This window comes from Bidens hawaiensis, unplaced genomic scaffold, assembly GCF_021521415.1.
Source record: "Bidens hawaiensis isolate Kalapana, Puna unplaced genomic scaffold, B.hawaiensis_p1.1 tig00016044_1, whole genome shotgun sequence".
Lineage (NCBI taxonomy): Eukaryota > Viridiplantae > Streptophyta > Magnoliopsida > Asterales > Asteraceae > Bidens > Bidens hawaiensis.
The window spans coordinates 18,067-90,155 of NW_027492456.1; the positions used below are offsets into that span (position 1 = coordinate 18,067).

General features: G+C 37.1%; 2 protein-coding genes across 2 annotated transcripts in view; both read left to right on the forward strand.

Annotated features, from left to right (window-relative positions):
- Positions 1-10,926: 10,926 nt before the first annotated feature.
- LOC143550513 (gamma-glutamyl peptidase 5-like) lies at positions 10,927-44,998 on the forward strand. Its single transcript, XM_077041146.1, has 4 exons — positions 10,927-11,310; positions 13,115-13,267; positions 13,342-13,539; positions 44,921-44,998. Exons 1-4 carry the CDS (start codon positions 10,987-10,989, stop codon positions 44,996-44,998), a joined length of 753 nt encoding a protein of 250 aa, XP_076897261.1. The 5' UTR covers positions 10,927-10,986.
- A 21,043-nt stretch (positions 44,999-66,041) lies between these two features.
- Positions 66,042-72,089, forward strand: part of LOC143550511 (dynamin-related protein 3B-like) — a 10,496-nt gene continuing 4,448 nt past the window's right edge. The window contains exons 1-9 of the mRNA XM_077041144.1: positions 66,042-66,465; positions 68,408-68,690; positions 69,293-69,321; positions 69,417-69,518; positions 69,639-69,707; positions 69,786-69,845; positions 69,920-70,033; positions 70,739-70,787; positions 70,926-71,035. Coding sequence (XP_076897259.1) covers positions 66,106-66,465; positions 68,408-68,690; positions 69,293-69,321; positions 69,417-69,518; positions 69,639-69,707; positions 69,786-69,845; positions 69,920-70,033; positions 70,739-70,787; positions 70,926-71,035 — 1,176 coding nt within the window. The 5' untranslated portion in view covers positions 66,042-66,105. The remainder of the gene's footprint in view (positions 66,466-68,407; positions 68,691-69,292; positions 69,322-69,416; positions 69,519-69,638; positions 69,708-69,785; positions 69,846-69,919; positions 70,034-70,738; positions 70,788-70,925; positions 71,036-72,089) is intronic.

Below are 72,089 nucleotides of genomic sequence, written 5' to 3' on the forward strand. Positions count from 1 at the left end.
ATTTTACTCAAAGCCAATATTGCTAATAACATAGATCTACTTATACCATTAAAACAAGATTTTTTTTGGCACATGCCCCCTTTTTATTGGTCCATTTGAGTAACTTTCATAAATAGCATACATTCATATAATTTCTTGATAATATAATAATTAAAAATAAATTACATTACATTCAGAATAACACGGAGCTTAGAGTGCACGCAGGGCTATCCACACGGTGTTGGCATCCAAAGAGTTGTCATAGAAAGAAAGTTTTATATAAATGTAGTTTTCTTCCGCGAAAGTTTCTGTAAAGTTTCTGTAAATCCAATTGTAAATAAGTTTCTGTAAAGTTTCTGTAAAGTTTCTGTAAATCCGCGAAAGTTTATGTAAAGTTTGATATTTAACCAATATTCAAGTGTAAATCCAATTGTAAATAAGGTGCCTTGGTTCTGAGCCTTACACATATATTGATATAATTAATAATTATACCATGAGTCATGAGAACGCTAATAAGACTGCCCAAACTCTGTGTTCTAACCATACTATTAACAGGGATGGTGAATAAACACAAACCATATTGGATAACTGAAATAAGGAAAATAATCAAGATAAGTATGAATAATCAATCAATCTCAATAATAAATCACGAATAATGGGCATCGACAATTAATAACTGATCATCAACTATCAATAATCAATGGCAACAACTCGAAAACAATAATCTAAAATCTTTAATATTGAATACATATTATCAAGAATCAACCGCTTTGTATAATCAAGCAAGAAAAGAAACCGAAATACTAACAAAATCTTCGTAACAAAACATAATCGAACTTATAAACAGGATTTACCTTCAAAAGATTGAGAGCCTCTAATTGAATAATGAAGTGGCAAACCATAATGTAGTACTAACAAAATCCTTTTAACTATTGTAATTGAAATTATAAAGATAGTTTTAACTCTCACAAGACTGAGACGTGATATTGTTGTTAAACCCTAGGAAGAAAAAAAACAAAGATCATATGTGACATCTCAACTAATTCAGATTATCTATTTAATCATTCACTTAATTTTTTTTGTTGATATTTTTTCTAAATTTATTACAAAAATCTTGTTTGCTATTTTCTGTTATTTATAAAGTTTACGAAAGTTCGCTGGTTATCCTATATTCCTATATCCTCGTTCATCACTCTCAGCGTCTAAGATTTCATTTCCTTTCAATTTTAAAGATTTCTACATCTATATCAAAAGTTATTTAAAAAAAATCAATGTTTTCATTAAACAAACTCGAAGGTTTACCTCATTGTTTTAATTCAAATATTTCATACATTTATGATCTTTAAATTTTACCTTTAAGATTAATTAAAAACTTTTACTTTCTTACGACGTTATGTCTTTAAGAGGTTATATAACCCACACAATGGGACAAAGTATGTGGATCATCCGACGATAAAAGTAACTATGGTCTGGAACATAATTATCCAAATCCTTGCCTGGAAATCATAATAGGTACAATTGTGTGCCATAATCTAGGACCGAAAGTGGTTTTGGGTAACGGTACAAATGTTAAGACCATAAAAACATGGTGGATACGCCGCTGGTACATCCTATATATAAGTGCCCTTACCAGATTTTCATTTGGAGCGTTGCTCCGACCATTCGAAGTTCCATGTTATGGTAAATTTTAAAAATTTTATTTATAAAGCTATTCTATTAAAATTTAATTATTTTTAATATTATTTTTGTTTTAGTTTTCTCTAATTTCGAGACGAAATTCCCAAAAGTAGGAAAGACTGTAACATTTCGGATTTTTCGTGTTTGTATTCGTTTATGTTTAATCCGATTCGGGAATGTAATTCGGATCTTTCAAACTATTTAAAACTTGTATTTATTAGTATTTAACTTTGTTAAACTTATTTTATATCCTCTTAACTTTCAAACTCCTCAAACAACCCTTAGAAACCTTTAAAATAGCTTAAAATGGCTAAAAATTGCGTTTATGAAAGTACAGGGACTAATTTTGCCAATTTTTTCCTATTTTCATTTAAATTTACGAAAATTAAACTCCAAGAAATGTTATAGCAGGTCCAATTTCGTTTTATTATTTTCCAAACCGAGTGGATTACTTCATAAACAAGTTATAATTAATTATACTTAATCAAAGCACATATCAAAACCCTAAAAACTACTGATTTCAGGCCATCCTCCCTATATCCCATGAAATTCCCATTCTCCTTTATCAATTTTATAAAGTTTGTTCAAGTTCTTTCATCTACGTTTTGACTTTGATGTTCAAGGTCACTTTGACCTCGATTATCTCTTGTTTCATTCATCGTTTGGGTAAGTTGTCTTCATGAAAAATGTTGGTTTTTATCTAACTAACAAAATCCCTCAATAAATTTTACTGATTGATGGAGTTTTGTCGGTCAATTGCTTTTCGACCCGTTTAAGGGCAAATCGATAACAAAGTTGGCCAATAGATTTCTATCACTTCTGGTCCGAACTAGCTTTCAGCCCAGAAGACTTTTAGATTATCTCGAGATTTTGAGTGTACTGAACAAAACCCGACTTCCGACTCGTTGTTCGGATTCTGGTCAGTACCAGCTCACTTATTTACTAAGAATCTCATAACCGGAGTTCTAGACATCCGTTTGGATTGATTCTAACGGCTATGTTCTCGGTTTTAATTGTAGTTTGTTATCTCTAAGTTTCAGGTATGTTCTGATTAACTCAGTCAGCGCGTTAAAAGTTACTCTTATCGTTACGATACCAGAAGTAAACAAAAAGGTGGGAGATTATAACTTAAGAACAATAAGATTATTAGCATTATGGTAGTTAACACCAAAACTGGATGGATTATTTCTTGAAAATTATCTTGAGTAATCTTGAGGTAAATAATGTTTATGGTGAAAAAAATGAGATTGAAAATTGGTGATTTATAGGGTAAATTTATACCCGTTTAATAATGGTTATATTACTGCTAAACCCTTACACAATGATTATATATATATATATGTATGTATGTATGTATGTATATGGGATTAGGTTTATTTCAACAGTGTTTCTTATTGTGAGAAGTGCGAGAAGTCATTTTAACCAATCAAAATTTTTCTTTTTATTTTATTTTTAATTATGTAAAGGGTATGCTAGTAATATCTCCAAATGTTCTATCTTGGTAACTATTAAATGTAGGTGGATGTTTCAAATTATATTACATGTTTTTCTTTGTTTATATCAATTCAAAAACCTTTCACATTATTAATTCATCAACCTTTTTCCATAATCCTAAATTCAAGCATCAAAATCACTAATAATATCAAGCAGAATATTATTATTGAAGCAAAAAAATGACATTTTTGCTCAATATTTAGCAAAAGTCACTTTTGCCTAATTCTTTACATTCTTTTAATATTTAATAATTAATCATTGTTTTTATTTACAATTTTCAAAAAAGTTGAAAAAAACACAGAATCGATTGTATTTCATGGAGTAAAATCATTTTTTTTAGTAACAAATACCTGCAGGAGATTTCAAAATAAATTATTTCTTTTTATTTCTTTATATTTATACTAAATTTAAACAAGTTATTTTCTTTTAATGATTTATAGTATTATATTTTTAATTTCTTTTTTTTTTCAAATCATATTATTAATATTAAAATTATTTTTTTGGGAATTCAGTTGACGTACACTGGCTATACAAAGTAAACATGTCTAAGCTATACATTAAATTGTTAACTATAATATCCTACACACCAAAGATTTTATCATACATACTCTACATAGTAAACAAAATTATCTTACACGCCGGCACACTAAAGCTTTTATCCTATATACCCTACATATAAACAAAATTGTCCTACACACCTTTCACAATTAAGATTTTATCATACATATCCTAAATAGTAAACAAATTCACACTAGTAAATATTAAATCCTACACACCAACACAGTAATGATTTTATCCTGCATCTACACAGTAAGCAAAATTCTCCTACACATGTATTAGTTACGTGTTAGTGAAAATGAAAGGAACTAACAATCCCTACACAGTGAAAATCCCAACACAGTATAATATATGAACCTACATAATACATAATTCGAAATACCACATACATTATACATATATGAACCTACACAGTAAAAAATAATCCCTACATAGTAAAATATATGAGCCACACAATACACTACTATACAGCCATTATACTATCCACACATACAAATTTGAATTTAATAGGTAAATACACTTTTACAAAACTCCCTACACAGAACTGTATGTTTCTAATTTTGATGTGTAGGTACTATATGAACAAATCTGTAATATACAACTTAATGTTACAAAATTTATGTGCTTTATGAAAAAATCCTAAAAATAAATAAGCATCTTACACAAACACAAATTCCAAAAAAATTATCATTTCATTTACAAAATTTTAATGAGAAAAATTAGATTGTATTAATCACCTTAGAAGCATTAATTATGCATTAGAGAAAATAACCCCTGCATACATTAATGCATGATTTAATTAGGCCTACATCATGAAAGACATGTCTACCCTTTTTAGTTAAAAGAATGTCATAGATATGCATTTATAATTACGATACTGCCATTTCAATTGTAGACCATTGATTATAATCAATGGTTCAGATTCATTTCGCGCACTTCTCGCTATAATATCATTTCTCGCATGATCCATCCCCTATGTATGTATGTATGTATGTATGTATAGGGTGAGGTTAAAATAAGAAGTGAAGTGTGTCTAAAAAGTGTAGGAAGTGATCTGGTGCATTGGATTGTCTGATCTAATGGTTAAGATTCGTTGTAGTGTTTTTTTGGGATGTGATTTATTTTTATAATTGTTTTATAACACTCTATGGGCATAATCGTCCAGTGTGTTATATTGTATATTGAAACTTATCAATCTATAATTGTCCTTTTTAATCTAAATTTAAAACACAACACCAAGAACATCACAAGATATATTACAATGTACATTTAATCAAAATTTTAAAACAACACCAAATTTAAAACATAACAACAAAAACTAAAACACACTAACTTGAACATTATAACCAACATTAATGAACAAAAAGTATAAAATATAAGATATAAAATATGTTGTTCTTTGAGAAGTCTTCTCGTAACATCTAGTAAATTATTTTGTGAATCATAATAGACTGCTACAATATCATACAACTCGACCTCATCACCAATTACGATATCATCACGCCCATTAACTCCGGTTTTCACCGTATCGGAGGTCGCCACATACGTGCATACAAAACATGATAACAAATAAGTTAATGGGATTAAACACAACATCAAATTTTAATCCAAATTTAAAACACAACACTAAGAACACCAAGGACACACTTATTTTTAATGATAACTTTCATTAAAAAGAAAACATTATTTTCTTGATTCATACATGGTTACAAGATAACCAACATTCCTGAATACACCGTGAACATAAAAAACTCAAAACACAATACTAAAAAAAACTAAAAGACATTGAAGTAAATCATGAACTAAACCACTATAGCTATAAATTCAAGAATTATTGATGAACTAAAACACAATATTTTGAACATAATGAGCTATAACAAAAAAACCACATTATCAATTATGATATCTACAAACACCATAACGATTTCAATAACAAAACATGTTAATTTCATATTTTCACCCAATCTTGGATCAATTTTCTTCTCCCGTTCTTGAACTTCATCACAACTGGAAAGATTTGTAACACAATTAATTGGATATGTATGGGAAATATTTAGCTCTTTGAAGAATTTGACTTAAAGAAACTTCGATCTATTTTGATAAAAATGAATTAACTTTTTCATCAATATTAAAAGCTTTCTATAATAATCAAATACTATGTTAATTTCAACTTATTGACTTGATATCTTTTCTTTAATAATCAAATCCATCCAATCAAAGAGGGGTCAACAAACAATTCTTGAATAGTAAGCTTCTTGATTCAATTATAAAACAAACACACCAAAATCTTTTACAGACACAAATTAACTTATGCTCATTAAAGCATCCCCTGTTTTCTCAAAATTAGCCTTAGGGGTACCTTTATACACGATCAAAATGTCTTATTTCATCTGGAATTAAAATCGAAACCCGAAATTAAACTCTGATTTCTCGTCAATTCGTGATAAACACCACATGGCACACCTGTATGAGCTTCGTAATCATGTTTCACAGAATAATAACCAGATATGAAGATACGAAGCTTCAAATGCTTTTGAATCTTTGTTGAATAGTGTTCAATCCACCATGCATTCCGGTTTCGATTGAAAATATGATAGCAAATCAAACAGTGAAACATGGCATCCGAATTGTTGGTAGTCTCGTGATGATGGGAATCACGATGGTGGTGAAGCCAGGGGCGGACCCACATAGTGTTGATCGGGGTCCCGGGACACCAATGTTTTTTAAAAATTTATTAGAAGCGGTATATTAAATTTTTTGAGGACCCCATAAGATTTAATACTTGGAACCCATACTATTAATGTTGATGTGGTCTGGTGGAAAGTCCCTTGTTTTATCTTTGAAAGGTCATGGGTTCAATCTTACAAGGCTCAGTTTTTGGTTTTTTGTGTTAATTTTTAGTGCTAATCAATCATTTGATTGCTAATGTTGCAATGATAACTTTGGAAACATTCAAACACCTCTAAAATACATATCATTGTTTTCAACTTTATGCATGGTTTTCTTTAGAAACATTCAAACACTTTAAAATATCAGTTTTATTTTTCACTAGTTTAAGTTAATGGTTTTCAACACATGCTTATGAAATGGTGGATCTAGGTTCTATCTCAAAAATGTTTAAGAAAGGGAAAACAAAGTGTTTATGTGTCAACCCGACCCATTTTGACCCGTTCAGGTAGTGATGATTGAAAAGAAAGTTTTATTATGATATTGTTTTTTATTATGTTCTTCGCCTCGACCCGACCTGAACAACGACCGACCCGAAAAATTTGAACACCGAAAATATGGGACCCCATTGGCAAAAAATCCTGGGTCCGCCACTGGGTGAAGCAACATAGCACAATCCGGGAGACGATTAATTTGTTGTGTTATCGTTGTCATATCTTGATTAAAAGAATATAATATAATTTAAATCACGCATAAAAATAGGAATAATAATAATTATTGATTTTAATTCCAAAAATTAAAAAAAAAAACTATGGACAATCCTACCATTATGTGTTTTATTTAATCCAACGGTCTTAATCACTCCCTATACTTGTTAGGAAATATTAACTTCTTACTTTAATCTTGCTCTATATAAATAATATTAATTAATTTAAAGTAAGATAATAAATAAAGTTTATTTTATAAAAATATAATGAGTATGCACCATAATAATAATAAAAATGTTAGTATACATAAATAAATGTAACCTCTAAATGAAATATTAGCGTGCATATATAAATAAAAGTTAGTTGCGATGAAAGTAAAAGTTAAATGCATAATGAAAGCTTAGATGCGTAAATAAAAATTACTTGCAATAAAATTAAAAGTTAGATGCATAAGTAAATTTTAGATGCATAAATAAAAGTTAGATTGTTAGTAGTTCCATAGTTATCAAATTTTAATAACATTCTTTATACTACTTATTATTGTTATTAGTTTATATATATATATGTGTGTGTGTGTGTGTATTTCTAATGTATAAAATTAAAGAAGTGTTTACGATGCTTTTGTGGATACCTTTGTAATACCTTCTTGATTAGGATATAAGCGGCTCGTGTTGATAGCATGTTATAATTTAAAGAGTTAACACAAGATTAGTGTTAAAACTTGAGAATTTTAGAAAATTCAACAAAGAGAAAACGTAGTGAAATGCATCACTTATGAATAAGTATATATGAGGTGCATTTTCTCCTTTACATTGAGCTAGTATTTATACAACAAAATATTAACGTTTTCTCTAGACAAGGGTAACCGTTTGATGACCATGTACATGGTGCATTATCAATAAATTTGAAAAGGAGCCCATCTACTTGGTTGATAGATCTAGATGGTATATCTTGATCTTGTAAAATGAATATTCATAACAAAACTATTCGTTTGTGGATAAAACTATGTGTTGCCCTTAAGAGTTATAAGTAGATATAAACTAAAGATTTTGAAATGGTAAAATGACCAATACAACAAATGTAATATACACGGATTGTATTTATTTTTCTTTTGTAGCATATTTGTGTGGTGTTCGTGTTTAAATTTATGTAATTTGAATGTAAACCGTAGTTTTATTAACAATCTATTATTATTGTATTGTTTACTGTATTTTGCTTAATTGTGTAACGTTTTAAATTTTTTATCAATTAAAAATCAGTATTAAAATTTGATACTACATATTAGGTATTAAATAGTGAATATTATTTTAAATAATAGTATTAATTAAATTAAAGTATCAAATACGATATTGAAATATCATAATTGAAATTAGTAAACAATAAAAAAATCAGTATTAAAACTTGATTCTAAATATTAGGTATTAGATACTATTTATTATATTAGAATAATTTTACTATTTGTTAATAAAAAGATTTGATATTAAATTAAAATATTAACTGTTAGGTTGAAAATATATATACTATGAAAATTTTAAACTGAAGCATATATACTAAATAAATTGATAGCATTTGTGTATCCATACTATATATTTAGTTTTTTTTTTTTTTTTGTAATTTATAATTTAAGATGTTGTCTTATCAAACTTTCTGTCTCTATGATTTATCATGGGATTTTAGATTGTTTCATCCAAATTTGATGATATCATACGAAGCAAAAAAAAACCCTGTATTTTTCAATACGTACAAAAGGAAAAAAAATGATTAAACTCAATAAAAATCAATTTCTGTAAAATGATATTTATTTGCAATTAATAAGTCATTTCCATGTGGTGTAGTGGTAGGAAGCATGGGTTTCTCAATGAAGACCCAAGTTCAATACCCACTCACAACACTATGGAGAGGGCATGGGTGGCTTAATGAAGAAGACTGAGATCTTTATGATATCCAGTTCGATTTTGAGGGCGTCCGGGTTTACCACCAGTGGGCCTTCGGGCCGTTGGGTTTTTCCCCAGAACTGGAGATAATTTAGAGGCGTTTAAGGGCTCCTTATGGCTGGGTTGGGCCAACTGGCGGGGCCTTTTACCATTGGGTCATCCTGTACGGAGTACCTAGACACTCTACGTTTGTTGGTCGTTCAAAAAAAAAAAGAATAAGACTAATAGCAAACGAAATCGGTATGGGGATATCATCAAAGACGACTAATAGCAAAAGAGATCGGTATGGGGATATCATCAAAGACTTCAAATAGAAGTAAGCTAGGAAATTAGTAATATCTTTGATGAAACACATGCAGAAAATTTTTGTTTTGGCAATACCTTGTGAAATATTTAAATCATGGGTCTACTAGAAAATATGTTAAATGTGTGAGTTACTAGTTATCGTAGTGTCCAAACAATAATGGAGTAGCTAGTGTGTGGTCTACTCATTAGACAAACTCATTATTGAAGTGTACAAACAATTTTGGAGTAGTGTGTGGTTAATAATCATTTTAGCATCACACTAGTTTAGACCAGAGAAAGCAAAAGAAATGATTAGAGCCTCAGCAATTCGGATGTATGCGAACTCACGATTGCAGAGGTGGAAAAGAGAGTGAGAAGGGCTAACAAATGCAGAGAACATGTCGATAAGAGAGAATAAAACAATCTGTGATTACTGATGGTAACAGACGAAAAAAGGAGAGAAATGTTAGAGACGCCAGTCGTAGGAGAGATGAGTGAAGTTGTGCATGCTGCCATCGTCTCGTTCGTGAGATAGATGCAATGTGGATGGACTTATTTTTATGTGTTGTTTGTTGATTTGAGTTTGTTACGTTGACTTTTATTTGGTACCGTGACTCTTAATAATTCATCGTAATGACACACAATTATACATTATGCCATCCAGGAATAACTCATGTGTTAGTCATTACGCTTTGTACCACAGAAATGCAACTCAATATGGAATTGTATATCATTTACTAGCAACTTGCTCTAACAATGTATAAACCAAGATCCTTTTGATCAGTAGTGTACTTTGATTCGATACTGAACATAATACTCCGAAACAGGATGATTCCTGATCCGACGCCATGACGAATCTAGCACAACCGATTCGCTCATGTTCATCCAGTACGATAACCTTAGTAAATTATCTTAACCCTACCCTACATAATCAATGTTAGGAGAAAGACATTGACTATGTAAGACATGAAAGTATTGCGCCAATTAATGCAATAACAACCCATAACCAAATAGTTTGATGGTATGGTGTTCGACCCTCATAAATATTGTGTAAGTTTAAATCTTTGCAAATACAATATTAGATGGTATTTAGGTGGAAAAAAAATCATTCAACAAAATTTAATGTCATAACAACTAGCGTTTACCCATTTATCGTTATAAATACAATACAACAACTAGGTTCACAACATTTAATGCGCATTTTACTTTTGTTAAAACCTTTGTTTTTATTTTTTTTAACATAAATACATATTTTCCATAAGTGCTCAACAAAAAAAAGAGAAAAAAAAATAAATTTACCATTCATTAATATTATCAAATATACCATAAGCCCGAACACCAACACTTATTTTGTTTATATAAAAACGATGATCATGAAAAACAACGATCCACAAAAGGCGATCCTCTGTTAGCCCTAAATACACTGACCGCCAACGGGAACTGCCAGTTGGACCAGCCTATAAAATAACATATCAAATTGAGTGGCACTTTCGTAATTCACATAACTACCAAGGACACGACACAATAGTAAAACCCCACATTTTCGGTTACAGTTACCATTTACTTACTATATATATGTATTCAATCCACATTCATTATTCATTAAAGCAAACGTTACACAAACAACCACCATAAAATCCCTCATTTCTTCCCGTAACTATTTGCACATATTCAACTAACTTCACATGGCGGAATTCGGCGCAAAAGTAAAGCGATTCGCGGTGCTTTCATGCGCAGAGGATTCCGACTATGTGAAGAAGAAGTATGGCGGGTATTTCTGTGTGTTTGAGCTGATGCTAGCTGAGGACGGTGAGGTTTGGGAGGTGTTTCGTGTGTGCGCGGGTCAGTTTCCGACCGACGAGCAGATCGGGCTTTTCGACGGGTTTGTGATCACTGGAAGCTGCAATGATGCGCATGGTAACGATGCGTGGATATGCAAGCTGCTTCTGTTGTTGAAGAAATTGGATGCCATGAGCAAAAAAGTGCTCGGCATTTGCTTCGGTCATCAGGTAGCTTCGATTACTCGATCACTTCGTTTCGTTATTGTTATCGTCGTCGTCGTTTTTCATCAATTTTGTAGATGGAATTTTAGGTTTTTTAAGTTTTTGATTGAATTATGCTGTTTGAACTTCGATCTGCAAGGGAACAGCTGTCTAATTAGTAATTAGTTATTGTGCTTATGAATTAGTTACATAGATCCAAATCGATCAAATCTAGAGAATTTGTTAAAGACGAGCATTTTGTATCGGGCACCTTTTAAAAAAATCGGTATCGATATTTTCAATAAATACCATACATGGATGGGAAGAAACCGGTGCAGTACCAACAAATTCAATATCTATTCCGATTTAGTTGACCTTAAATGTCAACTGAATCAGCCTATAGTCTATAGATTGTAAAATGCAAGTGGATTTTTTTTAATTGGCCAAAAAACATGTTTGTTAGTTGTGATTGTCGTAATCTGAAAGTTATTTTTAAAGGCACAGAATAGTCATGTATTTAGCCAGAATTCGAGGCGTAATCAGTTATTACAAACATCATTTGTAAGACACCGCTAAGTCATCTAATTGTGGTGATTTTTGTTGCCGTGCGTACAGATCGATATATACACACAGAGAGAAGAAAGATATAAATATTGGCGCACACGCAAAATACTAAGTAATTTATTATAAATTATATTGAGTCATGAAATGAAATGGACCCCTCACGTAACGTTTTATGTATATCTATATATTCTGTGGACCCTTCCACGTTGGCATCTTTAATTACAAGTTACACAAATTTATATCACTTTTTGGCTTCAAACATGTTATTACATCTTTACTCGATTTAAATATCTTTTTTTATTTAACATAAAAGTTTAGGTAGAGTTAGGTAATATCTATATTTGTTGGTATTTATTTGTAGATATGATTTGTTTTAGTTATCTTTGTTTTTGTTACAACAACTAGAAGTTATAATTTAATAATAGGTCTTTATATAATTGTTCTTCTTTAACAACCATAAATAATTGGTTAGTAAATCCCGATATTTCACTTTCATATTACTTTTAAGTCATACGTGTCAAGTTCTATATTCAAATGTTTGTGCTCAATTCATATTATTTATTGCTTATTTATCTATACATATATATACATTTTACATGTATTCATAATTTTAATGACACATATTTTTTTATCATAACTACATCTATAATAATATATATCATATAGTTATATCTTTTGTTCAATATAATTTAGTATATTTATACAATTAATGCTCGTTTAGACTTGTAAGGATAATTAAGCTCATTCTCAAACTAATTTGTTAAATTAGCTCCAATTTATTCTGGAGATAGCTCTATTCGGGACGTTAGTTTACCTCATTTACAACTTTACACCCTATCAATTTCATATATATGTTAATTTTGTTTACTTTTGTGATTTTTTATTATAGAAACATTTTTATGAAATATGCCTAATTTAAGCCACAAATAGTGTCAAAAGTTCATCAAAATTATTGAACTTTCAGAATTATGAGTCTATAGATAAATGATTCTTGAATTATTTCCACATGAGAAGACCACCCACAATCACATGATACATGTCCATCACCATACATCCAATAATGAGATCATCATCACATGAAGTGTAAACTTCCATTGCATCACTTGAATAGCGACACCTTAAACTAGTCGGTGTATAATGATAGCAATAATAATTGGTTTTAAATTGTTTTATGAACATTCAAAAACCTTTTAGTTCAAAAATTATGAACATACTAATTATATAAACGAATTGAGCTTATTAATAACACTTATGAAAGCATTATCAGATACTAGCTCGTTCGCTTGGGGGAAAGGTTGTTCGTGCAACATCCGGGTGGGATATAGGACTCCGGACCATTCATTTCTCGGCATCATTAAAGACGTTGGCTAGTTTGAAATTGCCGGCTCGGTTATCCTTGATTGAATGTCATCGTGACGAGGTACACTTTGCAATTTACATTTATTAAAATACATTAACGGCATAAAATAATAATAAACGTGGCATGACAAATAGGTTTGTGAACTCCCATCCAAGGTCGAGGTTTTGGCATCATCAGATAAGACAAAGGTTGAGGTGTTTAGGTTTGGGGATCATATCATGGGTGTTCAAGGTCATCCCGAGTACAACAAGGATATTCTTACGCATCTTATCGACCGCCTTCTCCAACGCAATTATATCGAGGTACTCCCACACACGCATGCACATGTAATGGTTAGCTTACTAATACAAATTTTAAGATTGATTTGCCTTTTAAAGTTAAAAGTAATTATAAAACCAGTTAAAAGTACCAACTTACTTTCTCATTTTAATATTTTATGTAACAATAAGTCTCTTAGCACAATTTTAAAATGCCTAAATCATTAAACTTTTTAAAATAATAAATAGACATTTATTATAGCATAATCATCACATATGTTAATGCTATGCATACAATTTTTAACATGGATGACTAACAAACGATCTAATTTTGTAAAATTTGTAAAAGTACTTTTGTTTTAAACAAGTTTTAGGATTTTAATATGGTTAAAAGATGTTTATTATATATAATTAAGTATATCAGTTTTATAACTTTTATTATACTATTTTTGTCAATTTATATTGATACTTTTATGTTACTATATTGATTAAAAAATGTATGAATTAAAAACATCCTGAATTACATTTATAGTGAACCCTTTCTTTTTAATCCTTATCGTTTACGGGACTACTTAGACCTCTGAAGAAACACTAACCGGACCCCGGACAGATTACTGGTAACCTGGGGGTTAGATAGATGTTTCCCACGAGGGGTTAGACCCTTGGAAGATGGTTCTTCTGATAACCTGCAAAACAGACACCGTGAGCTCGTCACTGAGAAGGAGGGGTTCCTCCTTGTGACCACCCTCCGGTGTGAGAATCAGACTAGATTGCTCTTTAAATATAAAAGTATATTAAGAGATTGCTAGAGCAGATATCAGGTATAATATGATGATAATGTGATATGATATGATAAGATGAGATGGTCATACCATTTGTGGTATTTATAGCCGAAGGTAGGTTTCCAAGGAGGTATGGCCGGCTGCAACAGTGTTCCTGTTCCACCAACAGTAGCCTACGCACGTGCCCTGCTGGTAGTTGGTGGGTAGGTAGCGGCTGATAGCGACCAGGCCTGCTGTATACTATTCCTTTTCCACCAACTGTCAGCTACGCACGTGGTATGACAAGAGTTGGTGAGTAGGCAGCGGCTAATAGTGACATACAGTGTAGGAGCATGCTGCTCGCCATACTGTTGTCTATAAGCTGTCGTATCTTTAGTCAGATCTTTTTCCCATACCTCGTCAGGTACAGTACAGAAGATCTTCCCGTATCGTACGGACTGGCTTATTTGGGCGGGAGTATTCCCCCTCCCGCCCTTGTGCGGGATTGTTCCCGGCTTCGCTCATTCCTTCAGGTGACACTGAACGATTGAGAGCTAAGTGCCTTGTGCGTGTAGCCTTGCTGCGCGGGTGGCCTTCCCTAATGGCTTGTATCCGAGGCTGCGGGTGTAACACCCCGACCAAAGGCGGATTATACATCGGGGCGCCACATATTGCTTCATTACTCGCGACACTATTGGTGTCAATATTTATTAATACACATTTTATCGCGCACGCGCAGCGGGAAAAATAAAGAACATAAATCAAACATAAATCAATATATTATAAATTATAACATTCAAACAACATTAACTTGTCTTGATACATTTTAATTCTAGGTCCAAAAGTAAAAACGTCCTACGTGTCCACAAGCTCCAAAACAGCTACTGCAAACCTGAACATGTGTTAAAATAAACGTCAAACACTTGCGTGTTGGTGAGAAATCAAGTTTAATAGATAATCATAGATAATCACAGTAAATCTGCGCGCAACACGTGTATGTCTAGAGTTTAACAAGGGTGTAATCAGATTGTGATCAAGCCTAAGATAGTTCATAGATCATAGTTCAATCCATGCTCCCAATTGAGCATAAAAACGAGAAAACATCTGTGCAAGTGTAAACAAAGAAAACCGTAAACGATAGGTCTCCCGTGTTCAACTAATGGTACCAACGGAACTGCGGAATAGGCCGAACAAAGCGGTTAATGATACACACATACAAATAAACAGCCAAGTAAACGTCCTCAACACATGGGATACTGCGCGACTAAAGTTCATAAACAAGTTTAAGACTCAAGTTTTGTATGAACACATGAACATCCCAAAGCATTTAAAATAAAAAGGGATTAGATACGAGATAACTCACATGATAAACGATGCGGTGATAGATAAAGCAAGAACCAACTTTAAACAAGCACAAGTTAACCTATAATTAAAGATTATTGTTTTAATGATTTGTTTTAAGTCTTGATTATAAGTTAGCATAATTAATAAGTAAACTATTATATATAATATATATATTACCGGAAAAGCAGGAAGAACAAGGAGGAAGACGGAGGCAGAGAGGAAGACGGCAGAGAGAGCAAGGAGCAAGAGAACAGGAGAGATTAAGTGTTTTGTGTGTGATGTGTTAGGAAAAATAATGCTATTATTTATAGAGAAACCCTAGGGAACACAATCCTAGAAAAGGGGAAAAGATCTCAAAAAGCAAAAGATTCCAAAAGCAAAAGATATCAAAAGATATGGCAGCTGCAGGGGGCAAGATAAAGCTGTCAGCGAACAGTAAAAAGGCATGGGCAGTTCAGATAAAGGTACTGGATAAAGCTTGGCAAAAGCAGATCTCAAAAGATAATGTCAGTCACTTTATCTACCAACCAATGGGGTTGGTACGCATGCAGCGCCGAAAGTAACTATTCAGACATAAAGCAGATTAGGTCAACAGCTCAAAAGATAAGACAACACAAAGCATACAGGCTGGAATAAACAGAAGATACAAGGGTTAAGCGCGGGAAGGCTGAGTGCGCGAGCGCGAAGGCTGGCACAACAACCCTTAGCGCACTGCGGAAAGAATCGCATCCTTAGCGTGCTGCGTGAACTAGAATTCTAAGCGCATCACGGGAAGAACATACATTCTTAGCGCATTGCGGGAAGAACATGCATTCTTAGCGCGCTGCGAGAAGAGTTCTCTTCACGCATCGCAGGAACAAGATGTCTTCACGCAGGCTTCCATGTAAGGAGTCTGGCGCGTGGAGCTGCAGACATCCTTAAGCGGGAGGAACCAAAGGACAAGCAAAGAGTTAGAAGAAAAAGAGGGAAACAAGGCTTAAGGGCGGGACGGCGACAAGAGGGAAAAGAAGGCGGAAAGAGAGAAGGAGAGGGACGGGACAGCGGGAAGAAAACGAAAGGCGGGAAGGAAAATACATATTATTATTAAAAATAAAATACAAGTATAAATATTAAATAATAAAAGAGAGATCGGGTCAGAGAAACGGGTACCTGGGTCGGGTCGGATCAGGGCAGATGTCACAGTCTCCCCTACTTTAAGAAATTTCGTCCCGAAATTTATCTCGAAGTAGGTTGCGCAGAGAACAGGTGCGGGTACTTGATCTTCATTTGATCTTCCCTTTCCCATGTAAACTCGGCTCCGCGCTTGGACTCCCAACGAACTTTCACGATAGGGATACGACTGCGCTTGGTTTGCTTAACCTCGCGATCCATAATCTCAACAGGCTTCTCAATGAAATGCATGGATTCATCAACTTGAACTTCATCAAGTGGAATGTGAAGGTTCTCGTCAGCTAAACACTTCTTGAGATTGGATACATGGAACGTTGGATGCACATTACTGAGCGCGGGCGGCAGGTCAAGTCTGTAGGCAACTTTTCCCACACGCGCGAGAATCTTGAATGGACCAACATAACGAGGAGCAAGCTTACCTTTCTTCCCAAAGCGGACAACACCTTTCCAAGGCGACACTTTGAGGAGAACAAGATCACCAACTTGAAATTCGAGAGGCTTTCGCCTACGATCTGCGTAACTCTTCTGTCGGCTTCTGGCAGTCAGCAAATGATCACGGATCTTGGCGATTTTATCGGTTGTCTCTTGAACAAGTTCGGGTCCTGTGATTTGAGTTTCACCCACTTCGCTCCAACAAATTGGGGAGCGGCATTTACGACCGTAAAGTGCTTCAAATGGGGCCATACCGATACTGGAATGATAGCTGTTGTTATAAGAAAACTCGATCAAAGGCAGGTGTGAATCCCAATTACCTCCAAAATCAAGAACACAAGATCGGAGCATGTCCTCAAGAGTTTGAATAGTTCGCTCAGACTGACCGTCAGTCGGAGGATGATATGCCGTACTCATGTCCAAGCGAGTTCCTAGCGCAGATTGGAGAGATTTCCAAAAGCGAGATATAAAACGGCCATCGCGATCGGATATGATGCTCAAAGGAGTACCATGGCGGCAGACGATTTCCTTGACATAAAGCTGCGCGAGATGCTCAACACGGTAGTTTTCACGAATGGGTAGAAAGTGAGCCGATTTAGTCAATCGATCCACTATTACCCAGATGCTATCATGTTTGCTTGCTGTCAAAGGTAACTTGGTAATAAAGTCCATCGCTACACATTCCCATTTCCACGTAGGAATTTCTGGTTGTTCGAGCAAACCAGACGGGCGTTGGTGTTCAGCTTTTACTTTAGAACAAGTCAGACATTTAGCTACGAACACAGCAATATCCTTTTTCATACCGGGCCACCAATAAGTTATGCGCAAATCCTTGTACATCTTATCAGCGCCAGGATGAATAGAATACCGAGATTTGTGCGCTTCACTCAGGATATCAGCGCGAAGATTCTCATCAAAGGGGATCCAGATGCGATTAAGATAGCAGAGAATTCCACTCAGATTAGGGACAAAGAGTGCTTCCGCGCCACACGCTAACTCGGCGCGAAGGTTACCATTACTGATGGATGCGCGCTGCGCGTCACGAATACGCGATTCAAGGTTGCTTTGAATCGGCGCGAAGTGAAGCTGGGTGCGCGGCAAGATACAGTTAAGTTGGCAGGGTTTTCGGCTGAGCGCATCGGCTACCACATTAGCCTTACCAGGATGATACCGGATCTCACAATCGTAATCGCTGATGAGTTCGTTCCATCGGCGTTGCCTCATGTTAAGTTCCTTTTGATCAAAGATATGCTGAAGGCTTTTATGGTCAGTGTAAAGGATACACTTAGTACCATAAAGGTAGTGTCTCCAGATCTTCAAGGCAAAAACAACTGCACCAAGCTCGAGGTCGTGAGTTGTATAATTCTTTTCATGAACCTTAAGTTGCCTTGATGCGTAAGCGATAACCTTGCCTCGTTGCATAAGAACACAACCGAGACCTTGGTTGGATGCATCGCAATACACGACAAAATCATCATTACCCTCAGGTAGCGCAAGAACAGGAGCTTCACACAACAAACGCTTGAGCGTTAGAAAGGCTTCTTCTTGCTTCGAGCCCCAAATATACGGTTTACCTTTGTGCGTCAGAGCTGTTAAAGGCAAAGCGATCTTTGAGAAGTTCGAAATGAAACGCCGGTAATAACCAGCTAAGCCCAGAAAGGAACGGATCTCAGAAGGAGAGGATGGCGTAATCCAGTTCTTGATTGCTTCAATCTTAGATGGGTCGACATGAATACCCATCTTGTTTACAACATGACCAAGAAACTGTACTTCATCGGACCAAAATTCACACTTGGAAAGCTTAGCATAGAGTTGCTCGGCTCTAAGCTTTTGCAATACCAATCGGAGATGTTGCTCATGCTCGGTCTTGGTCTTAGAATACACCAGAACATCATCGATAAACACGATCACGAATTTATCCAAGAAAGGCCTACACACCCGATTCATAAGATCCATGAAAACGGCGGGTGCGTTGGTTAGACCGAAGGACATGACCAAGAATTCAAAATGGCCATAACGAGTACGAAAAGCAGTCTTCGGAACATCTTCATCGCGGATGCGCAACTGATGATAACCAGAACGGAGATCGATCTTCGAGAAACAGGAGGCACCTTGGAGTTGATCAAAGAGGTCGTCAATACGCGGTAAGGGATACCGGTTTTTAATGGTGAGTTTGTTCAACTCGCGGTAATCAATACACATGCGAAACGATCCATCTTTCTTTTTAACGAACAACACCGGAGCACCCCAGGGCGAAGAGCTAGGGCGAATGAATCCTTTAGCAGTCAACTCTTGAAGTTGGCTGGCCAATTCTTGCATCTCAGCGGGTGCAAGACGGTAAGGAGATTTAGCTACGGGGGAAGCACCAGGGACAAGATCAACACGAAACTCGACTTCACGAGCGGGAGGGATACCAGGAAGATCATCAGGAAAAACTTCAGGAAAATCACGCACAACAGGGATATCGCGAAGCTTCTTTCCTTCATCGGGTTTAACCACATGAGCTAGAAATGCAATACACTTCTTCCGCATGAGTCTTTGGGCTTCGGCGCAAGACATAAGTTTAAGACCACTGGAGGGTTTTTCGCCGTAGATATGAAGATCACCATTTTCTCGAGGAATGCGAATCAACTTCTTGGCGCAAATAACTTCGGCGCGATTCTTCGAGAGCCAGTCCATACCAATGATAACATCAAAGCTTCCAAGAGGCATGGGGATGAGGTCGATCAGAAAATCGTTTTCGTTAAGGTTAAGCGTGCAATCTTTAATTACCGAGTTTATTAAAACAGTTTCGCCATTAGCCAATTCAACTGAAAAATCTTCTTTTAAGTCATCGCGCGGTCGCGCAAGCTTCTGCTCGAAGGCGCGAGAGATAAAACTTCGATCGGCGCCAGTATCAAAAAGCATAGATGCATAAAATCCGTTAAGCAAAAATGTACCATTAACTACGTCGTTATTCGCTTGCGCTTGGTGCGCGGTTATGTTAAAGGCTCGGCCACGCGTCACTTGGTTCGAAATTTGGTTCACCGGATTCGCTTGAGTAATCTGAACTTGTAGCCTTGGGCACGCGTTCCGGAAATGACTTGGATCACCGCAGTTAAAGCACGATCTGGGTCGTGGGTTTTGGTAAGTTGGCTGTGGGTTCTGCGGGTAAGCTGGTGGTGTTGGCGCAATCGGATTGGAGGGAGGGGTTCTACAGTACTCAACGGAGTGACCTACGCGGCCACATCGGTTACATTGTCGACACGGGACTTGAGGTGGGTGATGAAGTCTACAGGTTGGGCAAAAGGGTTGGTTTCCTGTGTAAGGTTTCTTAGTTGGCGGGGCAGGGAGTGCGGGATTGGTTAAGGCATAGTTGTGGACTGCAGGAGGTGCTGGGTAGGTTGACAGTGGGTTAGGCGCGTAAACTGGGGGTTGATAAATGGGTTGTTGGACAATGGGCGGGTTGGTAAGCGCATAGGCTTGTCTGCGCCTACGTTTCTGGTTATGGTTTGAGGGTTCTGGTTTGGTTTCTGTTGGTTCAGGGACAGTCTTGGTGGGTTTGGTCTTCTCAGTTCCCCGCAGGAACAGGGTTCCTGCTCTGACATGGTTGTCGCTGAGCACAGCGGCCAATTCGATGGCGTCAGAGAGGGTAACTGGGTTTCTGGCCCATACAGAATCTTGAATTTCCATGGGGAGACCCCCAAGGAATTTCTCGATGGCTCGGCGGGTAGGGGTAACAAGGTGAGGGACAAGCAGGCTTAGTTCATGGAAGCGCGTCGCGTACTCGCGCGCTTCACCGCTGTACTGCTTCAAGTTCCAAAATTCTTCCTCCAGGCGCTTAACTTCGTTGGGAGGGCAGAATTCTCGCGTAAGAATTTCCTTGAATTCCTCCCATGTCATGCTAGAAGCAGCCTCTGCGCCACGCGCATGGGCTACTCCATTCCACCATGTAAGCGCTCTGGATTCCAGGACACTGGAAGCATATAGGGTTCGTCTGTCTGAGGGGCATTGGGTGTGAAGGAAAGTGTTTTCTATCTTCTCGAGCCACTGGAGCATCACGGTAGCTCCTTCAAGACCTGTGAACTTTGGAGGGTTACCCGCGTTAAAGGACTTAATGTTATAACTCGAGGTGTTGGTATTGTTTTGGCTCAAAGCTTGGGCTATTGCGGCGGCCATTTCCTGGGAACGTTGCTGTCTACGCATGCGCGAGGCTTCTCTTCTCTGAAATCGGCGAGATAGCGGAGGCATTCTATAAAAATTTTAATTTTAGTTAATATCTTGGTTTTAGCGCAAAGTTTTAATCTTATAAAGCTTGGTTTCACGGAGTTAGATACTATCAAAAGTTAAAGTAAAATAAATGATCCTAAATGCAGACTTAATAAAGGTAACAAATTCGAATCAAGAACCGACAATTCACGTATCACCATGACTTTCTGAATTCCTGATTTAAAATATACGAGCAAACGAGTATTGGAGATTGACGATTCATGTATCACCATGACTTTTCAATCTTCAATATAAAATATACAAGAAAATGAGTATTGGAGGTTGACAATTCATGTATCACCATGACTTTTCAAGTCTCCAACCTCATAACATAATCGTAAATGGAAATTGAAAATCAACTATTCATGTATCACCATGACTTTTCGGATTTTCAAATCCAACAAACGAATATGTAAGTAAAATCAATAAAAATCGAAATTCACAAAAATCGAAATATCGCGGAATAAAATCATATACTGCGCAAGCGCGAGCATATTCATAAATAACGAGTAATTAACAATAAGCGCGCAAACATGAGATTTCTCTCATGCGCGAGAAGGGACTCTTAGGTATTCTAGGCCGTTACGTCTAACCACCTATCCTAAAGTCAACGAGCTCTGATACCAATCTGTAACACCCCGACCAAAGGCGGATTATACATCGGGGCGCCACATATTGCTTCATTACTCGCGACACTATTGGTGTCAATATTTATTAATACACATTTTATCGCGCACGCGCAGCGGGAAAAATAAAGAACATAAATCAAACATAAATCAATATATTATAAATTATAACATTCAAACAACATTAACTTGTCTTGATACATTTTAATTCTAGGTCCAAAAGTAAAAACGTCCTACGTGTCCACAAGCTCCAAAACAGCTACTGCAAACCTGAACATGTGTTAAAATAAACGTCAAACACTTGCGTGTTGGTGAGAAATCAAGTTTAATAGATAATCATAGATAATCACAGTAAATCTGCGCGCAACACGTGTATGTCTAGAGTTTAACAAGGGTGTAATCAGATTGTGATCAAGCCTAAGATAGTTCATAGATCATAGTTCAATCCATGCTCCCAATTGAGCATAAAAACGAGAAAACATCTGTGCAAGTGTAAACAAAGAAAACCGTAAACGATAGGTCTCCCGTGTTCAACTAATGGTACCAACGGAACTGCGGAATAGGCCGAACAAAGCGGTTAATGATACACACATACAAATAAACAGCCAAGTAAACGTCCTCAACACATGGGATACTGCGCGACTAAAGTTCATAAACAAGTTTAAGACTCAAGTTTTGTATGAACACATGAACATCCCAAAGCATTTAAAATAAAAAGGGATTAGATACGAGATAACTCACATGATAAACGATGCGGTGATAGATAAAGCAAGAACCAACTTTAAACAAGCACAAGTTAACCTATAATTAAAGATTATTGTTTTAATGATTTGTTTTAAGTCTTGATTATAAGTTAGCATAATTAATAAGTAAACTATTATATATAATATATATATTACCGGAAAAGCAGGAAGAACAAGGAGGAAGACGGAGGCAGAGAGGAAGACGGCAGAGAGAGCAAGGAGCAAGAGAACAGGAGAGATTAAGTGTTTTGTGTGTGATGTGTTAGGAAAAATAATGCTATTATTTATAGAGAAACCCTAGGGAACACAATCCTAGAAAAGGGGAAAAGATCTCAAAAAGCAAAAGATTCCAAAAGCAAAAGATATCAAAAGATATGGCAGCTGCAGGGGGCAAGATAAAGCTGTCAGCGAACAGTAAAAAGGCATGGGCAGTTCAGATAAAGGTACTGGATAAAGCTTGGCAAAAGCAGATCTCAAAAGATAATGTCAGTCACTTTATCTACCAACCAATGGGGTTGGTACGCATGCAGCGCCGAAAGTAACTATTCAGACATAAAGCAGATTAGGTCAACAGCTCAAAAGATAAGACAACACAAAGCATACAGGCTGGAATAAACAGAAGATACAAGGGTTAAGCGCGGGAAGGCTGAGTGCGCGAGCGCGAAGGCTGGCACAACAACCCTTAGCGCACTGCGGAAAGAATCGCATCCTTAGCGTGCTGCGTGAACTAGAATTCTAAGCGCATCACGGGAAGAACATACATTCTTAGCGCATTGCGGGAAGAACATGCATTCTTAGCGCGCTGCGAGAAGAGTTCTCTTCACGCATCGCAGGAACAAGATGTCTTCACGCAGGCTTCCATGTAAGGAGTCTGGCGCGTGGAGCTGCAGACATCCTTAAGCGGGAGGAACCAAAGGACAAGCAAAGAGTTAGAAGAAAAAGAGGGAAACAAGGCTTAAGGGCGGGACGGCGACAAGAGGGAAAAGAAGGCGGAAAGAGAGAAGGAGAGGGACGGGACAGCGGGAAGGAAACGAAAGGCGGGAAGGAAAATACATATTATTATTAAAAATAAAATACAAGTATAAATATTAAATAATAAAAGAGAGATCGGGTCAGAGAAACGGGTACCTGGGTCGGGTCGGATCAGGGCAGATGTCACAGCGGGGACAGGCGGAGTCCTTCACCATTGGGAGGCATTTCCTGCGGGACCAGCTTGCGTACTGCGCGTAAGGACGTCACGTCTCTGAGCATGGTCGGTCCTGCGGATCCAGTTGGTTTCTGCGCAGACGTCCCTGTTTAAGGTGAGTCTTGCGGGTCCAACTGGGCTCTGCTGGGACCTACCTCTTCAAGTCCCCCCAGTCTAATGTTCTTCTCATGCGTGTTTAATAAAGTGAGGTGAACTTTTGGACTTAAGCAAAGGGTTTTGAAAAGGGTTTTTTTAAGGTTTTCCATGAGGATTCTTCCCGCGGAAGTCCTTGTCACTTGCAGAAATTCCCGAGTTTCCTGCTTGGTCTTTGAGTATGATGCGGGTAGGTCTGTAACCTCCTCGCAAGTCAGGAGCGTTGAGTCCCACTTGTGTGGACTCTCCATGAGGTTTTGGTAGTTTTGAACATAGTGATCAATTATGTTAAAACCACCAATTCCATCCTGGAGCTTCAAACAACGTAGTTCTCGACGTTCCCGCTATGCGGGGATGTTATTTCCGCTTCCGCAAGCATTGCCCAGAAGATCCTTCTTGGTTTCAATTTCCAGCGGAGCGCTAGGTATGTGAAGGGTTTTGCCTTAACACTGTACCAGCGCTCGTCTTACGGTTACTTTACTTCCAAGGTATTCCTGGCGTCAATTCCCTGCGGGTGCTAGGTATGTGAAGGGTTTTGCCTTTACACTGTACCCGCACCCGTCTTATAGTTACTTGGTTGCCGAGGAATATTTGGCTTCAATTCCCTGTGGGTGCTAGGTATGTGAAGGGTTTTGCCTTTACACTGTACCCGCATCCGTCTTACGGTTACTTGTTCGCCAAAATTTACTTGGCTTCAATTCCCTGCGGGTGCTAGGTACGTGAAGGGTTTTGCCTTTACACTGTACCCGCATCCGTCTTACGGTTGCCTGTTTGCCAAGGTTTTACTTGGCTTCAATTCCCTGCGGGTGCTATGTACGTGAAGGGTTTTGCCTTTACACTGTACCCGCATCCGTCTTACGGTTACTTGTTCGCCAAAATTTACTTGGCTTCAATTCCCTGCGGGTGCTAGGTACGTGAAGGGTTTTGCCTTTACACTGTACCCGCATCCGTCTTACGGTTACTTGTTTGCCAAGGTAAGGGGTATTTTCCCGCTTACTTTTTAATATTTTCAAAATTTGAATTTTGAAATTCAAAGGGTTGGTGAAAAGATAGGAACAGTCCAAACCTCTGAAACGTCGTGCGACGGTTTCTTCTGACTGTGTCAGGACGTGCAGGAAGTTATGGTGACGTGACAGTACATGGTCATTCCAGACGCTTTTCAGGCGCGTGGGCGCGATTTTCGGGCGCGTGGCCTCGAAATTACTGGCACACGTCCTTTCAACAGCTGTTTCCAGCTTGCTTTTTGCCACGTGTCATAGTTTCATTGCACCTTTGATTTCTCTCTCCTCCGCATTAAATTCACCGCATTAATTGCGATTACTATATAAAGGGGGAGAGGGTTCTTTGTAATCCACACTTTCACCCTTCTCTTCTTCTTCTTAGCGATTTCCGGCAAATACTCCCCTTTTCAGGCAAGCATTTTCCCGAAATCGTTTTCTTCTTCCTCTGCAATATGTCTTCCCATGATGCTGAAGCTGTAGCCGACGATAGGAGTACTGCTGGCGAGTGCCAGTGTGCTCTACCTGTCGATCAGTACCAGTACGTCGTCAGGAAATTCATGCTTGAGTCTCTTGAGCCTGAGTTTCCTGAACCCCACCAGACTGTGTACGATGCCCCCAGTGGCAAGATCGGGGTATATGCTGCATTCTTTGTTTATGGGAACCTTAGGTTCCCATTGACAAAGTTTGTGTACCGTGTCCTGGAGAGGCACGGTGTGCACCTAACCGAGTTGCATCCGATGGCGATTGCCAAGATCCGGCACTTCGAGTGGGTGTGCCGGATTCTGGGTATTGAGCCCTATGTGGACCGCCTGATGACCTTCCATACTTGGAGGTGCATCCAGGGGTGGTACACCCTGACAACCCGTATTAAGGGTTTGAAGATCTGCGTGACCGAGCGCAGTCTCCGATCGTGGAAGCGGGAGTTCTTCTACGTTTCTGCCCGCGCCATCCCCATTGCCATGAAGTTTAAGAAGGGGCAAGCGCATCCGAGCCTTCATGCTTCCAGCTACCAGGAGGCGGAATGGTTCGCGAAGATATCCCGGGTCCAATCTCCGGTTTACCGGTTTGCGGAGTCCGGGATGGTGATGCTGGGGATGAGTCGGGTATGGAAGGATGCGTCCCGGTTTCCCATCCTTCTCGAATACGGTTTGAATTCTATTCCTTATGGTATGTCTTGTCTTTCTTGCTGATACGAGTCTGTCTTCTAACTGTTTCTTTTCTTTCAGAGGGGAACAATTTGGAGTCGCTCCTGTACCCGCGGGAAGCTGACGGTCCCGTGCGGGTGGGTAGTCGTGCTCTTGACGAGAACGAGTTGCCCATCCTGGAGCAAACGGCGGATCGGTTTGTGGAGGTCTATCCGCTGGGCCACGAGATCCTGAGCCAACGGCGGCCAGGTAAGGCGATACTCTATCCTCAACCCCTCAATGCTGTACCCGCTGCTGGAATTCCTGACATCCTGTCTTCTTCTGAGGAATCCGCAGATGGTCCTCCGCTGGTGCGGAAGAGGAAGGCTGCCGGTGGGAAAGGGAAGGAGAAGGTGGCCTCCACAGCTGATCCGGTGCTCCTATCTGACACCGAGTCAGATAGTGAAGAGGTGGCGGGGAACCCCGGTGGTGAGAAGACCACTGTTCCGGAGGCTACGACTGTTACCTCCGGAGAACCATTGACGACGACGGTGACCGGCATCAAGAGACCGGCTCCATCGGGCTCGTCCCCGCCCGTCCGTACGTTCAGACTCAAGAAAACCCGTAAGTACAAACATCCTTGTTTTTGTAGATTTATCATACTTCATAAATTTATTAACACTTATCTTCTTGTGCAGGCGTGGATGTTGACGCATTCCAGGGTGGAGCGCAGAGGAGTACCTCTCCGCCGATGACGGTAGGCTCGGTCAGCCTACCTGAGGCGACGACCCAGGCGCCTGCGCCTGCTTCCGCTGGATCAGTTGCTCATTCCCTTGAGCCGACTGTTCCAGCCGAGATGACGTCACCGCCGGTGGTAAGTGCGATTTTTACAGCATCCTTCACCGAGCCGGCGGTTACGATTGCTGCGGATTCTGCGGCAGCGACTGCGGCGGCTGCCACCATGCCCCCGCCACCGGCACCGACGGCCGGCCCATCAGGTACGCATGGGAGTACTCGCCAATCTTTGCCACCTTCCCATCTGCCTGACCTTTTGGATGGGTTTCCTTTGGGTTCAGGTGATGGGTTCAGCGGCTATCGGCCTGTTATAGACCCTACAGGTGCGTAGGGTTCCTTTGGCCCTTTTTCACTTATTTTTTATCATCTTTTCCTAACTGCTTTTTTGTTTTTGCAGTGTCGGATTCCAATGAAGTGTATGTTCCGCGATGGAACATACGCCGAGGAACAACCCTTCGTACCCCTGTGGAGTGCGTGGAATGGGCTCGCCACGCTGCTCCCCATGGTGCGTTGGGGGAAGCCATGGCTAGCTACCAGGAGGGTAGGCTAACCAATGAGCTTCGGGTTCTCCAGGCCCGGATGCAGCCACGCGTCGAGCTGCTTTGTCGTGAAAACGACAAGTTAAAAGCAGCTCGCGCCAAAGACGTATCTCAAGCGCGGGCTCTTCGGGAGGAGAACCAAAAGTTGGCCGCAGCTGCTGCGGAGAAGGAGAAGGCCTTCAAGGCCCTCGAGGTTGAGGTTCAAGCGCGACTCGAGGCCCGCTCCAAGGCTGCCCAAGCTGTTAACGAACAGCTTCGGCTGGCTAAGGAGACTGCGAGGAACGCAACCGAGAGGGCCACCAAGGCTGAAGCCGTTGCTGAGCCTTTACGCGTGGAGAACGAGGAGCTCAAGGCCAAATTAGAGGCTCTCCAACGTGCTCATGATGCCTTGGCGATGGAGGATGCCAAGAAGCTTCAAGAGATCCTGGACCAGAGGGGCGTGCTTGATCACACTGAGCGGAAGCTTAAGGGCGTTGAAGAGGCTGCTGCAAAGGAAGTGCTACTTGCCAACCTTAACAAAAGCGAAGCCGAACGCGCCCGTACCCAAGCTCAAGCCGCCCTCCAAGAAGCTCTAGTTGCCAAGGAATGGCTTCTTCGAGAAGCGTTGCCTCAGGTATGTTTAGCTTTGCGTCTTCACGCTTTCCTTTGTACATAGAAAAGGTGTTTGACACTTGTATATTTTCTTTGTAGGTTGTGCATCGGGTCTTCTCAGAGACTACTTACGATGATGCCATGAGCGCCGCCCTCAACGCTTCTCACGAGGATGGGGAACGGGCCGGCTTCCTGCTTGGTCTAGGGTTCGTTGAGAAAGGCTTCCCGCCTTCCAACTTCCCTTTGTACAATGTTGATACTGAAGCCATATACGACCAAGCAGTAAATCAATACGCCGCCTTCCCGCATCCAGTGGTGGAGAAGGTGAACCAAGTAGCTGCTGCTGCTGATGGGCTAGCTATCCTCAAAGTTTTCCTTGAACTGCCACGCTCTACCGATGGGGCTGGTCCAAGTGGAAGTGGCCCTGAAGCCTGATCCTTAAGATCCCTTCCCACTGCTAGGATAGTTTTAGCTTGTATAGATTTATTTTCTTCTTTTCGTAGGCGGGTAGTTACCCGGCCATTCTTGTAATAATTCATTTGTGAAATATTAATCTTTTTGCGTATAAGATTGTTATTTCCTTCTTTGGGTTTCTTGCTTTATAAACTTATGACTTGCATACTTAGTTTAAATTAGCAATTTTCCAAGTGTAGAATAAGTTAACCTGTTGAGCGTGGTTGATAATGGGTTAAAGTTTTGCTTCCTCTTTCGTGATTGTGCGGGTAGAACCGTCACTTGCACTTAGTAGGATGGCTAAACTTTAACCTTCATCTGACCTGCGTGTAGGTTTTCCTCATCTTTTGAGGATAAGTTAACCTTTGAACGTGGTTGATAATAGGTGTGAAGTTTTGCTTCCTCTTTCGTGATTGTGCGGGTAGAACCGTCACTTGCACTTAGTAGGATGGCAAAACTTTACCCATATCTGACCTGCGTGTAGGTTTTCCTCACCCTTTGAGGATAAGTTAACCTTTGAACGTGGTTGATAATAGGTGTGAAGTTTTGCTTCCTCTTTCGTGATTGTGCGGGTAGAACCGTCACTTGCACTTAGTAGGATGGCCAAACTTTACCCATATCTGACCTGCGTGTAGGTTTTCCTCATCCTTTTGAGAATTTTGTTTTGAACCGTTCGACGCACAGTTGTCAATAGGTTAGTGTTCAGTTTCCTTTCATGATTCATGCGGATAGACCGGCACTTTCATTTAATGGGATAATTGAACTCTTCCCCTTTAACTGACCTGCGTGAAGGTTTTTTCCTGTTATTGGGTTTGTGCGGGTAGGACCGCCTTCCCACGCAACGACTTCACGTAATGTGAATGCCGTCACCAGTGTTGCATAGTTTAACCGTTCGACGCGCGGTTGTTGATAGGTTATTGTTCAGTTTCCTCATTATGATTCGTGCGAATAGACCGGCACTTTCATTTTTGGGTGCTGAACCTTTCCCCTTCAACTGACCTGCGTGAAGGTTTTTTCCTATTATTGGGTTTGTGCGGGTAGAACCGCCTTCCCACGCAACGACTTCACCTAATGTGAATGGCGTCATATTAGTGTTCAGAAAAGTAAAATCATCAGCTTCGACGTTCTAAAGAGAATCATTTCCATTAGAAGTGGCTCTTGGCCTTTTCTTTACAAATTGGAATTGATTTACATGCAAATTGTGTAAATGAGCTCCCTTCCATGTTGTTGGGATGGGAGTGCCATCGAGCCGATACGCACCTGGTTCGGGATCTCGTTCTTTACGCAGCATGTAGTCTCGACATTGAAGCTGGAATTTTTATTCGTTATTTCCCCAGCTGGGGTTTTTCACGCACCCGCCTGCTCAGCCTTTATTGCGCCACGAGGTGCGCGAGCGTCCCATCTCTGACAAATGCTTCGACCATGTCTTTTACGTCTATGCATTCTTCAGTGTTGTGGCCTTTTGTCTTGTGAAAGTCACAGTATTTGCTCCGATCAGCATCGTGACGATGTCGGATTATTGGAGGCTTTGGCCACGGGAGCTCTTCAGTGGCGAATATCTCAGTGACGCTTTTGGTGAGTGGCGTCCATCTGGAGTTTCGGTGCGGCTGTACATTATCCCTTCCGCCCAATCGATGTTGCAAGCCGGATGAGGTGTCAAAGTTTACCCTTGACTGCCAAATGCCTAGCTTCCGCTTTTTATTTAATCGGGCGGTGAGGACATTGTCTTCTCTCGTCTTCTGAGTGTAGAGGTTCGTGATCTGTGGGAGATCTCTACCCAGTTGCTTCTCCGTTTCCGCATAGCGTTTTGCTGCTGTCATGATGGCATCCCATGTGGATGGCATGCCATCTTTACCCGTTAGGGTGCGGATGAGCTCTGGGTCATGCGCGCCTTGGATGAAGGCTGCGCGAACAAGATCTTCGCTGATATTGCCCAAACTTAGCTTCTTTGAGTTGAAGCGAGTGATGAAGTTTGGCAGAGATTCATCTTCTTCTCTTATGCATTTGAGGATTGTCCATTGCTCCTCGGTATACTTCCGTTGCTGGCTGAAGTGTTGGCCAAACTTCTGCTGGAAGTCTGCCCAGTCGTAGATGTGGTTGACCGGTAGACGATCAAACCAAGCTCTAGCAGCCCCAACAAGCGTCATTTGGAACATGTAGCACCACGTGGGTTCCGTCCAATTGCTGACGGTTGCCCCCGCTATGAACCTGTTCAAATGATCGTCTGGATCAGATATACCGTCATATGTGCCTATGTTAGGCATTTGTTTGGCACTCTTTGGGGCGATTGCTTCTGCAATGTCCCTTGCAAACTTGGACGTTCCTGCATTTGCAACGTTTGGTCTGAACGTTTTGGAGAAGTCTCGTGGACTTCCACCTGTGCTTTTTGGTTTGAAGGCTTGTCCAAAATGCCTTTTCGGTTGGGATTCCATTTCCTTACGCTTCCCTTTTGCCCTATGGCGAGGGTTCGCGTCGGAGTCGGATTCCTCCGAGTCATCCTCCCAGTATTCGAATTCGTCGGCCTGTTGTACGGAACGCAAGCGTTCGTTCAACTCGGCCTGGAATTCCTTTTGTCGTGCCTCCGCCCATGCCTTGACTTCATCGAGAGTTTGGCGGGGGAGTCTTCGTTTCTCAACCTGGGTATCAGTGGATCCCAGTAGGCGATCATTTACTGCACTTGCCCCAGCATGAGTAACTGGGGTAGTGTTCGTAAAATTTACTTCACTTGCCCCGGCTTGGGTAACCGGGGTAGTGTTTGTAAAAACTGTGTTACCGGTATTCCCCCCAGTAGCTGGGGTTGTGGTTACCGGAATTTCTCTAACCATCTTTGTAGAAGTTTGAAAAAACTGGAGAAAAATGTAGTTCTAGCTTTATGCACGGATGGCGCCAATGAAGAAACACTAACCGGACCCCGGACAGATTACTGGTAACCTGGGGGTTAGATAGATGTTTCCCACGAGGGGTTAGACCCTTGGAAGATGGTTCTTCTGATAACCTGCAAAACAGACACCGTGAGCTCGTCACTGAGAAGGAGGGGTTCCTCCTTGTGACCACCCTCCGGTGTGAGAATCAGACTAGATTGCTCTTTAAATATAAAAGTATATTAAGAGATTGCTAGAGCAGATATCAGGTATAATATGATGATAATGTGATATGATATGATAAGATGAGATGGTCATACCATTTGTGGTATTTATAGCCGAAGGTAGGTTTCCAAGGAGGTATGGCCGGCTGCAACAGTGTTCCTGTTCCACCAACAGTAGCCTACGCACGTGCCCTGCTGGTAGTTGGTGGGTAAGTAGCGGCTGATAGCGACCAGGCCTGCTGTATACTATTCCTTTTCCACCAACTGTCAGCTACGCACGTGGTATGACAAGAGTTGGTGAGTAGGCAGCGGCTAATAGTGACATACAGTGTAGGAGCATGCTGCTCGCCATACTGTTGTCTATAAGTTGTCGTATCTTTAGTCAGATCTTTTTCCCATACCTCGTCAGGTACAGTACAGAAGATCTTCCCGTATCGTACGGACTGGCTTATTTGGGCGGGAGTATTCCCCCTCCCGCCCTTGTGCGGGATTGTTCCCGGCTTCGCTCATTCCTTCAGGTGACACTGAACGATTGAGAGCTAAGTGCCTTGTGCGTGTAGCCTTGCTGCGCGGGTGGCCTTCCCTAATGGCTTGTATCCGAGGCTGCGGGGACAGGCGGAGTCCTTCACCATTGGGAGGCATTTCCTGCGGGACCAGCTTGCGTACTGCGCGTAAGGACGTCACGTCTCTGAGCATGGTTGGTCCTGCGGATCCAGTTGGTTTCTGCGCAGACGTCCCTGTTTAAGGTGAGTCTTGCGGGTCCAACTGGGCTCTGCTGGGACCTACCTCTTCAATTTATATTGATACTTTTATGTTACTATATTGATTAAAAAATGTATGAATTAAAAACATCCTGAATTACATTTATAGTGAACCCTTTCTTTTTAATCCTTATCGTTTACGGGACTACTTAGACCTCCTATCCCAAACTCATGTATTTAAAGGTTTTCGACCAACTTTTCTTAATGAACACTTTTAACTTAATTGAAGATAAAACCTGGCCAAACTCTCTAAATAAATAGGTGTATATTTGTCACCTTTACGTTGTATGATTGCACCAATCAAGTTTGCAGATCAGGACAAGTCTAGTGTGTATACGTACACGTGTAGATAACTTTAAATATGCTAGAACTAGAATAGTTTAGGCTTTATATTATTTTATAAAATAAAATAAAATGGTGAATTGAATTTGTTTTGAATTAGGAATGGAATGCTATAAAAGGGAGAGTGTGTGTGGATGAGCATGAACCAGACACAGAGGCATGGAAACAGCTATGTACCAGCTTTAAAAATAAAAAAATCAGTTATGTGTTCTTCAAAACAAACAAGAAAATGAAATGAATTTATATATCAACTTTCCTTTTCTTATTTCTTTATGAAATATTTAGGATATGTTTTATTGAAAGCTTATAGCTTCAAACTTTTAAGAAAAAACTTCTGGCTTTAAGGTTTTAACAAAACATCAAAATGAAATGATTCTTCATTTTTAGTTGAGTGTTTTATTGTACTTATGTTGTTGTTAGGTTTATATGTTTATTTTATCTTGTTTTCTCTAAAAGGAGATATAAATATAACGCACAAAGCATAATACAAGGATTATACGATATTATTATGTTATGTTATAACTTACATGCCATGTTTTTAACGCATATTAGCAGTGAAGCTAAGCAAGTATACAGATAGTTTATGAATCGATCTTGTCATAGTAACCTTATTCTTAACTCATTGTTAGGGGTGTTCATCGAATCGAATAACAAATTTTCAGGTTAAATCGAATCAAATATTCTGAATAATTGTTTTTTTTGCCGGTATTCGTATTCGATTAAAAGTTGAACTATTCGATTCGTATTCGTATTATATGCCCAATTCGAAGTGCAATTTAAATTCGTATTTGAAACTCGGATTCGAATCGGATTCGAATAAATTCGATTTTAATTCGAATAATACAATCTAATTCAAGTTTACATATGCCAACAATTCGAAAACCATAATCATAATTGCAAAAAAACATATAAATTTAAAGTATCTACAATACCACATGATAATAAATTCAAAACTTAACTACAAATAGTATTGTATAAAACTCAAAATATTCAAAACAAGAAGTAAATAACACACATATTAGTATAGGCTAGGAAACAATAGTATGACATATTGGGTTTAATAACTTGTAATGGGCATTTATTAATTATGGATTTGACACAAATATAATATATATATATATATATGCATATATGTATATATAATTTGATTTCGAATTTCGAATCGAATCGAATAATAAATCATAAATTCGTATTCGATTAATATACTCGAATATGAATCAAAGCGAATTCGAATTTTTTAAAAACGAATTCGAATCTTAATAATCGAATTGAATTTCGAATGTTTCGAATGCGAATCGAAATCTGAACACCCCTACTCATTGTGTTTCAAAATCTCTAATATATGCAACCAAATCCGTGCGAACATGTTTATCAAATGTTAATTTTTGTTTATTTGATTGGATGGATTAAGTTCAACTTCACTTGGGATCACCACATCCTCGTATGTATGTATGTGATTATTATTGTTAGTGACGAATCTAGAAGAAGAGTTCCAAGAATAACGTAGGCTATTCTGCAACCTATGTTAGATTTGATCTGATTATCATTCTTGGACCCTTATGTGTGAATAATTTAATATACATATGCACTTGTTTTCACCACTTGAGAACCCTTGTTTCCCACGGTCCACTTTATTCGTTATTTAGAGACTATATTATCTCAACCAGTATGTATGATTGTGTTCAAAGTTTTAACTCATGTAATTAAAAGTGTGTATTTATTTTATGATCTTGTCATATTTAAAGAATCATGTAAAAGATATCAATGGATACAAAAGAAAACTTAAAGAACCTTTTGATTACATCAAAACAGAAGGTAAGCGGGCAACAAGCTATGTCGCTACCTTTTTTAAAATTGCAAAACCCAATCTTTTAAAAACTACATTTGCTGATCTTGGAGTCATAACATTACTATGCATGACCCGTTGAACACGGGTATTTGACGTGTTAACATCTACCTATATTCTAATGAAAGAAAATAATTATAGAGACGTGTCGCGCTGTGGTTAATCCTTATAATTTTTTTCCCTCCAAAACTAATAACCTGTTTTTTACACATATGGATCTTATTGACCTTAATATATGTTATAACTTAATAATTACGCACTTCCTTTTACACTCCATTTATATTATATCTATAACATGATTAAATTATTCACTTTCCTTTGAACTCTATTTATATATATCTATACATTTTTATAAAAATAAATATTTAAATATTATACTACTATACGTTGTTAGAATCACCCACTTGTGGTCTAGTGGTTCGAATCCCACTTGTGTCATATTTGGGGGGATATTGGCAATGAAGGATTTGAGCTAGGCCTTATGCAAAGGTTGTCAGTTTGAATCCTGAGCCCACCCGGATTTTGTCCCACCGTGTGTTACGCCCGAGAGTTCTACTCTTGTGGTGGCACAACGGCTGTCAAGTGGCAGTTGGCGGTATGGTTTCCCGGGGGAACGCCTAAGCCAAACTCTGAAGCCAGCGTGGGTCCGGTTAAGACAACATAGTTTGGCCAGAGTGGGGCATCGGGGCTCTCCAAATTTGAAGAGTGCGGTAGCCTAAAAATATAAGAAAGTCGCCATTCTAAAAAAACTATACGTTGTTAGAATAAATTCCACAACATACTTTGTGAAATCCAAAAATCAACAACAAACCATATTTGTTAAAGATTGAAAAGAATATAATTTCAAATGTTATCTTTATCATATTATACTATGTATATTGTTCAATCTGTAAATAGAACAATAATCCCAACTTAGTTTATTCCCACCAGTGGTCCCAAATTTAAAAAACAATTGGCTCTTAATGGTCCCCAGTTAAAAAAAAAACCTAACGGCGTTAAGTTTTTTTCGAATTTCAAACTGATTTTTAGGGCTTTTGACCGAAAGAAGGATACGAGTCGATTGGTGTAATACTTAGCTCAGAACGATACTCCAAACAACTTAATTATTGTTAATTTGAAGTTAAAACACCAGATTTGAAGCGCTAATCAAGCCATTTGAAGCATCATTTCGAGATAAGTTTTACGTTAATCGACTCGTATTCTCCTTACGATCAAAAGCTCTAAAAACTCAGTTTGAAATTCGGAAAAAACTTAACATCGTTAGGTTTTTTTTAACGGAGAACCATTGAGAGCCAACTTTTTTAAATTTGGGACCACTGGTGGGAATAAACCAAGTTGGGATTATTATCGGCCAATAACATAGTTGGAATTATTAAAATCCAATTTTCCAATAGAAAAACAACTCGAAAATGCTTTCATTTTTCGAAGCAATTTTTGAATCATTAAATTATAAATATATGATTGAATTTTTTGTAACAGCTAAGTTATTATTATTATTATACACTATATATGTGGATTGAATCTTTGACCTCCAATTTCATACCCGAACCACCTTAACACCTCACCAAAATGGGAATGACATATGCTAAAAAATTGGTCAATTTTTTGTAAAATCAATCCATTTATCTATTGATTTTTTTTACATTGTCATATAATAACTTAATAAATTATAAATACATGATTTAAATCTATCCATTTATTTTTTTGATTAATTTAGTAAACTATATATATGTTAAATAAAATGTAAGGATAGTATATACCAATCACTTTCATATAAAATAAAGTTTACCATATTCAGTTTTTTGGTTTTTATTTATCAAGGATTGTTTCATGTTTTTTGTAGAGCTTAAATTTAATTGTTTTTGGTTAAAAGTTGGTAAATAGATTGTTTGGTACAAATTAACTATATTTGCCTTAAAATTTGTTACGGGTAAAAAAAGCGTAATCTGAATATTCCAAAAGTTTGAGAATACAAATATATTTATCGTCAAACTTGTTACGAGCTCAAAGTTTTGACTTTAAAATGTAAAAAAAATGAAAGTTGGAATTTTAAACGTGATTTGGGTTTCCAATTTATTTTCAATGACATTTTTGAAAATAATCAAAAGATTCGGGATTGGTAAAATGAATATTTTTCTTACAACTATTAAAATTTAATAAAAAATGATGAACACTTCCGACATACCACCTCCAGGCCTATCATGCTTTTAACTTTTATCAAATTTGAAACATTTGTGTCAGCATTGACTTTTCCTTTAATTGTGATCAAAATTTTGTATGTGAAGCATGTCATACAAAATTATGCTCAAGCTAAGCAAAACATTCACAAAATTAAACAGGTTAGCATGCTACTTTTTATGTTGTCATTAATCATTTCAGTTATACATATATGATACTAAGAATGGAATTTTCAATAGATAGAGCGTTCTTGGGTATGTTTTTGCACCGTGCGTTATTATTTTTTTATTAAGTTCGTTCTTTTGAAAAAAACATTTTGTGATATAAATCAAATCAAATTTATGTACACACAGTATTGATACAAGCATAGATGTCATACATTTTTTCATATACGTTATGTAGTTATATTTGTTTTGTTTGTAACTTTATTATTTAAATCAATTCATGTGTTACTTACTGGGACTCTAAAGCTAGTTGGTGTAATATTGTTAGAAGTGGATAAAATTATAGTTAAAACAATCTATCATATAAACACACATAATATGCGTACATACATACATACTAGATTATAGTATATTTTAGAAGACTCATACAGTATATTTGTTTGACTTAAGAAACAATTTATGGGTTGGCCATTGTACTAATCGACATCTCCTCATTTCGGTTTCTGGCTTTCAGACATCTTGATTTTTACTTGATTGTGAAAAAAGATGATCTCTACCTTGTCCGTTAGATTCGATTTCTTTATGCAATGTCTTTTCCCTTCATGACATAATTATCATTTTTTTAAGGAAAATTGGTTTTAAATAATCCCAACTATCACCTATTGGCAAATAACAAACCCAACTTTGCACTTGGCTGGTGGCGGTCCTAACTAAAAGGGTATTTGTTCTTAACGGGCCGCGACTAACGGATGTTAACCCCGTTAGTGATTTGCTGATGTTAACCTTCTTCTCCGGCCGGAAACCTGCAACTCGCCTCCATTCTCCCTAATATCATCACACCGTCTCCCTCCCTCTTCAAAACACGTCGAAAAATTGAAAATGAAGTACATTACATCTTCTTCCATAGCCAATCCCTAAATACCAAACCCGATCTTATTTTCAAAATTTTGAAATCAATGTTACACGATTTACAAAATAAGCATAGGGATTTTGTTAAGGGTGTCAAAACGAGTCAAATGAAGTGTCAATTACCTCGAATGACGCACGATTGACGAGGGTGGACTTCGCCGGAGACAAGTCAGTTAGGTTTTGTATGAGGGGAAAGATAGATAGAGAGACGGTGTAACGATATTAGGGAGAATGGAGGCGAGTTGCAGGTTTCCAGCAGGTTTCCTGCCGGAGAAGAAGGTCAACGTCAGCAAATCACTAACGGGGTTAACATCCGTTAGTCGCGGCCCGTTAAGAACAATACCCCTTTAGTTAGGACCGCCACCAGCCAAGTACAAAGTTGGGCCTATTATTTGCCAATAGGTGATAGTTGGGATTATTTAAAACCAATTTTCTTTTTTTCAAATATCGACCTAGTGAGAAATTGAGAATTGGCATTAATAGCCTTCAGGGGCCATACTCGTCCATGAGTCTCCATTCTGTTATCAAGTCATTTATCCCACTTGTCCAATCTATGCTTTATAAATAAGTAGTCATCAATTGTCGCATGCATGTCATAATTTTGCGAGCATAACCTATTTTTTCCCACTTCTTTTATTTCACCTTTCATCGTTTCATAATATATATAAACTTACAACTTGTAAACTTAAGTGATTTCAATTTAAAACAAATTGGGTTTAAAAAGAAAACGGACTCTTAAACGCATGGGCAGTGTCTTAATATAACACCTCACTTTTATAAGACATGTATTTAGATTTTAGAATATATTCTGGTTAAATAGCTTGGTTATATAACATTTTTCTAAAAACAATACTTTGTTTTACAAACAAATGTTTAAACAAAATCTATGTTCACATCTCACATTTTTGGTCGTCAACGTCTCAACGCCAACCATAAAAATATTAAACAAACGAAAAGAAAATTTGATGGACATAACGAAGAGTGTTGTCCAAAGTTTGGTCAACTCAGCCATGAAGATATTGATTGGTCTTGCTATGTGTGAACAAACCAATCCAGAAAGCAAGCTAATTAGAATGTTAATTTTAAAGTTAAAGACAACATTGAATACCATTAGAAAAATAAAGATCAAGATACTTAAGAAAGAAAATGGAGAATAACTTCTATTTGAAGAGTACAGAGGGTACGTAACTTAAGGGTGTGTCAGAAATCGAAAAAAAAACTAATTTGAAACTAAAAAAATTGAACCTAAACAAAAACTGATGGCTTGATTATATGTTTTTGTACAAACAAAACTTATGGTTCGGTTGATTTCACATGTAAAAGAAATCGAAAAAGCCGAACCGAACTGCAACTTGAAACCAAACCCGATGGTCTTTTGTACTTTCTCAATCGTTTGTGGGTTCCCGATCGCGATGACCTTCGTACTTGTATACTCGACGAAGCTCACAAGTCGCGGTATTCTGTTCATCCCGGTGCGGATAAGATGTACTTCGATCTTCGTGCTACCTTTTGGTGGCCGGGTATGAAAAAGGACGTAGCCTTGTATGTATCTAAATGTCTTACTTGCTCAAAAGTCAAAGCCGAACATCAACGACCTTTTGGTTTACTCGAGCAACCACCGATTCCCGTTTGGAAATGGGAAGACATTGCTACGGACTTTATCACTAAACTACCCAACACCCAAAAAGGAAACGATAGCATTTGGGTGATTATCGATCGTTTAACTAAATCTGCTCATTTCATTCCGATCCGCAAGAAGCATTCTGTCGAGCAGCTTGCTCAAATCTATGTTCGGGAAATTTTGTGCCGACACGGTTTACCATTGACTATCATTTCCGATCGCGATGCTCGTTTTACTTCTCATTTTTGGCAATCTCTTCAAGAAAACTTGGGAACACGTCTCGATCTTAGCACTGCTTATCATCCTCAAACGGATGGACAATCCGAACGTACGATTCAAACACTCGAGAATATGCTACGAGCGTGTGTTCTTGATTTCGGTGGGAATTGGGATTCCCACATCCCTTTTATTGAGTTTTCTTACAATAATAGTTTCCACTCTAGCATTAGCATGGCTCCCTTCGAAGCCCTCTACGGTCGTAAATGTCGTTCCCCGATTTGTTGGAACGAGATTGGTGAAGCTCAAATCACTGGTCCCGAACTGGTTCAAGAAACCACTGACCGTATCGATTAAATCCGTAAAAATCTTCTGGCCGCTAGAAGTCGTCAAAAGAGTTATGCCGACAAACGACGGAAACCAATTGAGTTTAATGTTGACGACCTTGTCCTTCTCAAAGTATCTCCTTGGAAGGGGGTAATTCGTTTTGGAAAGAAGGGAAAACTAGCTCCTCGATTCGTTGGTCCATTTAAAATTCTTGAACGGGTTGGAAAGGTGGCTTATCAACTCGAATTACCAGAAGAGCTTACCGGTGTTCATCCAACTTTTCATGTTTCGAATCTCAAAAAGTGCTTAGCCGAAGGTAATCTCCATATAATTCTCGACGAAGTACATGTCGATGAAACGATGATCATGGTTGAAAGACCTGTCGAAATCGTGGACCGAAACGAAAAGAAAACCAAACATAGTTGCATCCGGTTAGTTAACGTTCGATGGGAATCACGGCGTGGCGCAGATTTACATGGGAACGAGAAGACGCAATGAAAGAGAAGTATCCACATCTATTTGCCTCATCATCATCATCATAATTTCGGGAAGAAATTTCCTAAAATAGGGGATACTGTGATAATCCTCGATTTCGGGTTAAATTGTATTTATTTTGTACTTGTTTTTATGTTGTAAACCGACCCGATTTATATCCCGAACATTTCAAATATATAAAATATTGGATTTTATGTTACTAAAACATTCTCGCTTGTCTAATTTGAAAAACCCCTTTTACGGATTCGAAAACGGACTTAAAACGCTCAAGATACATCAAAAACGAACTTCCGGACGCGAACCGACGTACTGACCAGCAGCAGATCAGCAACAGACCAGCAGCCCATTTTTTTTATTTTTTATTTTTTTGTTGTTTTGTGACTTGTCTTGACCCCTCTTGCATGCAAACCTTGATATCACACCCCATGCTTGACCCTTTCAACCCACTCTATATATATACCCCTATCCCCTTCATTAATCCTTGCTCATTCATCTCTTTCTCTTCCAATTCTCAAGTATTCAAAGGTGTTCTTCATATTTTTTTTTGACAGTTTGACTTTCCAAAGTCAAACTGACCATAGTCTTACATTATAATCAACTTGTTAACACTTATTTATACTTGAAGATTGTTATACAACATATATATAATAGCACCCTTTGTACCTTCGGTGGGCATTTCTCCGATCTCGGTCGGTTAAGTGTCCGGCCCACAAGACAAAGCTACATGGAGGACTCGTAGTAGACTTTGATTTTATATATTTTCCGCATCTAACTATCAAACTAGTTATACTTGTTTAACTTTTGCTCATCTTAGTTATATTTTACATTTTGAGTTCCATGGTTATGGGTTTGTAGAGACTAGCCTCGGTTATTCCGTAAATAGCTCCAAACCGGAAGCCGAACTCTTGTTTACTAGTTTGTTTAAATAGTTGTATAAACATGTTTTATGTAAGATTTGAGTTTCTAAAATCATTTTAATTAGTTCCATGGTTATGGGTTTGTAGAATCTAACCTCGGTCTTATCCCGAAATAAGATCCGAACTGAAAACCGAACTTTCGTTTAAAGACTTTGTTGTTGACTTTTGTATGTAAAACTTTGGTATTATTATTTATAAATTATTTTACAAGTTCTACGATGTTTGGACATGTGGTAACCATTCTTGGCCTTATTCCAAGATAAAAAAACCGAACCAAACCGAACTAAACCAAGTTTACTCGCTTAAGACACACAAGTGTGTTTTTAACCATTAAAGCTTATATATTTCTTTAAAAATACTTTATAAACTGATTTTAATTTTTTTCACAAAGTACTCGGAATGTTGAATCCAACTTGATCTTATAACAAAGTTTGGACCGACTAAACCGAACACTCGATTAACAGACGTTGTTAGTTCTAAAACAATAGAACTACATACTTAGTTAAGTCTCTTTAAGATTTATTGAGTTATCTCAAACATTTATTATTTTGGGAAAGTTGACTTTGGGTTTGGTCAAGTCACCAAGACCCGAACCGACCACCCGAACACTCGTTAAAACCCGTTTTAGTATCTATATTATAAAGGGACTTGTTTTCTTGCATTTTTACCCACCTTATTACTTAACATAGGTTGAGAAATTAAGGGCTAGATACTTTAACCCGGTTTCGAGCAAACTTACATTTTTAAAGGACTATTATTATAATTTCTTAAATATTTACATTTTAAACCTTAAACTTTAAATTGTTTATATTTCTTATCATTTATTTTCATTTAAAGACTTCCAAGACAACTTTTCTAATACAAGACTTCTTTTCCTTTAGGCTTCGTTCGTTAAACTCATCGTTTCGGTTAATCTCCAAATCATCAAATCTTTCAAGTTTATTACTTGAATGTGAGTATTTTCATCCCCCTTTTTCACTCTTTTATATTTTGGGGGTGACATTGCAAACTTATTCAAATCCAAATGATTTATACTTGAGTATTAAACCACAAACTTTATTGTATACTTTACTTAAATAAATGCTCGATTTGGTGATTATATGCTTATATGTTTAAGTGCTAATGTGTTTACCGCTTTTGGATGGTTGATTCAAAATCCGAGTATATCTGGCATCCCCTTATAGAAAGGTGTCGTTAATGTATTCTTATTAACGATTTCATACAAAATCCGAGTATATTTGGCATCCCCTTATAGAAAGGTGTCATTAATGTATTCTTATTAACGATTTCATTTATCTAAATTATTGCTATTATTTATTGTTTTGTATACAAGTTGTGGAATTTCATATTATATATCTATTGTTCAAAAACTATGAAATTGCTCACCAACCTTTGTGTTGACAAAATCTATTTATGCAATGTTACAGGTTTGACTTTAGGTTGACTCGAGGACTTGAAAAAAAAAACGTTATCGAGACTATTAGGATATTAGCAAAACGAACAATATATTATTTACTATGATTTGAATTTGGTTATTGTATGAACAAGTTATGTGACTCTTTGTGTTTTTATGAATTTAAATGAGTTAATTAAATATTGTCACTTAATAGTGTCGTGTGCGATGAACAATCGGTTGCGCCCCGAAGTTTCCGTCATGGTCGGGGTGTGACACAAACGTTTTAACACAAATAAGCAAATGCAATCATTAAAATATTTAACACGTCATAAAAGCTATGAAAGTTTTGCCGGTCTAGTAAATAAAAAGTTTTGAAAGTTTTAAATGGCAATATCCAAACCTCACTCTTTTGTTGATTTCTTGTTTTTCTTTCCTTTTTTTTTTTGAACGGACGATTTTATTGATCAAAACAAAAAGAAGCTAGCAAGGAGCTAGATAAAATACAACGAAAACCCAATTACATAACACCAAGACTACAACATCTATCAAAATAGAAAAGCACACCAAGAATCCTAATCCAACCCTATGACTCAGGGTATGATAGAAACCATGTGTTGGGTAGGAAACGTAAGAAACAATCATAGTCATTCATTATTAGATCCTAGTAGTAAGATTGTTCCAAGCATTTTCTTATGTTTAAACGATTAATAAAGGGCAAAAAGGTAAAGTGTTGGCTTATTTAAAAAAGGAGACTACTTAAAATTTGCCTCATCGTTCATCTGTAACAAATAACGCTCCTAGATCTCACTCCAATTCCAACGATCCAAATTGAAGATCAAAGGAGGCAATTGAAGATCATCGACAAGATTTCAACATGTTTTGTGCTGATTAGAGGCGATTAAGGTAAAGAGAAAACTGTAATCCTTTTTGCTTTGTTATTGTCGGCAGCCTAATATTTCAGGTTAATCTCGTAACCCGATGAGACACAAGCTCAATTCACCTCTGATTTTAAAAAAATCGTAGTTGAATTGCTAGTTTCTTTTATGTACATGCAGTTAGTGTGTTAATTTTACCTGGTTTTGGGTCCAAATTGTCTTTGCTAGGTGTTATTATGCTTATAAGGTTTTGTGAGAGTTAGACTTGTTGGTTTTCCTTATGATGGTAATAAATATATGTAGGCTGAAGTATTTGATGTTTGGTTGATGGTGTTGTTAAATGATTGTGGGTCGTTGGCTTGTAACTGGTTGTGCTAGTTATGTGCTCCTTAGCATTTTGCCCTGTGTTGGTAAGCCACATATGTGCTGGTTTGCCATGTGTTGCTAAAAAATATACGTAGGTTGAAGTGTGTGTTTGCCTTGTAGTGGTAAAAATTGCATAGGCTTCTCTTGGTTTGTTATAATTAAGATTTTTGGTTTCTTTAAAGGGGTTGGGTTGTTGATAAAGTATGTGGTCAAAGCTGCGTAGGATGTGTTGGCGGTGCTAGTTTTATTTTGTCACGCTACTAGTTGTGTGTGTGTGTGTATGTATGTTAGTAAAATATAAGCTAATTTGATGTGTTGGTATTGGTAATATATATGTTAAAGTTGTGTTGGGTTCACATATGCTACTAATTTGATGTATTGGTATTAATAACAGATATGTTAAACTTTTGTTTTGTTGATGACCTTCAAAATCATTTATTGGTTACCTGTTAGAAAGTTATGCATGTGTTGTTTTGTTGATGCTTTTAATAAGTATTTCGTTTGTTGTTTTGGTTATGTTGTTAGAAATTCGTCCTTGTGTTACTAGGATTTGTTGATAATATATGTGTTGCTGTTAAAAATTATTATGGTGTTGTTAGAAATTATTGTGCTGATATTTAGTGTGTTGTATGTATGGCTATTAGTAATTTGTGTGTGTTTTTTTTTAGACACATTATATCTTATGTTTATGTTTACATGTTACGTAATGTGATTCTACAGATAAATTTGTTGAGCAAGAGGCTAACAATAACTATGGTGTCAATTATGGTATGTTTTCTATGCGTTACATAGATGGACGATGCTGTTAAAGAAAATCTGGAGAGAGGAGTGTTTGATAGGATAAGTGACATAGTTGAAAGGGCGCTCTGATTGGATTGGTTGTTTCTTCAACTTTGCCAAAGTTTATTTTGGATTTCATGTTTTGGTGTCGTTTTACTATTTGGGATCCCATGTTTTAATGACCATTATAATTAATAGTAGTTCTAAATAGTACATAATATACTTATATTGGTTGTTGAATCATATATGTTTAACTGGTTTTGTTAAATATGGATTGTGTTCAACAAAAGAGCACCGTGATAGTCGCAGTTAATAAACAACACGTAATTTAGTCAAAATTAATAAACATTTTATAATTACTTTTATTGGTTGTTAATATTCAATCGTTTTTTTTAAATGTGGATTTATGTTTAACAAAAGAGCAGTTTGTTATTTATAGTTTGTTGTTTATAATAGGTAAGCAACCGCACTAAAAATAAATTAACAACAAATGTAAAGATGTTAAAGTTAAATCTTTAAACTATTCAGATGAAAGAGTTTAACAAACTGATGAACAAAATCTACTATGTTTCATACAACAAACTTATAATATGAACAATTGAAGGTATAAATTATGCGATACATTTCACAAGTAACTACACATCTAAATCACCAAACAAAGAATGCTAAACAAGAAGTCCCCTTAGTAATGGAAATAAGCGATGAAATGGAGAAAACTATGATATCTTCAACTGCCTTGCACCCCATCTTTTTTTCTCTTGATTGGATTTTAGAAGTCATCATCCGAATCATTAGTATCAACTGCAACATGTTTATGAGATGCTAATACTCTTTGTTAATAACACAACAAAAATGACATTAACCAACCATGCTAGCTCTTTTTTTTCAAAAGACTAACCTTATCTTGCTAATGATCTCACAGTTTCACACACACTAACACTTCGCTTCTTTGATGTTAAAGACCCAACGTCGATAACACATTGCTACATGTTTGTGAATCATGTTACTGTTGTATATATTTTTTTGAATAACTATTGAAATTGGCGTGCATGTCAAAAGATTTACCTTTTCTTTCTGATTAAACATTATCTCACACCCTATTGATTCGCTTCTTTCACGTTGAAGGCCAACATGAGTAACACATCGAGCTGCTCCTACGCATAAAATACATAAAATAGAATACTGTGTTGATATCATTGATACCATTGAAAGAAAAATAAGCATGCACATGTTTTTGGTTTGGCAACAATGTCTGCTCTTCTTGTCCGTGGCTTCGAAGTTGTCGTTTTCGATCCAACATTAATCACTTGTGTTTTTTATTTTTGTTACACATTTATTTGTTGAAACTTTGCCACCTTCAAAACCAATAAACAAACAAATAAATAAATATATAAATAAATAAAAATATATATTCTAAAACATGTTTGTTCTAATTAAAAACTTATTATATTAAAGAACACAAATAAGTAATTACCTCCATGTTCGTTAACTAAGAAAATTGGATTTGAAGCTGTGTTTGTGTATTTGCTAAAAATCTCATCATTAATGCAATTCTATTATTTTTCCTCTTGATTACTAAATAAAAATTAAAATCAATATTATATATTTTAAAACCCCAACAAACGCATTGCTAAAAACTAACTTTTAAAAACACATTAGTATAATCACATGAACACCTTTAACTTACTAAAACTAACTTTTAATAGTCTGAACTAACAACAACAAATTAATAACACATACTTTATCAACAATCCCATCGCCAACACAAAATGCATAAACCTTAACAACTAAGAAGTAACCATCACAACATAATAATACCATGCCCCCCCCCCCCCCCCCCTTAAACTACTTACCAACACCATCTTCACTAATATGAAATAACACCATCAACCTAACAACACACGCTTTAACATCCATAATCACATGACCAATTTAAACTTACTAACACCAACTTTTGATAGAACGAACTAACAAAATCAAATATACACATGTTTTAAACAATCTCACCACCAACACAAACTGCATAAACCTTAACAACTAAGTACTAACCAGCAAAGCCTAATTTTACCATGTGCCCCTTAAATTAATTAACACCACCATCTTCATTAGTATGAAAATAAAACCATTAACCTAACAAAACATACTTTAATATCCATATATCTATTAACAACACAAGAGGAACCAACACAGAGCCTTACCACAATCACAACACATATGAAAAACATGCCAACCCAACACATATATGTTACTGACAACAACACATACAACACCACCATGTATAATATTAGCGCTGACCCAACAAACCCACACCGACTGTGGTCGTTCAAACATCCAAATACACACCAACTGCATATTCATCAACAAAATCTTTCAATTGACTTCAATTTTTGTACACAAATATAAGATGCATCGTACCTGTATGAGTTCGAATTTCGCCATTAACCCTAGAAAAGAAACAATCGACAAAACCGGAGACGAAAAGAATTAAGGTTTTTACCTTAATCGATCCAATCAACATCAAACGAGACACTTAACAGTTGAAATCCCCTCGATGATCTTCAATTGCTTATTTTATCTTCAACCTTGTTAGTCAAACTCGGAGTGTTACTCGAGATGAATTCACATGACTGTTTGTTGAAAACTTACGACCGGGTTAGTATTAAGTAAATTCCTTTTCAAAAGAATCTGCACTTTACCTTTTTGGCCTTTATTATTTAATTATTATTTTCCATTTGCTCTCTTCTAATTGGTTTTTATAATTCTCACAAAAAAAACACTTTCTATTTGATCCTTCCTCATGACTTTCCTCCAATTTTTAACCCAAAGAAAACTATTTATTCGGATGTCCTCCTTGATTCTATTAATTAATCGAGACCCGTGTGCTTTCGAAAAGTGCCTCATTTCTTGTCTTCCATAAGCTCCAACATGTTGTGAGTATTACCATTTGGATTGCCTTTTGCTTAATAACTTCGTTCGCGCTAGTAAGATGAAGTTTGAGGAGATCTCTAATCTCAAAGGCATATACCGGGTCGATTCCACACTAACTACTAATAAATGACCTTATTACAATTGCAACATAGCAAGAAGTGAACAAATGACTTGTCGATTCTTTTTCACCATTACATAAGGGACACCATATGATCTCGGGAACCACATTCCGTTTGAATAAGGTGTTCGAAGTTGCAATACGCCCCATTTCTGCTCTCCAACAAAATAGATTTACCTTTAGGGGGTGTTTGGTACAGAGAATGGAAAAGGAGAGAAAATAGAAATGGAAATGGAATTGTAGAGAAAGAGAATTGGTATGGAGAATGAGAATCATTTCTCTTGTTTGGTACACGAGAAAATAAACAGAGAACTCTTCCATACCCAACCCCACCTCCACCCAACCTGACACCACTCACCACCGCAGCCCCACCACCACCAGCACCACCACCACAGCCCTTTCTTCAACCACAGCCCACCACCACCGGCTGCCGCCACCAAATCCCCTTCTTCAACCACAGTACACAAGAAATTAAAAAGATTCAAATTTTTAGAACATAAGATATAGAAAAAGGAGGCTCAGATCTGTCATCACTGCCTCTTTGGAGATTTTGTGGTGGTGGTTGTGGTGGCGATGATGATGATGATAATCAGAAGCCACCTGCGACCACCGCCGATTTCCACCACCACTGTCACCCACCTGCGACCACAATCACCCGACCATCTGAAAACCCTAACCTACCACGAACCACCACTTGAAACCCTAATCTCCGTTCACCCGTACCACCTGCAACCTACAACCGGTTACCATCTCTGTGTTCACCACTGCGAACGGCGGAGACGGGGTGGTGGTTGCAGACTTGGAGACGAGGTGGCGGTTGCAGACTTGGAGACGAGGTGGCGGCCGGAGACGAGGTGGTGGCCGGAGACGAGGTGGTGGCCGGAGACGAGGTGGTGGCCGGAGACGAGGTGGTGACATGCTATGAGGAGGCTGCTGAGAAATGGATTTCTCTTTGTTTTAAAGAGAAATGGAATTCTCTAGTTTTAGAGAAATAGAAAGAGAAATAGAAATGAAAAGTGGAAAACAAACAAAAGAAATATTTCTAATTCCATTTCTCCCCAATCAAATCCCTCTACCAAACACCCCCTTAAAGAAACCCATCTATTCCAATCCATGAAAAATAAGGAGTTATCTTCCGTTGGGCCCAGACATTATTGTGAACTAATATTGTTGTAAATTTCTCCCATTCTCAAGAATCCATGTACATCTATCATCCACTTCTTAGAGAATACGGTCTGGTTCATTATGTTACAATAGATCTAGTCTATTGATATAAATACGTTCAGGATCGAATGATTACGCTATATATATGTTGAGAGAGAATTTTGGCAGAGTAAGAGTACGAATTGTGATAAAATATGAACTCTGTTAATTATGAAATAACTTACATAGTATATATAGACGATGAGACATTCGTGTCTCATTTGTTAGACAGGCCTAACGAATGAGCCTCTTATTCGTCTCCATGCGTTAAGTCATTCATTAACATCCACTAACGAATGACACTACATGCGTTAACTCTCATTCGTTAACATCCCCTAACGAATGAATGCATACGTTAACCTTCATTCGTTAATATTCCCTAACGAATGAACACAAAACACGAAGTGTCTCATTCGTTGTTATACCTTAACGAATAAGACTTACATTAAATGACCAAACTACCCCTATACATTAAACTATTTCTAAAATACATTAAAACAAAGACTAAGACGCAAAACGATACATTAATAAACTCCCCCTTGTCTTGAGCTCTTTGTCATCTTCAAGCTTTAAACATGCTAGTCTTCCAATCTGCACAGCTATGTATTCCAAATGCATGATAAGCCCGAACGTCTCTTTGAAGTTGCATAGCTTGCTCATCGTCTTTAACTTTCGCCCATTTGATCCAATTCTTATATAACACTTCGTTATCAGACTTAGATAAGTTGACTAGCCACATAGGATCAATAACTAGTATAAACTTCGTCTTCAATCTAGATCCCAATACAATTACGGCTTTGCCTGTTTTGTTTTCGTAATACCACCGATTAAATCTCTTATAAATACTTTGGGGAAAAGTCTTTAAAGGGACTTTCTTTAACTTGCGTGACGGGTTTACTTAAAGTACAAGCTTCCTCCAACCGGTGTGTGGATCTATCTCATCAACATACTTTTGAATTGGCACCTGCGGCTTGAAGAATTTATAACCATACCTTACTTCGTGCAATAAATGACGGTAGAACCAATCAGCTAACTGCTTATCACCCCGGTTCATAAACGGTTTAGTCGCCAATGCATGAACATCCCATCATGGCATGGAAAGCACATCAGTAATGTGTTGATACTGCATGTCGTGCCCCACTTCACGATACATACTTTAAGATCTGGTTCGCACATCCACAATACATATTCCCCTTTACCATCTTCACAGCTACAAACTTCGTCATCTGATATGAAGTCAAACGAGCCTTAGATTGCAAATAATCTTCTTTATGTTCATACCGCAACCGCTCGATCATCTTGTTCATCTTTTCTGCATTATAATTAAACATATCATCTGAAGCTTGTGTCTCGGTTTCAGTCTCCTTTTCTTTTCCTTTCTTCTTCTTCTTCTTCTTCTTCTTCTTCTTCTTCTTCTCTTTCTTCTTCTTCAAACGCTCTTCTGCTGCTTCAAAATGTTCAGTAGTGAAAAATGGAATCCCTTCGTCAGATTTACACTAAGTGTGCATATCCAGGTATTCCTCAGCCGTCACGTCTTCCATCTTCACATCATCATAATTAGTATTCCCAGACGGAACACTTTTATCAAATCTAACCTCCTCGGTATCCTCGACCTCCGCATCCTCCTATTTTTCCAATTCATCCACATCCTCATTGTTTAAATTAAGAAGCAAGGCGATCCGTTCTTTAGTTAAAGAATGATCAGCGAAATCGCCTTTTTCGATCTCGTCCGCATTCACCATACTCCTTACAACCCCGTTCTCATCCACGAATAACACCATTTTGACTGTCAAAGTGTTAACGGGTTGACCTTAGTCGAGTCATGGTAAACTACTAACTCTCTACCGATGACTCCCCCTTGGCAGGAACATTATCAGATGATGAGGCACCTGGTTGCTGATCAATACCACCTGCCTTAGGATCCTTGTCATGATCATGATCCTTCAATTTCTTCAGCATATCTTCTTTATATATAAGTTGAAGGATTATCTCATCTTGCTTTTCTATTCTCTCCCCCTGAGCAGCAACTAGTGCTCTCAGTTCTCTATTCTCCTTTTACAAAATCTTTAATCTATAAAACTTTGGTATGCACCAGAATCAAACAAAACCCTAGCATAGACATTATTAACGAGAAACGTACCGGTTATGACGTCCGGCACTTCAGCTGCCTTTTGGGTGTTGAGCACAAAGACACGTGCATTTCCCTTTTTGCTTTCATTCTTGGTGCCACTACCACTTGCACCATCTCCTCCAGGTATCTTCTTCGGGCATTCATTTTGAAAATGTCCCATCTCTCCACAACCATAGCAAGCAATTTTATTCTTCCAACAATCAGTTGTTGAATAACCCACTTGTTTACAATTAGTACAGGTAACTGACTGATTAAACCTTCACTTCCCAAAGTGTCTTCGGTTGCATGTCTTACACAACGGAATTGGTGACTATGATTTCTTCTTCTTTCCATGATATCGAATCTTGTTTTCATATCATTCTTCTTGAACACGACTTCCTTTTGGAATATATTCTCTTTCTTTTCTTCTTCACGAGTTCTGATTAAACCATTCATCATATACCCAGCCAATTCAATGGCTGAATCGATGGTTTGAGGTAATGATGATCTAACCATATCTCTAATCTCCTTTAGCAAACCCCAGATGTATCGAGTGACCTTGTTATTTTCTAGCGTTACCAAGTGTGGTACTATTCTATAATACTCCAAAAATTTCGTATTGTAGTCCTTGAGATTCGTTCCAATAACTTTATGGTTTAAAAAATTGATTTGCATTTCATTTTTCTCGTTCATCGGGTAAAACTTGTTGATTACGAGATCTTTAAATTCTCCCCAACTCAGCTTGTACATGTTTAATCTACTCTTGGATTATATAAGGGTATTCCACCATTGAAGAGCTTCGTCTTTAACAATTGGGATGAATACTGAATTGCTTCTTCCTTAGTACACTTACTAATGACATTAATAGCTTCTATTTCTTCAAGCCATCCTAGAGCAGCAATAACACAATCGCTTCTATAAAAATCTATAGGCTTAAACGTCTTGTATGTCTTATAACTACAGCCTTTCTTAGTATTTTGTTTCTTGGGTTTCTTCTCTTCATAATTACTATAAGCATTAGAGCTGACATGTTCTTCCTCGTCTCTTTTGGACATGATAGATTTTTCATTGCTCGATGTTTCTTTATTTCTCATAGCCTCAAGCATAGCTGGGAAAACTTCAGCAATCCCTTTTGCAATTAGTTGTTGCATATCCTCCTTTCGCACGAATTGATTACCAGTGGGAAGGGTAGCATTCACTTCCTGATTTACAACGTTTTTCTTCAATCTCCCTCTCGTATTCCTTGAGGGTCCACTATTGACGTCAACGTTTGAATTTCCTCCTTTCGACATGCTATAAACGAGAAATATGAGGTCACTATTAGTTTCTATGTCTAAGAATTCACCAAATGCATATATATCTTATCTGTACTTTCATACACTTAAATAGGTTAAAGCCTAAGTACTTTTATTAAATACTTAATTCGCTAAAACCGATGGCTTTGATACCAACCTGCCACACCCGGCATTAGGGCCTAGACGTGTAACCAATAGTTGGTACCAATTATGTCAATTTATCAAAGTTTGCAGCAGAAAATGTTAAATAAAAATATTTACGCTAATAACACAAGGAATTAAATACCCTTTTTCGTTTTACAAAATTTTTTGATTAAAAACAAGTTTCATATATGCATCATTACAAAATTTAGCTGAGCCACTAGCTGTATTCTATGCGTAGTGATCTTCTATCTCCACCGGCATATCCACTTCCATATCTTATTCCTGATTACCTGAAAACACTTTTAAAAATACGTCAGCGATATGCTGGTGAACACGCTGACTCGATAAAAGGTTTTCACAATTCGTTATGACACAACACCAATAGCATTCAACAACTCAGTGGGTCTCAATCCCATCTCATCGGAACTAAACATACGCACCACCCTACATAGTTTAAAGAGTAAATATCTTTAAAAAGATAATACATTTAGACGTATTCACGTCATAAAACACAATCATAAAAAGGTTGAGTGTATTCACCTTTTGTTACAATCAATGCATCTCACTTGATATATGCTTTGATCTCTATCTCGGACCTATAGTACGAGAATAATATTTTATAAACAACTAGATCTACAATCTAGCTTTAGACATTTAGTCTATTTGCATAACCTTTACCTTGATATCCATTTCTTTTATAAAACACATGTTTAACATTTATATGCTATGTTTCTTCTTCATGAAGAAACGTGTATATCAAATTTCTTCTTTCATAAGAAATATCTTTATATAAAATAAAGAATAATATTTCATCTATAATCTTATCTTATGAAAGCTACATTTCACTTATTTATCTGATCAAGGTCAATGTTGTAAAACTCCCGAGTATGTAGCCGAGTACTCCCCGATTACTCCCCACCTACATTGAGTACTCCCTGCCTCGACCGAGTACTCCTTAGGTATTTTCCAAGTATTCCCCGACTACTCCCGAGTACTCGCAACTCCCCAGTTGACCGCCTAATGACTTTTACAACATTGATCAAGGTATAGACTATACCTCCGACTAGGGTCTAAGCCATATATAGTAAAATAATAAAATAATCGGGTAGAAATTCTACCTTATAAGGCTTTTCTATACGAAATGCTTAAACTTGACGTGGGCAGCACTTCTACTTGCACGTATTTCTAGACAACGAGTGCGTCGAAAATGACGGGATCATGGCACGAAATCCGAGGTAATGTGGGTGTGTGGAGATGAAGTGGTTCCCACCCTAGTGCCACCTATTTATAGGCGGAATTGTGCTCCTTCGCGTATCGCGAAGGACAAAGTAGCCGCCTTTGATTTTTCTTGTCGTTCGCATAGTGCGAAGTTGATTTGATAGTTGTTCGCGTCATGCGAAGGACAAAGATAGGTTTGATGACTTGACTACTAGACCTGCCATGTGCCGACACGTGGTGACACGTGTCAGCACCTGACGAGGTTACTTCGTTGCTACTTTGCGTAGCACAAAGTTTCCTTACCTATTTTCTTCGCGTCGCGTGAAGGAACTTAAATTTCAAAATTTTTACTTTTAGTCCCTGGTTTTTGGCAGCTCGTCAAGTCTCGATCTATCTTCCACAATTCAAAAATACTAATGCGGCTTGCGGCTATGCGAGTGTGCGAAATGCAAAGTGCGCCATCAAAGCGCCACATTGCGCTCATCGCCCGTGCCCATGCGCTTCGCACCCTTCGCTAGGACTAGTGAGAGTGGTTAGTCACATAAGAATATTACTATGGAAACTTCCTTCCTTATAAAGTGCTTTCATTTCTTTCACTCTTTCCATGTGGGATAGCGTTTCCTTATTTCCTTAACTTAGGATATTTTTATCTCATTTTTCCATTACTTATCTCATGAATATTTTTGGTCCTTCATATTTATAAATTTGTCAAATTTGGAACTTTGGGGATGTTACATTGTAGTCATCAGAGCTTGTTGAGGAGAAGGAATATGAGATAACATAGATCTTGGAATATCCATAAAGCGCGGATCAGTAGAAGCAGTAGTAATAGGTGTAACCACCGGTGTACTTGGAGAAGTAGTAGTTGCGTGTTGGATTTACTCATAAACACAGTTCTAAATATCAGAGTTAATTAAAAACTTTACGCGGAATATAAAACTTTCATAAAACATTACATATCAATTCATAATCATGTCTTTAAACATTCCTCTTGTCTTTCAAAATCAAAACGTAACTTATAAAACATATCGGATCTTCAGATGCCAGGCTTTAGTCTTTTGCCATGTGTCCTCCACTCAAGCCAGCTGTCTCAACCTACTCACCTGCGTGCATACTAAAAGTCAGCTACGCTGAGTGAGTTCTAGTTAAACATACACTACCATGCAATACCTTGTTACATACATACGTACTTAACCTCATAACTCTCTTTCATACACACATAAGTACTCATACCTTCATTCTTACTTACATACTTTCTTTCTTACTTACATACTTTCTTTACATTCATAATCATACGTTTTAAAGAGCCTTTCGCCCTATAACCTCACAGATATTATAAGGGTCTGGTCCCTAACATCACAGATATTATAAGGGTCTGGTCCCTAACATCACAGATATTATAAGGGTCTGGTCCCTATCATCACAGATATTATGAGGGTCTGGTCCCTAACATCACAGATATTATTAGGGTCTGGTCCCTAACATCACAGATATTATTAGGGTCTGGTCCCATGTTTTCGAATATTAGTAGGGTTCGATTCCCTCTTCGTTACCATACAACCATACATCATACCTCGAGTATTATTAGGGCTCGGTACCCCTTTTTGTAACCATACAACCATACAACCGTCATTTCCTTCTTTTATTAACTTTCTTACGTTCATACACATAAACATACATATCATACTTGCCATATTTATAACGTTACAACCTGACAGTACGTGCAATATCCGAAGATCGTTCACGAACCATCAAGCAATCATTCATACATATCACATATATCACCTATGGCATACACTTATCACTTTGGATAAATGTATTAACAACACATCAAGTATGCACACAGCCCCGAAAACATAACAAGGAATGGGGCTAGAAACTCACCTGGATCCTGTTACGCTCGCCGTTGATTGTAATTCCTTTCTTTAACTGGGCTCGGCTAACTGTATAATATTTACACATATCAATTACTGCTACTACTATTACTACTACTCATTTTCGATAACCGCCTTAACACATTTTCCATTAGGTTTTTAATTTATTTCATAAACGAACTTCACTTCAGGCGAATCTTGGAAACAACTTGGTTCTGGCTTGATTCGATCGAATAGGAACACGTTCGATCGAATACAACACGTTCGATCGAATAGGAACATGTTCGATCAAACAGGAACACGTTCGATCGAATAGGAACACGTTCGATCGAATACAACACTCATTCGATCGAATACAAAACTCATTCGATCGAATGAGTTGGAGACCATTCGGTTGCTTCCCTATTCGGTCGACTGGACTTGTTCGATCTACGCATTCGATCGAATGGACTGATTCGATCGACTGGTTCGATCGAATGAGTCTGATTCGACTCCTTCAAGCTGGGCGACGGAAAAACCCACGGGTTTTCCAGATTTTCCAGATTTTTGACCCAAAATCGAAGTTTTTGACATGGAAATGCTCGGGATTGAAAGGGCTATCGATTCCTAGTACTTTTAAACACAAAAGCTTGCATTTTGACACCAAAACAAGGCGGTTTTTGACCCGAAAACTCAAGTTACGTTTTTGCTCGATTTGAGGCCGAAATGGTTATGAAAACGGATGATTTTCGAGAGGGACTTACCAAAAACGATTAGGAACAAGATTGTGGACTCGGATTTGTGATTTGAGAACTTTCTCTCTCTAGCTTCTCTCTCTAGAAATGAGAGTGTTTGGGTGGGTGTAAGTGAAGGAAGATGGTGAAAATGGTGGAAGTGTCAAGAACTTTCGTTTATATACTACGGGTTTGGTTAGGCTCGGGTTGGCTTCCTACGGGTCGAGACAGGCCGAGTTCATAAAATGACTAAGCCCAAGACCCGTTCCTTACTCGACATTAAATAACTAAAACGTGAATTTACTAAACATAACTTTCTTTTATTTATCAATATAAAAATTTTAGGATGTTACAAGTCTTCCTCCCTTAAAGAGGTTTCGTCCCCGAAACCTAACTATTACATAAACAACTAGGGTAAAACTTGCGCATCTCATCCTCGACTTCCCAAGTAACATCAGATCCCTTGCGGTGTTTCCATATCACTTTGACCAAGGGTATAATCTTGTGACGAAGCTGCTTCTCCTTGCGATCAACGATCTTTATCGGTTGCTCGATGTAGTTCAATTGTTCATCAACCTCAATGTCCATTAATGGCACGTGAGACGTGTCATCAGCTAGACACTTCCTCAGATGAGAAACATGGAAGGTTGAATGAATTCCTTCTAACTCATCGGGTAAATCCAGTTTGTAAGCTACTTCACCCACACGTTTTACAATCTTGAACGGTCCAATGTACCTCGGACTCAACTTTCCTCTTTTCCTAAAACGGATAATCCCCTTCCAAGGCGAGACCTTAAGCATCACATAGTCGCCAACGTTAAACTCAATTGGTCGTCGCCGCTTATCCGCATAAGACTTTTGTCTGTCTTGAGCGGCTTTCATTCTTGCTTTGATCTGATCGAACTTTGAAGACGTTTCTTGAACCACTTCTATACTTCCCATTTCCTTCTGACCAATCTCACCCCAACACACCGGGGTTCTACATCGTCTACCGTATAGCATCTCAAACGGTGGCATACCAATACTCGAATGGTAACTGTTGTTATAGGAGAACTCTGCCAGATGCAGATGATCATCCCAACTTCCACCAAAATCTAAAACGCAAGCACGTAGCATATCCTCAAGGGTTTGGATCGTCCTTTCAGACTGTCCATCGGTTTGAGGATGATACGCCGTACTGATGTTCAACCTCGTCATCGAATGAGTCTGATTCGACTCCTTCAAGCTGGGCGACGGAGAAACCCACGGGTTTTCCAGATTTTCCAGATTTTTGACCCAAAATCGAAGTTTTTGACATGGAAATGCTCGGGATTGAAAGGGCTATCGATTCCTAGTACTTTTAAACACAAAAGCTTGCATTTTGACACCAAAACAAGGCGGTTTTTGACCCGAAAACTCAAGTTACGTTTTTGCTCGATTTGAGGCCGAAATGGTTATGAAAACGGATGATTTTCGAGAGGGACTTACCAAAAACGATTAGGAACAAGATTGTGGACTCGGATTTGTGATTTGAGAACTTTCTCTCTCTAGCTTCTCTCTCTAGAAATGAGAGTGTTTGGGTGGGTGTAAGTGAAGGAAGATGGTGAAAATGGTGGAAGTGTCAAGAACTTTCGTTTATATACTACGGGTTTGGTTAGGCTCGGGTTGGCTTCCTACGGGTCGAGACAGGCCGAGTTCATAAAATGACTAAGCCCAAGACCCGTTCCTTACTCGACATTAAATAACTAAAACGTGAATTTACTAAACATAACTTTCTTTTATTTATCAATATAAAAATTTTAGGATGTTACACGATGTATGTGAAAAAACAACAGGAGTAGAAACCACCACCCGTGGTTCTTGTTGTGGATCCTGTATAAATACTCCCGAACCCCTCCTGGTTTGTTTTGGCTTAGGCTTATCAACCGCTCTTTAGCCTTACGTTTTCATGCCTCTACACCACCATCCGAATCACCATGTCTACCATCATTTTTATCATCTCCCGCATTACCACCACCATCACCACCTTCACGTTCAGAATTAGCATCATCATGCATTCAACAATCATTAGGTGGAGCCACATACAATTCACTCGGCAAATGCCCAATTAATCTCTTGAATTTAGGCCTTGTATGTTCAGTTCTGACCCCTGTATGTTTGAATTCGCCTCATAGTGTCTTCATTCATATGATCTAATTGAATAAGATCATTTAACAACTCCGGGTCTTTGATCACATTAGGCTTCAAGTGATTGATGATCATTTGCAGAAAACAAGGATACATTAAAACTTATTGGTCCTCGTGGTACAGTTCTCCTTTAAGTGATAAAACACCATTTTCGAGAAATTGAATGACTTGTTCAGCACCAAGTCAACGAAAGCCGATTGTAGCATGATCCTACACTCGTCAAAACCACCTTTGCGTCCTCCTAGAAAATGAATCAGTACATGTAATAGGTACTTATACTATTCACACAGGTTCACCTTGTTGTACATCGACTTATTTAGGTCACCCTTACACTTTAACCTCCTAAACAATCCCTTGATCAATTCCTTATCAAACTCATATCAACAATCATCATCAAAATCCAATACCTCCCGTATCACATCCACATGAACTACAATCCTTTTACCCTGAATCTCAGCAACAAAATAATTCTCCTTAGCAATATACCTAGCCGTCTCCCAAAATGGTCGTATAATGCTATATTGAACCAGTAAGTTTGTCGAGATAGCTCAGTATATTCTTGAACATCTCAAGAACATAATTACAACTCTAAACATGCCACGACCAAAAAAATTCTGGCCCAAGAACACACAGATGTTATGTTTCTTATCAGCTACTAGACCTTGTTGAACGACAGGCTGCTCTTATTCACCTACAGGAACGATCTGTGGATTATCAGCCATTTATGCATAAACGAGCATGCTAATACTTGAATGGTTATTGATTTTGACAAATTTTCCCTCAATAGTTATACATTAAGATGTGATGAATGAAAAACATTTCACATTCGTTAAAAACATTAACGAATAGACTTATTCGCTAAGAACATCTAGTGAATAGATTCATTCGTTAAGTACATATAACGAATATACTCATTCATTAATGATATACACATTCGTTAAGTAATCAATCATATATATTTTAGGTTGTTTAAACGTAATATGTGATAGGGGATGGGAAGGGGGGTTGGCTATGAGAGGACAACCAGGCCATGTGGTGGCGATTGTTAGAGTTTACAATCATAGAATGATATCACAATAATACACAACATGTATTTTAGGTGGCGGTCTTTAGATAACATTTAAGATGTTAACACTATTCTACTTTATATTTATATATATGTGGTCATAGGTGTATGTTCAAAAGGAACCACCAAAAAGAAGAACTGGGAAACATGTCTTTTACATATAAAAAATTCATGTTTAAATGTAAAAAACACATTTTTACGTAATCTTTTTTCAAGCTTTTACATATAAACACATGTAAAACCTGTTTTCATTAAAAAAAAGGTTTATTTAAAAAAAGGTAAATAATATTTTTTACAAAACTAAATTTTTTTTAATGGAATGTCTTATACATCTATTTATAAGTAAAAACTCCAAAAAAGTTTGTATTAAAACTAATTTTTTACATATTAAATCAAGTTTTATATTATTGATGCAGTTTCGGAAGTGATCAATTGGCTCATGACACTTTAGTTAATCAAAGACCGATAAACCGTACCATAGGTTCCAAGAACAATGTTCTTCAATTCAATATTCAACCAAAACTGAAAAATACATGACCATCAAACCTAACTTATACTAAAATAAAAATGAGATAAACTTGGAAAAAAGATAAACACAAAATATTAAAAGATAATAAAAATCATAATTTAAATTAGGAGATGCTCCTGCATCATACTCCCCATCTTCGAAAAACTCGTCCTCGAGTTTTGCCTTCGGACCCTGCCCACCTGGATCAAATGAAACATCAACTCGACTCCTATTTATTAATGTCATGACTTGCTCAAAAAGTTCAACCGCATGTTTTGTCTCACTCGACTCTAAACTCGTACCACATGGGCCTATGGGGTTTTTGGGCCTCTCCACCTCCTTCTCCCCCTCTTCAAAAAAGACTCGTCCTCGAGTCTTGAGAAGGTCGAAAAAATCATTAACAACCCGAGATAAAAGATCTGCTACTTCATACTTTATTAACCCCATATCTAAACCATTTAAACTAATTGACTCATCACCATAATGTTGTTCCACATTGGCAGTAGCATGCAACACATCTTTCAATCCATCATTTTTTGTTTGAATATTAACCAGATTAAAATTAGTGTTATACAAAAAAACGCTTCCCCTCGTTTTTCCCTTTTGGTATATCCATGCCATCTATAAAAATCGGAAAGTCAACCCTTTTTAAAGAAATAATATTCCTTTTTTCTGATGAGGTATCAAGTTCCTTTTGAATTTGAACTGTCAAATATTTTTGCTCGATAATCACGTCTAACTCCGAATTGTCCTTAAATGACGGGATTTCCAAACAACCATTGTGATTCCCGTCGACAACCGTCACACCATCAGTAGCTACCGGAGAACCACAATAATGTGGTCTAAAATATACATATTATTATATAAATGTTTCCTATACTTTTATTACTTTTGAGCCATGTTTTTATTAAATATTATTCTTAATTGGGTCATGTGGGTTTTTAAGATTTCAAGAGACAACGACTAAAAATGATTAATTTGTTATAATAATAATAATAATAATAATAATAATGTTAATAATAGAAATACTCACACTATAATGCAAGTTCACGTTTTCATTAATTGCCACAATATTAATTTACATTTAATGATTAAATAAATCTTACAAAAGTTGAAATACTAACTTATTCTTGTTTAATTGGAGTTTTAGCCAAGACATAATAATTGAGCTATGTTGGGTTTTGGAACGAGCTCTACAAATTTTTTGGGCCATCAATTTAACTAGTGGGCTGTAAAGAAATCATATTGCAGACATAAATTGAAGTCGGTCGAGGCTCGTAAATAAAAGGTGGGCATCTTGAAAGGTTGGGAATTAATTGGAGGAAGTCCACGCTTAGGCTGATTTTGAAAAAATACCCTAAGCACGAAAGAGAGCCAGAAGGCAGCCAAAAAGAAGAGAAAGTCTTTGGTTCAACCAAATAGCATCCGGGCTCAATACCTATTCATTCAAACATCCTTATTATTTGGTTTGAATTTATTATTTTTGTCATGAATTTATTGTTTAAATCTATTTACTTTCTTTTGTTATTGAGTATGGTTGTTGGCTAAACCCTTAGACCGCCTAGGCTTATGATGAACCTACTTTGATGTTTTGATTTGACTTGGGATTTATTTACGTTATGGTTTTTATGATTTAGTAAAAGATTTACTTATATTAAAGTGATGCGTATGAATGCTCAGGATTGTTTGATGAGTTTTATTCCATAGCTTTCCTTTATTATTGTTTGTCATATGATAGGTTGCTATTAGATCAATTACTTTGTGTTCTTGATTATTTTATGGTTGATTTCATGATAAGGTAATAGGAATAATATTGTCAAATAAACCTAAGTATGCTACTAACCTAAAATCTGTAAAGTGCTAGGTTATTGATAAGTCTTTACTATTTAATCTTGCTAGATTTAGTTTTTCGTAAGGAGTCCGTCCAGAGTTGATTATTTATTATTGTTTATCAAATCAATTAAATATAGTAAATTGCCTTTGATTTCCGCGCTGTAAGGTAGGATTTCGTATAAAGGAACTAAATTATAATTAATTAGGTGACCCGTAAGGGAACTTGATTTTCAATACTGGTGTACGTTAAAACTTGTTAGAAATTCATAGGTGTCTCTTGAGAAGGGTCAGGGGTCCTGTTTGGGTTTTCTTTTAAGTGTCTATTTTACGATCCCAGTCCATAACTAAATATTTTTCCGGGTTAATTCATTACTGAAATTTAGGGGATTCTAGCCTAGGTAGTTTTCTCATCATCATATTATTTAATAAACAAACTTTTGTTTTCATTATTTGCTTTCTTAATTAGTTTTTAATAATAGTCTTAAATTAGTATTTTAAATAAAAACCTCCAAAAAAATATAATTAATAAGTCGTGTTTGTAGTCGAGTCTAATTAGCTAATAAATGTAATTTAGAGAATCTCGTGGGTTCGATATCCGGACTTACTTAGCTTTACTAGAGTCGATCGGTCCACTTGCCTGTTAGTAGTTTAGTCGAGTTTTAGAGAGTCTAGAGTATTACTTAGTGTTTATTTTTAGTTAAATTAGTTAATAATTATTAAATTACTTTTAGCACATCACACAACCTTCAACTCCTTTAACATTACCAATCTTGGAAACTGATTCATCAACCCCGCTAAGAATATTTTGCACAATCAAATATTCTTCTTCATCGAAATCAATTCTGTCTTCATCGAATCTGGGTTTGTCTTCCGATAAACAATTTTCTTGATAGATTGGTTCGTCGAACCGAGGTGGGTGATAGTAAAACGGATGCTCCTCTCCGTCGCCACCTTCGTCCCCAACGACGGTGCTCGACTCAGTTTCCGTCTTGCACATCTCCCATATTAATTCAAGATCGTATATTCGTTTTCGAAGCTGTTCGATCTCTTCAAGATCCTGGACTCGTTGTCGGAGTCGTTTGATCTCTTCAAGATCGCGAACTCGTTGTCGGAGTCGTTTGATCTCTTTAAGATCCCACGGGTTGGGATAGATTCCACTGCTGCCTCTCGCGGAGACTCTGCTAGTAGAAAACCAATCTCTACCGGGGGCACGTGAATCAAAGATACTTCTGTCGTTGTCTCTAGCGGCGAATCTACGAGCAAGAAAGTATTCATCATCACGTCGAGTCATTTGAGAACCAAAAGCTCTGATACCAAATGATGCAGTTTCAGAAGCGATCAATTTGCTCATGACACTTTAGTTAATCAAAGACCGATAAACTGAACCATAGGTTCCAAGAACAATGTTCTTTAATTCAATATTCAACCAAAATGGAAAAATGCATGACCTTCAAACCTAACTTATACTAAAATAAAAATGAGATAAATTTAGAAACAAGATAAACACAAAATATTATAAAGATAATAAAAATCATAATTTAAATTAGGAGATGCTCCTGCATCAATTATTTTTTTATATATAAAAAACATGATTCCCCAATTTTATGAAGTTTCCCAATGAACTCACTCCTATGGTCATATGCGTCCTTATATCAACAATAGTCCATTTTGTGTTGTTACAATTGTGTGCAATATAAATTTCTTACGCCTATAATTTACTCTTGGAGTTCATGGTTATCAGTTCATCGATGTTTCAAACTTTCAAGAGTTCGCCCTTTCTCACATATCACCTCACCAAACTCATCTATATTAAATCTCTACACCTCAAGTTAATTACAACGTCTTCTCCTAATCCCATCGAAAGTTTCTAACACCTATCCTAGTTCTATATGACATTATGACACTTTTAACACTCACCATTTACTTATAATAACTTAATTTGAATTAGTTTATTCATCCAAACAACTTTTCTTACAACTTTTCTAATAATAAAGGTCATGCCAAAAGGTAATCAACAAAATGCAAATGATATCACTCACTCCACCCTTCAAATCAGGGGTAAACGAGCCGAGCCCGAGTTCGTCTCGTTTTGATTTACAAGGGTTTGAGCTTGATTTGTTTCAAACTCTTTTTTTAAAGCCTGAGCTTAGCTCGTGAGTTGTTTTTCTAGCTCTGGCGCGGCTCGTTTATGATTTATTTATTAATTCATATGCATTTTTAATTAACTTATTTTGTATATTTTGAAAAAAACCTTAACTAAACAAGCTTGATTCGAGCTCACTCTTAGTATCGTAAATGAGCCAAAGCTCAGCTCGAGCTTGAGCTCGGTTGTGAAGTGTTAAATAAATGCATACAAGTCCAAAAAAGGTAACACTTAAAAATACAAAAGGCTTGTTAAGGCTCAACGAGCCTCCCATTCAAGGCTCGAGCCCGGCCTCAATAACTAAACAAGCTTTGTTTGAGGCTCGGGCTCGACTCGAGCCAGAAAAAGCTCGACTCAATTCGAGTTATTTTATCGATTCGAGCTGGAGTCACTCCCGAAAGGCATGTAAATGAACCAAACGAACATGAATAAGGGCATGTTCGTGTTTGTTGATTTAACTTTAAACGAACATGAATAAAAACACTTAATCAAACACATATATTTTGTGTTTGTGTTCGTTAATCAAACAAATAATATAACAGACATAAATAACACAAATGAACAAATATAAAAACCATTAAGTATATAAGTCATCCAGATAATATTTAGTTATTTTCTATTAATATGTAAACGAGCATAAATAAACGGACATAAATAAACATAAATAAATGAAGGTTCATGAACATAAATGCATGAACGAAACATGTGTTCATGTTCGGGCGTTTATTAAATAGAAGAACACAAACAACATTCCACCAAACAATTCACTGAACGTTCGTTTTATTTACAAGCCTACTTGCGAACAACTCGACTCATTTAAGGGTGCACAGAGTACAAAACCCGACCCGAGGACCGACACATCTGGATTATGAAGACCACATAGTGGACCCATTGGAGATAATCGGGCTCGGTCTTACATGTGGTCGGTTCATCGGTTTTAAAGCAGATAACCGAGACCGATATTCCATCTTCCAAAGGTCAAAATTGCAGAGTACAATACGGTCTAAATCATGCAGGAAACGATTTGGATACAATTCAAATTCATCTGATGAACGATTAATCCACAAACAACACAGTAAGTTTTCATGTTTTTATTGCAATTGTTTTCATGCTCGATTAGCATTTCAGTGTAGTTTTGAAGTGTATGTTCAATTAGGTCTATGAATCTTCTTATTTAATTGATTAGTATAATTCGATTGCTCAATTTTGAGGGTTAATTGATCAGTAAAAGCTTAGACTTACCGTTTGATTCAATTTGACCACCAACTGTTTGATGAATTGACTGAATGAACTTCCTTGGTAATTATATGTTTGATCGCTTAACGTTGTTACATGGTGATTTGATACATTAGCAGCTTGATTTGATAGAATGGAGAACCAAAAATTCTAATGATTGACAGATTACAATAGAAGGTTAAATTGGATTTTACAAGTTACAAGGCCATGATCCCACGTTGCAATTTTTTAGGGATAATAATATCGGTCTTCGGGTTTTTTTTTAAAATTGCACAGGCAAAAGACCGAACCGACCCGAAACCGATTTGACTAGATTTTAAAGACCGATTTTAATACTCTAAAATTAGGGTCGGTTCAGGATTGGGTTTTTTCGATCTGGACCTAATTATGCACACCCCTTAGACTGATTTGCAAACATGCTTCAAACTTTCTTACACAGAAAATTAAGTTGGACCATTTCTTTCTGTGTTAGCTTATAAGCGGAAGGTATCGAAACCGCCCCCACACGTTCCCCAATCTCTTTAAAAAGAGACACACACTCCAACCTTCATTCTTCTTCTTCTTCTTACTCCGCTAGGGTTTCATTTCATCATTCATACTTTCAATCTCAATCCCATCAATCTTCACTCCAACTCCAAATCCATGGGCGGCGAAGAACCATCGGCACCGGCCACCGCCGCCGCTCCACTCGGCCACAACGTCATTCCGATCGTCAACAAGCTCCAGGACATAGTCGCTCAATTAGGCAGCTCATCCACCATCGAGCTTCCTCAGGTGGCCGTTGTCGGTAGCCAGAGCAGCGGCAAATCGAGTGTGCTTGAAACGCTTGTCGGCCGTGACTTTCTGCCCCGGGGTTCGGATATCTGCACGAGGCGGCCGCTCGTGCTGCAGCTTATTCAGATCAAGCGGAGACCGGATGGGACGGAGGAAGAGTATGGAGAGTTTTTGCATAAGCCGGAGAAGAAGTTTTATGATTTTAATGAGATTCGAAGGGAGATTCAGGTGTTGTGTTATGTTTTTATTATTGCCTTTGGTTACTTTAGTGTTTGGTAGTTTATAAGTGTATTTGAGTGGATATGTAGGAGTGCCCTTAGTTTTAAAATCATTTTGAGCATTGTATTAAGGGCGTGGACGTTTCGGTTCTGTTTATTAGAGCCTTAATCAATTGGTTTTTGGTTAGCTGGTTTTGTTTATAACCAAAACCAAATTTGGGAAAAGATTTTACTTAGAAAAACATGAAATGGATGCGTAAATACATGAATGAAGATATAAATACGTGAAATGGAAATATAAATACATGAAATGGAGGTATAAATACATGAAATGGTGGTATAAAACATGAAATACATGAAATGGAGGTATAAAAGCTAGAAATATATGTTAAAATATGAATGGTTCAGTTTGGTTAAATTTAGCTTACCGGGAGTACAAAAGTTAACCGATAACCGACTTTTGGCTAATTTTGGTTCGGTTTCGTCAGTTTTCAGTTCGGTTATTGTTCACTCCTACAGTGATTGTATGGTGAATTAATCTGTTAATAAAGGGTAAAGTTGTCCAAATTATTGGTGAGTTTGTGAAAACTGTGGCCACACTATGTCAAGTATATGTAACGTTGTTAAAATGGCTCCACTTTACAGTATGTTACATTATTCACACTCTGTTAGGGGTGTGCACAGGGCGGATGGGTTGGGTTTTGAGCCCTAACTGAATCTAAACCGAAAATTTTGATTATTGGAGAATGCTAACTGTCCAGTTTCCGTTAATCATGGATGTGGGTTGATTTCTCAAATCTGTCTTATGACCAAAATATTTCTGCAAAACCAAATATGGAATCTGAATAAACAGTTTGGCAAGAAAGTGTTGAAAATGCATTTATTCATGGTTGGCTTGGGTACAAAAACTATGCAAAGGGTTATGAATCCATGATGAACTTATGCCATTAAGCAAGAGATTAGATAGGTCATAGGTGTTGATGGTTTAGGATGTCTAGGGGCATTAGAGTTTAGATACAGCTATGATACTGAAACTACTATCAAGGGAGTACGGGACCTAACCGATACGCTCTTTTAGAAAGTTATATAAAAACTTTGCTGATCAACTGCTATTTCATTCAGTGCTGTTGTTTTGCATGATCACACAACACATGCTGCTCCTGATGTGCTCAGCGGCACCTCAGAAGATATCACTTTACAACATAAGTTTAATACTTTAATTATTCTAGGTTTCTTACTGGTGATCCAAAGGTCAGGTTGAAGCAATGAATGTTTTGAAAAATATGAAGATTTCTAAATTTGATACAGATTCAAGTGCAATAACTTGCAGTTTGGTTAAATCTGGTTTTTGAATTATGCCAAAACTGGAAACTGAACCATTGATTAATTTTTTAATTTTGTTATGGGCTGTTCTTTTGGTCTCCTTGCTCACCCTTATATTCTGCTGTGTGACTTTCAACATTCTTCATGGTTAATTATTTGTTGTGTGTGTAAATCATTGACCTGATATAAGACAGATTTAGACTGAATGTTTGACAACATTGTTCTTTGTCAAGTCTTTTAATCTTTTAAGTTTTTTTCTCATTAGAGGAAAGTATACACCACATATTCAAATATCAATGGTAAACCGTAGATATAAAGTAAACAAAATTGACATCCAAACATCATCTTATATACTTTTAAGTTACTTTTCAGATATAATATCATTACTTGTAGTAGTTTCGTTAGTTTGTAGTATGGTGTTTAAACAAGTTTACCGGTGAAGCTATGAAATAGCAAATATGAAGGCAAGTTAATGCTAGTATGTATGAAATAAGTTTGAGTCCACATATGATAATTTCATAACGCTCACCTTATTTATCATTAGTACTTTCATTTAGTTTATATAAGATTGAATTTTGTGAAGTAAGATTTAACCATTGACTTTGTATTTGACTGTCTGGATACTCTAGGCTGAGACTGACAAGGAAGCAGGAGGAAACAAGGGTGTATCTGACAAGCAGATTCGATTAAAGATTTTTTCGCCTAATGTTCTTGACATAACACTGGTTGATTTGCCTGGTATAACAAAAGTTCCTGTTGGTGACCAGCCTTCTGACATTGAAGCTCGTATTAGAACAATGATAATGTCATACATTAAGCTTCCCAGCTGTTTAATCCTTGCTGTGACACCAGCAAATGCTGATCTTGCCAATTCAGATGCACTTCAGATTGCTGGAAATGCTGATCCAGATGGTAAGTGCTGATCATTTATCATTAGACAATGAACAGACAAACACGAACACAAACACGGACAATTGAATGAACAGGGTTTTCTTGTTTTTGTTTGTTTAGAAAATGAGTGTGTTCATGTATGTTTATGCTTGTTTGATAATAGATAAATGGTATGAACAAGCGCTTCACAAACGTAAACGAACGAACGTAACTGAAAATAGATAAATGAACATAATTGAACAAACATAACTGAAAATAAATGAATGAATTCATAACCGAGCGAACACTAGTTTGAAAGTAATTGGATCAATCTGTTAGGCCTAAATTGTAGTGGGTCTAATTTTTTTTAATGAATGTATAAACGAACGTAAAAAAACAAACTTATAATGAATGTAAACGCACAAACATAAATGAGCATAAATGAACAACATAAGCGAACGTTCACAACATGAATGAATGAGACAGATGTTCATGTTTGTTCGCTTATTAAATAAACAAACCTCCCGCTGGGCAGTCCACAAACAGTTCACTGAACCTTTGGTTCGTTTACATGCACATATCATATCTTGTTTGAGCTATTAAATTGTCTCTTTAACATGGTTCTTTCTTTATTATTCTGTCAGGCTATCGAACTATTGGTGTGATTACAAAGGTGCGAATGTGATACAATAAATAGTTTAAGTCAACTTCTTTGGTGTTATTTTGTTTTGCTACTTTCTGATAATGGGTACCCTTGGCATTGCTTAGTTGGACATTATGGACAGAGGAACAGATGCTAGGAATTTTTTGCTGGGAAAAGTTATTCCCCTTCGACTTGGTTACGTGGGTGTTGTTAATCGTAGTCAAGAGGTACTATTATCTAATCATTTTATAAGTTAACATTTGTATCAAATTTTTAGATATTTAGAGTACAACTATGGTGGTTGATATATTCTAATTTATCTCACAAATAATGACATTTGTAAATAGGATATTATGCTGAATCGGTCCATTAAAGATGCACTTGTGGCTGAGGAGAAGTTCTTTCGCAGTCATCCGGTTAGTTATTTTTCTTTAAATTTAAAACAATTTAGTGGCTATGGGTTATTCAGTTGATAACTAATTATTGTGGTGTAGGTTTATAATGATCTTGCCGATCGTTGTGGGGTGCCTCAGCTGGCGAAGAAATTGAACCAGGTATTTTGCAATCTGGATAATCACTTATAAAAAAACGAACCAGGTTGTTACTTGTTTTTTATTATTGTTTGCAGATTCTAGTACAACATATCAAAAGAGTGCTACCAGGGTTGAAATCACGTATTAGCGCTCAGTTAGTTGCTGTGGCTAAGGAGCATGCTAGTTATGGAGAGATCACAGAGTCAAAGGTAGTCAATGAAACTGCTTTGCAATTGAGTCTTGATATAGTATTGAGTTATTGAATGATTTTGTCGAGTAGCCTTCGTTAGAGATTTGCACATACACATAATCTTTTAGTTATAATGGCACTTTAATTGGAACTTAAAAGGATGCCAACTGAGCTCGAGCTCAGCTTGTTTAACTTACGTGAGCTTGATTTCTAGGCTCGAGCTCAGCTTTTGAGTAGTTTTCTTGATAGAGCTTCGCTCGTTTATTACTCATTATTTAACTTGTATGCATTTATAAATTTTTTATTATATTTATTTTATTTTTATGTAACATATCTCATATAATTATATTTGTTATATAAATTTGTATTTAATATATTAAATGAAAGGTATAACTATAATAGGCTTGTTTAGTCTGGCCAGCCATTCTGAGCTCGGTAAGTGAAGCTTGTGCTCGGGCTTGTTTGATAAACAAGCTTATGTTTAGGCTTGGACTTGAGCTTGTTTAAGCTTGGCTTTATTTAAGATTTAGCGAGTTGATATCGAGTAGCTCATGAGTGGCTTGGCTTGTTTACACCTCTTGTTCAACTTTGGGATCAATAATTGTGTCTTCTAAGATTGGTATTCTATATAGTGATAACTCACAAACCATAATATTATGCATATTCTTGATATTGAATCTTGCTGGTCTCTTTGTGTTTTAACTGTAGCTTTTATAATCTGCAGGCTGGCATGGGAGCTCTTCTTTTAAATATTCTATCGAAGTATTCAGAAGGTCATGTGGCTTTTTTCACTTTTTGTATCTTTTAATTATAACTGGAGTTAAATTTTATTTTTATTGAGTATAAAATTGTAACTGGAGTTAAAGTTTTATTTTTATCGATTATAAAATTGAGTTGATTCTTTTAAATAGCCTTCTGTTCAATGATCGAGGGAAAGAATGAAGAAATGTCAACTGCTGAGTTATCTGGAGGAGCAAGAATACACTATATCTTCCAGTCAATATTTGTTAAGAGTTTGGAGGTATGTATAGGCCGACTTTATCTGTTAAAGCTTTTCTCCCCTAGTTTTTATGCAGTATAGCCTCGTAAAATGAGTACTTTTTATTGTTATAAATGTTAGCAATATCGATAAAAAAATGACCTTAGTGAAAATCTGTTTCTTTATCTTTCTGGTTCTGTTGGTGGGTGTGTGCGTGAGTCGATTTGGGTCGGTTTTTACAATGGGTTTGGTCTAATTTGGTTTACATTTTGTATTTGAAAATTTTGGGATGAAAAAAAAACCCTAAAAATAGTAAATTTGAGTCTGAAAATTTGGCGTTATTTTTTTTTAATTAATAGTTAATTGATTATCACACATTACATATTTGGACTTGAAATTTTTGGGCTACACCAATTATTAAATTCTTATAAATTACTCAAAATTCGTTTGCTCATTTTTTTTTTATTTTGGCTTGGTTCAGCTTTTTGTTGATAGCAAAGCCGAACCAAAAATCATTTTATTACCAAATTGTATGTTTTTGATTGGGGTCAGTTAATTTGATTTGGTTACGTTGGTTATGGTTAGGTTAGTTTGGTTCATGCACATCTTTACCTGATGGTATTCATTTACGGAGAGCTTACCGTTGAAAAACTTAGTTTAAACAAAAGATGGTTTCATTGATAAATTAGATCGTGCAAGGTGCTAAACGCACTCAAAAACACGTCTGGTCAACTGCCACATCAGATTTCAAAAATGCACCAAAACACTTATTTCTCTCCAATCATACAAACATCTTTATCAATACTTGCAATTTCACATCATCATCATCACCTTTTACTTTTTTTTAAATACTTAATTTCTCTTCCAATTAATACGTTTGTTTTAATTTTTGCATTAATAGAAAAAATTAATTAATTATAATTGAAATAATAAAATATAATTGAACGGACTTGGAGTGTTTTCATTATCACCGGCGGTAAAGCTTGTGTGGTGATTTAATGTGTGACAGAAATCGAAACTGTATGGCGTAAAAAAATTGAAATTGTGTAGGTGTAGTGAAGTGTGAAGATGTATGGTTGTATTTATAGTGGTTTAG

What these genes read in the sequence shown, in the direction of transcription:
- LOC143550513 (XM_077041146.1), top strand. Translation starts at nt 10,987, where the DNA reads ATGGCGGAATTCGGCGCAAAAGTAAAGCGATTCGCGGTGCTTTCATGC. An exon ending in TTGAATGTCATCGTGACGAG is followed by an intron (nt 13,268 to 13,341) that starts GTACACTTTGCA and finishes CATGACAAATAG; the next exon opens with GTTTGTGAACTCCCATCCAA. An exon ending in ACACGCATGCACATGTAATG is followed by an intron (nt 13,540 to 44,920) that starts GTTAGCTTACTA and finishes TGCGTTACATAG; the next exon opens with ATGGACGATGCTGTTAAAGA.